Genomic DNA, 72,089 nt, shown 5'->3' with positions numbered 1-72,089 from the left:
TGGTATTGAGATGGGCCATTTAGGGGGTGAAAGGGGGGTGAAGTTGGCACTAAATTGATCTATCAGGATATTGGCGATATCCTTGGGATCAGTATATTTAATGCCATTCTGTTGTAGCTCAGAGGAGATCTGAGCATTGCCATTTATATTCCTGACATAACTATAGAATGCCTTGTGGTTGTCTTTGGAATCTTTGGCAATTTTAGTTTCGTAACTAGCTTTGGAGGATTTTATGAGGGATCTCAGCTTCTTACTGAGGCTGGTAAGGGAGTTTTTACTTCCTGGGATTTTCCTCTTTTCTGCAACAGTTTCTTCCTTCTGTTGTATAGTTTGTTTATGGCAGGGGACCACCAGATTGGCTTCCTTTTTTTGGAGGAGAGCATCTTGGTTCTATCTGGGATGGCACGAACCATGCACGAGTGGATGTGCTCATACAGTGCCTTAGTGTAGGATTCAGCAGTCGAACATTGAGCTCCTGTCTGTATGGGTATCATGAAGTTTGTCACTTCTGACTTGAGTGGCATGAAGTTGGCTTTGGAGAAGTTTTTTACGGAGGTTTCCTTACTGGGGTGGGCGGGGGTCGGAGTGGGATGTGGATGTCAAGGGTGATTAGCTTATGGTCAGACCTGACCAATGGGGGGTGACCACTGGTGTGGAGCATAGATCGCCCATGTTGGTAATGACCAGGTCTAGGATATTGGAACCCCTGGTGGGACAATGGATTTGCTGATCCAGGGCATTGGAATTTATAAATTCCAAGAACCGTTGGGAAAAGGTGTTGGTGCTCGGGTAGTTTTCCCAGTTAATGGCAGGGTAGTTGAAATCACCCAGTATTAGGGTGTTTGGTTGTATCTTAATATTTCCTGCATGTTTAGAAAGGTGTAGTGAGAATCTTGGAGCATGGTGGGGGATCTGTAGCAAGCTACAGTTTGGATTGCTAGTGTTAGTTGCACCTGGAGAATTTCAGATGCATTGTGTTGGGCAACTAGCTTGTAGCTTTTAATATCCTTGGTGGATATGGACACTTCTCCACCTTTAGTGTTTCAGTCTTGGTTTGGTGGCCGAAAAGTGTGGTAAGAGTTGTAGCCTGGTATTGCAGGGGTGCTCTCTGGAGCCTTGAACCAGGTCTCAGTTACTGCACAGATATCGATGTTCTCCATTTTCAGAAGTGCCTCGAGAGAGTGCATTTGAGGTTTAGACTTCTAGCATTGAGTAGCATTACCATCAGATTTTGCCTGCTTGTATCTGTTACATTGTCTTGCCTTAGGGGCTTTTGTTGGATGGCACACTGGTGTTGTGAGCTATGTGTCACTTTGTTTGTGACTGGTGTTTGTTTGCATTTCAGCTTTGGAGGTCCTTGTTGCTTGGGCAGGTTAACGTTAAGGGCCTCCACATATGTGGGTTTAGTGTTGCTATGTGTGGGTGTTGATGTGTGGGTTTTGAAGGGTTATGTGTTGCTTGAGGTGTAGTGCAGGTGTTAACCTTCTCCTCTTCACTGTCTCACAGGTTGTAGTGCTGGGTGGTAGGAGGAGAGGGATGTTTGTGTACATGAGGCAGTTGCTGCATTGCCCCAGTATGCCCAGATTCACTAGGTGTATAGGAGAAATCACCAGAAGCTGACCATTGGACATGCCTGTTTAGGTGCTTCTTTTGTAAAGTACAAAGGCTGTTTTCCCTTACCTTTGCAAGTACTTTGCAATTATAGGCTGTTTAGTGCCAACAATTAATTTCTCCTTATTAACAAGGAGTGTTGAGTGTTTGTATCAGTTTAAGGCTTCCTAGTGCTTTCCAGCAGGTTCTACAGCAAGTGCTAGTTTGACCCTAGCACGGAGGGTGGGTCAGGGGAGATGGTGACTTTGAAAGTGACTGCTTTGTGGTCAGATTTTACCAGGGAGGATGACACTGTTGGGATGCTGCATTGGTTACTCATGTTTGTTAATACCATGTCCAAGATATTATCACCTCTTGTGGGTTGAAGTGCTGGTCCAAGGCATTTACATTGACAAAATCAAGTAATCTCTGGGCATTTGTGTTTTAGCATGTGTAGGTCTTCTAGTCTATGGTTGGATAGTTAAAGTCATCCAGGATTAGGGTAAAGGGCTGAATCTTGATAGATTCAAAGAGGTCCAAATAGGTGGAGTGGGCATCCTGAGTCAAAGTCAGGGGCCTCTAGTTAGCTATGATTTGAATGGTTAACTGCACTTGGAGTGTCTCCTGTGCCTCATATTGTTTGTCCAGCCTGGAGGTGTGTATGTCTTTAATACATATTGAAACTCCACCTCCTTTCGTTTTGCTGCCCACAGTTTGGGGTCTGAATCAATGATAGGATGAGTAACCTGGTATGGTTGGGGTGCTCTCCGCAGCTTTGAACCAGTGCAAGAATGATGCCATGCTGCCAAAAAAAAGATTGACTTTAACAATTGGCTTAGCTTTTGGTGTCAGTCCAAGGGGGGTCAACATTTGACAGCCTGGGAGGACATGGTTGACGGACCACGCTGCTTTGCCAGGAATATTCTGCACTTATTCCCTCTAGGCTTTTGGATAATGGCAAAGACGTTTTCCAGCATTACTGAAATAGTGCTTCGTTTTAGGCAATGCCAAACTGATAAACCTTGTGGAAGTTTATTATCTGTGAATTGAACAAAAGTGCTAACAAATTAAATTTTAAGAGTGGGTAAAGCTTGAGGAAGTTCATTATCTGTGAATTGAACAAATGTGCTAACAAATTAAATTTTAAGAGTGGGTTTCAGCACTGTCTATTCTTTCATTTTGCTTTAAACTGATAAACCTACTGACTTAAGTGACCCTATGAAAGAACATTTAAAGATGGTAATGCTAGAAGTCTTATAAAGAAACTTCACTCCCTGCAAGCCTTCTTCTCTCTGGAGATTGTAGAAATCTGTGTGGTAACAGAGACATGGTGTAATGTCATGCAGAGTACCCCAGTAAAGCAAGGTTATATTCATACCTTTAAACCAGCTACTGCACTGGAGGGAAATAAAGGTGGAGGAGTGTCAGTCTATATTAAAAACAATCTCACATCCAGACTAGTTAATGTATATGAACCAGCAGAACTCATACATGTGCGACACTCCATAAACAGGGTGTTGTACCATGTCCTTGCAACCTATAGGTCCCCCTCCATGTTCCAGGAAGCCCATACTACCTATATCAATTTACTAGACTTCCTCACCATTCAACCCAATATGATATTCAAGGTAGGTCTCAACTACCCTTCTATAGACTGGAAATCCTACACCACTTCTAATGCACAAGCCCAGTGGTTTCTAAACTTTGTTAATACAAACATCCTGGAACAGTTGATCCATTCCCCTACCAGGGTACAAACATCATTGACCTTGTACTCATGAACCTGGAGGGCCAAAGTTCCTCACTCAATGTAATGTCTTCACACATCAGATCTGACCATAAGGCGGCATTACTGAAATAGAAAGTAAAACTGGGTATCCATCAAAATCAAAAACCTTTAGGAACTATTCAAAGGATAACCTCCCTCACTATTAACCAACACCTTGGCTAAATTTCAAGCACCCCCAAGCACAATAAACACCATATTATATCCTGAGCTATTATTGATAGCTGTATAGAGTAAGCCCTGCCCACTTGATTTAAGAATAAGAAAAACACAAAAGTTAAGTCACCCTGGTGGAATAACAATATTAATTAGTTTTACAACAAAAGAGAAAAAATCTTCACCAAGTGTAGGAGGAACAAAGACATACTGTGGTCCACTGACCAATCTAAACAAGCAGCTAAGACAGTTAATTAATACTTCAAAGGCTAAATTTGAAGACAAAATAGCTTCTCAGGGAAAGGACAACCACAAAGTTTTTTGCAGCTATGTCCATAACCTCAGGGTTTGCAGAACTTATTGTAAATGGCATCACCAACACTGAACCATAGGCCATGGCCAACCTTTTACTGACAGGTTCAGCTCAAACCCCACCCCCCCACTCTCCTACCTATAGTCCAAAGGAAATACCACATATCACAATACCCCCAACCATTACCAGGGAACAGGTCATCAATGTACTTTCCAAGGCCAAAAACACTGCATTGATGGGGTCTAATAACACTCCTTGATGTTTAATAAACAGCATGAAACATGACCTCGCTGGTCCTCTTGAATCACTTTCAACTGGAGCCTACAGTCAGGCTTTGTGCCCAAGGAATAGAAGATGGCTGCAGTCATTCCCCTGCACAAAGAAGGTTCAACTGCTGATCAGCATAACTAAAGCCCATAAGTCTTACAAGCTTCATATGTAAGGCCAAGGAAATAATCATCATGTGCACAATAAATAAGGACATAGATAACTTGCAAATGCTGGACCCATCACAGTTTGGCTTTGTTAAAGGAAGGTCATGCCTATTAAATCTAGTGGACTTTTTTGAGAAGGTCACCAAAGCTGGATGAAGGTATGCACACAGTTTAACTCAAGTTGCCCAAGGCTTTTGATACAATTCTCCATTCAAGCATTATAAATATGCTTGCTAGTTTAGGTATAAACCCTTTTATCACACCCCTCCCCAGATAGCAAACTGGCTCACTGATAGGACCCAGGAGGTCAAAATAGGTGAGGCCTTGACTTGTCCAGTGCTTATGATATATTTAAAGCCTGTATTGCACTTTAACTGTATTTATTTGAATTGCTGGTTCATTTTTTTTGCTTATATTTTCTGCACTTTGCAGTTCTGTATCATTGCCTTATAGACTATATTCATAGGTTCATAGGTTCATAGGTTCATACTAGGCTATCTGCCCTAGGGCATTTAAAAGCCTAGCCAGGGATGAGAATACTATACCCATTAGTTTGCTGTGCCTCTGTCCAGCAGTGATACAGAGATGATTATCTCCCATCCACTAAGATTTCTCTTGAATTGAGTCAGTGTGGGGCTGTGCCTCTGATGGAATGGGATTCTGTTCCATAGTGTAGGGAGTCTCTGGGTGATGAATCTGTCCCTCCAGCATGTCCTATTTATATCCGTGTTGAGGTTTAAGTCTCTTGCTCTTGTGGCTCTGGTGGATTTGGATTTTTTGAGGTGGAGCATGTCCATTAATTCCGGGTTGGACAAGGCCTTGTATGTCAGGCACAGATCACCTCTGAGCAGATGGTATGCGACTGAATAGAGCTGGAATTTCTTCAGTCAGGCATCGTATGACATATGTTTGAGCCCCTTTATCCTTTTAGACTTGCTGAATCCAGGCTGTTTGGTATCACTGGCTGTAAACCAGCCATCTTACATTAAGGGGGCCTCCCTGCACCCTTGAGGTCTGAAGTATGTAGCTCATGTTCCACCTGAGTTGGGGATTGCTGGAGAAAGACTTAATCTGGGGCTTTTCCATTGGTAGTGTATCTTAAAACTGTATTTAAGCCTTACGTTTGCAAGAATTTGCTCTCAGTTAAACGCAGCTGGTCAGAGTGTGGTGACTTTAGCCAGAGATCTGGAGTGCATCTGAACTGAAATCCAAGGCACCAGACCCTCCTGAAAAAGCAAGCCACCTTGGCAGATATCTAGTATAAACAGGTTATATAATAAAACAAAGACACTGATGTCCAAGAACAAGAGGCAACTGCCTCAACAGAGGAAGAATTCCCTTCACAGACTGAACAAGCAAATCAGAAGTCTTGTAAAGTCCTCTCAATCTAATTATGAAGCTAAAGTAGCATCCATAGACTAGGACAATCATAAGGCATTATTTACCTACATCCAAAATCTAAAAGGGAGTGCTCAGCTATGTGCCAAATCGGTAGTAGATGGTACAACTCACACTATACTGGAAGATATTGCCAGCCTGATAGCTGACAGGTTTGGCACAAACTTCACTTCCCTATCCCCACCAGCCATACCACAAAGAATACCTGACACCAGTTCTCTACCTGGTGATATCTGCACTCTCCAAGGTCAAAACCCAGGCTCAATGGGACCAGATAACATCCCAGGTTGCTCATTAAGCAATCTAAAACAGGACCTAATGGACTCACTTGCGGCTCTCTTTAGCCATAGCCTGAGAACTGGTTTTATACCAGTAGAATAGAGAACATCAACAGTAATCCTCCTGCATATACAAGGGCCATCAGCCAACCCTGGAAACTATAGATCTCTAACTTTAACCAGCCTCATCTGCAAGGCCATGGAAATGATCATCATGGACCTTGTCAATAAGGACATAGGTGACATTCAAACTCTAGATCCAACTCAGCTTGGCTTCTTTAAGGGTAGGTTGTGCTTATTGAACCTGGTAGACTTCTTCAAGAAAGTCACCAAAGCCCTGGATGAAGGTAAGACATCTCATACTACCTATCTGGACCTAGCCAAAGCCTTTGACACAATTCTCCACTTGGGTATCATTGAAAACTGTCTCAACTAGGGGTCAACCCTTATATCAGTAGATGGGTAGCTAAGTGGCTCATCAATAGAACACAAACTGTCAAACTGGTAACTACCTCTACCAGTAGACTTGTAAACAGTGGTGTAATTCAAGAATCTGTACTGGATCCTTTACTATTTGAAATCTATTTCTTGAAAGTCCAGGCTAAAGTAGACAGGCTTTGGCTTACTAAGTTTGCTCATGATTACAAACTAGGCACAATCACTTGAGTCCCTTAAAGAAGTTAACATATTATAGGAAGAGGATAACACAAACAAATGACTGGTGTTGCAAAAAAGTGCACTATTATCCCATTTGACAAAGCAAAATTCCCCACTAATTACGATATTGACAGCACCCTCTAAGTACAAACCCAGTGGTGCAAGATCTGGGAACACAGGTCGAAATTAATCTGGACTTTGACCACCAGGTTTTCACAGTGGTAAGGAAATCCTTCTACATTGCGCATTTCTTAAGTAAAGGTATCACATCCAGGTCTAAGGATGTTATAAACCCACTTTACTCAATCCTAATCAGACCATTAACAGAGTACAATACTCCCTTCTGCATGTATCTCACCAGACACCTGCAGCAACTGGAAAGACTACAAAGGTTTCTCATTAAGAAGATGTAGGACCTGCAAACAATGACCAACATGGATAGACTGAAAGCCCTGTCACTGTATTCTGTATCATATAGACTATTGAGAGATGAATTGTGCCTAGCCTACAGTACAGTCTGTGATCCCGACCTGATGAAAATACGGCACATCTACAAATCGTGTTTATATCACATTATCGAAAGATAAAAATAGAGAATGCTATTTCATCGAACCTAAAACATCTAAACCACATAATAGCGAACATTCAGAACAGCAAATTTTTTCCTTGGGAAAAAATTCGCTATTCCGAAACACATACACACAACACAAGCACACCTAAAAAACATCAATACATACACATACACTTATAATCCTATAACTAACCCTACACTAAACTATACATGCACTACTAGCTATCCACTTACCTTAACTCAAACCCTAACCCCAAGTTCCTTCACTATCGCACACTCACCTAACCTGCGCCCTAACCCTAACTCACTTAACCCGCCCCTAAACCTAATTCACCTAACCTGTGCCCTAACCCTAACTCACCTAACCTGCGCCCTAACCCTAACTCACCTAACCTGCACCCTAATCCTAACAACCACACAATCGCACACTTACCTGAACCTGACCCGTTAATCTCCACCACAGTGCTGAAAATAGCGAAGCCACAGAACCGGCCAACCAAATTCTTTCCCTAGGAAAGAATTCAGTGTTCTGCAGCTTCGCTATTTTTAGCGTTCAATTAAAACGGGTCGATATTAGAACATTCAAAGTTTTAAAACTTTGATGTTCTGATATAGACCCTGCAAATCAAATGGCACTAGAGTCTCTCACTCTAGGGATCTCAACCTTGACAGTGACATTAACAGAACATGTGATGTTCTCTGAACGATATTTAAAAGTGGTTTATTTGAATGTTTATCAGTCTGAAGAAGTCAGCTGATTTACGCTGTCAAAAGCACCCAATAAAATTCTTTGTTTAAGTTTGGGAAGGCATCTCTGGGTTTGATTTTTTTGGATTGTATCAGTGCCTGGTTCCTGGTTTCATTGTGGTGTTTGTCATTGACCAGACCTAAGGATGAGTTCCCCTGCTCATACTATTACTTTAGGGGAAGACCCTTAGAGGAAGACCCTGTTGAGAACATCGGACGTCTGAATTAGCTTATACAGCAACAATCTCATGGAGTTTCCAGCGTTAACAGAGGTAACAATCCGTTGAATTCTTCCTTGAAAACTAGCACTCCCCCAGGACAGATTTTCCCTAGTACACAGGGGAGGTCTGATACTAGCAATACAGATATTAACTCTTTACTGATACTTTACACTCTGAGATAACTGAACGTGATAAAGCACTGCATGAAGATATGCTATTTGAGCAATCTACTTTAGCCTACAAAAATGTGCTTGATAAAGTTGATAAATTAACTGGAGATGTTAAGTTCTGTAAAGAAAAAAAGTTGGACAGGGATAAAAAGGCTTACCAAACATGGGTAGCTTACCCCAAACCACCGTCCAATCCATTTTCTAATGAACGCAACACAGATTCTATACAACAGTACTGTAAATTCACGAGGAGGAGCTGAATTCCAACTGTCCAATCAGGTCCCTTTAGGGCAGGAACTTCCAAGAAGATCGGAGAGGATACGGAACCAGAGGAGGCAAGTAAGCTACAGGCCTCAGTGGAATTATAGGGACCAGAGTTATCAACAGAGCCCTGCACGTCAGAACACGAGAAAGCAACAAGCCAGGTGGAATTAGACAGGTTTGGGGATGCCTTGAGTCCTTTACATCAAGTGAACAACAACTATGAAAAAAATACAAGTATGCTGTTCTGCAGTACTACTGGTTGTAATGAATTAAATGAGCCTACTGAGTTTCCTTTTATTTTAACGAACACCTTTACAATTTACAATTTTTCTCCCCATGTATTTGGCTTTGAAATTGCTAATTTATTAAGTAGGGGTTTTAATTTTGTCCCTACTAGACGCTCGAGTTTGGTTGAACTCATTCTGGATCTAAAAACCTTTGTCAGAAAATTAAATCTCAAGCTATTATTTGATTTTTGCTTCAAATGTTATAAGCAGTGTTGTTTTACGTAAAAGAAGTGTGGATAACCCCCCCCCCCTTCCCCAGTGAATTCATTAATATTATTTGAAAATATGTGTGAATTTGAGTTTGGGGCTTTATTAGAACACAAGTAAGATAATGTTATTTTTAGTTTGTCTAACACTGAAAGTGTTCTATTGAATAAACTATGCTTAGATAAATCTTTGCGAGTTATGAAGCCTGAGAAAGGGGGTGGGGTAGTGATAATGACTAAGCAAGACTATAATAATAGAATGAATGTTTTACTTTTGGATGGGTTAATTTATGAGGAAGTCTCTTTAAATTTAGTAAACTTTAGCTATTACAAGATTGAACTGCAGTTGAAGGACATGCAGGACCAAGGACAAATTAATGTCGATTTAGCCAATTTTGTAACTACTAAATATTCTAGGGTGCCGAGTATTTTCAGCATCCCAAAGATACATAAGGATAGAAATGACCCGCCCATGAGACCAATAGTTAACGCAGCTGGGTCTATAACTTATTCTTTGGGGAAATACATTGATGTTATGCTCAACAATGTTTTGAAGGGTGAGGAACATATTTGTATAGGTTCTTGCCATTTTTTGAGTAAACTTAAAAACTTGTCCTATGATGAGGATATATCCTTTCTTACTGTAGATGTAACCAATCTTTTTTAACGTCATCCCCGACTCCACAGGAATTAAATGGTTTGAGGAATTTCTTTATGAAAGCCATCTCCTTAGCAATGATCAAGTATCAGTTTTGGTGACCCTTATGGAAACTGTCCTAAAACACAATCTTGTTTTTTTTGAAGGACAATTTTTGTTCAGAAAACAGGGGTTGCTATGGGGGCCTCTTGTGCCCCCATTTTTGCAAACATCATTATACTTATGTGGGAAAGAAAGTTCCTCTTTACGTTCCCTTATAGTAGCAAATGGAATTTGTACTTACGATATATTGATGATTTGATTTTTGTTTGGAACGGGGACGAAAGTGATGTACATGACTTCCTAACATAGATTAATGGTATTACTGAATTTTTAAAGTTCACTTACGTATACAAATTGCATGATATTAGTTTTTTACATGTTCAACTTAGAAAGGACTTTGAGAATTTAAAACTAGTAAGTGACCTTTATAGAAAACCCACCTACTGTAATAATCTTCTGCACTACCAAAGTAACCATCCTGAACATGTCAAAAAGGGTGTAGTAAAGGGCCAATATGTGAGGATTTCACGGATGGTTCGTAGAGATAAAGATTTTTATATACAAAGTAATTTGATGAAAGATATGTTCATATCTAGGGGGTACCCCTCTGTGTTAGTTGACAAAGTGTATAAAGAAGTCTGGAATAAGAGAGGGTGGTAGCTTAAAGTCCCTACTCAGTATAAGAAATGATGACTTGAACTTTTATTTAGATACAGATTCTACCACACAAACTACTAATGGTGAGGGTTTTGTTTGTTCTTTCATCACTAGATTTTCAGCAGACCACCAAGATATTTACAAAATCTTAAAAAAGAACTGGTGGATTTTTTATGGTTAAGAAGGATTGTTGGAAAAGGTGGACTAGAACCTGGACTGATTTTCAGAAGGGGGGTGACTATTAAACATTTTTTGTAAAGAGAGACTCAAATAGCACTCCAAAATGCTGTTTTGGGGACTAAGAAATGTGGGTTTTGTGCTCAATGTAATTTTATTTTTAGTATAGACAAGATCAAAATTAACTATGCTACCATTAGACCACAAGGAAAATTCTCTTGTAATACCAAAGTGTTGTTTATGCTGCTCTGTGCACAAAATGCAAGGATTTCTATATTGGGAAAACTAAGAGGAGACTAAAAGAAAGAATTTATAAACATATAAAGGACCTTAAAAAACATAATTCCAACAGTACTTTATTTAAGCATGTAGAAAGATATTCTGATCATGAGTTTAGGTTTTTAGTGATAGAAAAGATGTCATATGACCCTCGGGGTTGTCCATGGGAGGATCATCTTGAATTCAAAGAGGTATGTTGGCAGGTGAGATTAGATGCCCTTACATTTCTGGGCCTTAATGACAGCCATAGCTTGAACAGCTTACTGAAGCTGCATTCTTACATGGTTTAATTTTATTTTTTATACCGGCATTTTTAAGGCAAAGGTACATGTTTTTATGTATTTTTAAAAACAAAATTATTGATGGTGTTGCTTTGACCTATGAAAAACTTACATGTTTAGTGGTTTATTCTTTCTAGCACAAACGTTTGGTTAATGTCACTTTAGCTGTTTTGCAAATTTTAAGTGTGTTTTATTAACTGATTGTGTCAAGTGATGTTCTCTGAATGATATTTAAAAGTGGTTTATTTGACTTTTTATCATTCTGAAGAAATCAACTGATTTACTCTGATGAAAGCGCTCAATAAAATTCTTTGGTTGAGTTTGGGAAGGTGTTTCTGGTTTTGTTTTGTTTTTTGGGACATTAACAGAACAATCTGGAGAGAAGCTAAGTCTCCTAGATATTAAGAACTGGAGAAGGCAGCAAAAAGAGAGAAACATCTAAACTAATCTTACTATATTCTTACCTCTCTAAAAGAAATCACCTAAATCTTACTTACAGAGCAAGGCAAATATAGATGAGAAGCGCTGAAGATGGATGTGTTCAGATCCAAGACAAGATACAAAATGCACTGACTCACTCTCTGAGATAGATCTTAAATTACTATCAAACATTTTTGCTGGGTTATCTCAGATTACATCATTCTTGTCACTTCTGCCTTTAGTTCTCAGGCTAACAGAAACCTTAAAATTAACACCTCTGTGTCAAAAATACTTATCCCTAAGAAGTTGCCTGGATCTGGAAGTCATAAAACTAGTTACATGCTATTACCCTTGAAGCCTGTAATTATATCTGTTTCCAGACAATAGAAAGAATTTCTAGCTGCAGACATTCTGTCTTCTTGCTGAAACTGAGAGATAATAACACAATCATAAACAATTTCAGCTTATTTTCTTGAGGGTTTGCAAGTTAACTCTGTATGTTCCAGCTACTGCTATTAAAACATACATTTGCACAGGCAAATAGTTTACATCCATTTCTGTTCCTTCCCAGCAGGGAACACTGTGGTTGCATTCTTGAAGCTCAGTACATAGCATGCAGTTTACTTACATTTGTAAGGCAAGTCCATTAATATTTACAAATGACATAAGGTTATTTATAAAATTCTAGCTAGCTGGGCTGGCTGCTTCATAACATGTAATGTTTCATCCTTTTCTGACCTCATCAGTACAGCTTAGCTATATTGTTTGCCTATACTTTAGAAACACAGATCTAAACAACAAGCCTGAAGTCCATAAACATTGGGGTGTGGGTGTTTGTGAGTTGAGCTAGCATCTGTTTACAAAAAAGAGTATTTGAGTGTACACAAGAGTATAATAATTATATTATAGGTATGTAGCAAGGAGATCAGAGCATATAATATCAAGTGTATTTTGAGACTGGAGGAGTAGAGGTTGTCCAAAGTAACTACAACAGGTGACAGTCATGAAACACAATTTCCCTATAGGGTCAATATGTGGCAAGCCCACTGTTTATGTTTTGTGTTTGTATAGGGGGAGCATACCCCAACTATAGCAGAAAGTGTACACTATAGAGCATGCCCAAAGTATAGTTAAGTATTTTAGGATACATTTTCTTGTCATTTGCCACTGTCACTAGTCAGGAGGGCCATTTCTGCTTTTGTGGTTCCTACTTTCAAAAAAAAATTCAGTTACAATTATTTTTATAAAGTTAGGTTTCATAACATTATGGGGTCTTGTAGGGAAGGCAATGGTATGAAGTCTACCATCTCAGAACATGGAACCATCTCAGAACATGGAACTTCCCCTGACCTAGCCCTACCCCTACCTGATCTATTCATCTTCATCCTGCCATCCCCTTGTCTGTAATTGCACTGTTACATTAACTAGACCCCCTACTACTTTTCCTTCTTCATGCTGACAGTCTACCCAAATATCAATTACTATCTAAGGCTATATATGACCTTTTGCTCCCCTCAGATAAAAGTATACATACAATTTTCTCTGTACCTCCTAACTTGTTGACTATATCCCAATTGTTAATTGTACTCTTCCTCTGTGAACATTTTACAAGCTTTATTATTCCTATGTTAATTTTAGCCTCATTGCTGTTATTAAACCATACCAGTTCCTGTTATTATCATTAGTCCTATGCTGTGCATTTCTGTTTTTGTATTTACTTATAACTTGTATCCTTTATACTAATCACATTTCCTGTTATCTTTAATAGTTCAGCTCGGTATTTCTATTTGTATATGTCTAGGTTCTTGATGTTTTTATATGTTTTTGCAGCTTAGATATATTTCTTATATTTTGGAGCATTTCTTCTCAGGTTTCTGCTTATAAAGGGCTTCTTGCCCAGTCAGACTAACCTGGTTAACAAATGTCAAATAAATAAATTGTAGGATAGGCAACCCATCACCTGTTACTTGTGAGCTCTTATTGCTTGCACTGTGAAAGGAATGTCCATGATAACCCATGCAGATTGAAACAGGCTGCTATCTCAAAGCAAGACAACCCATCACCTGTTACTTGTGAGCTCTTATTGCTCGTACTGTGAATGGAAAGCCCAACACAACCCAAACAGCTTGAAACAACCTGCTATCTCAAAGCAATGCAACCCATCACCTGTTACGTGGTAGCTCTTATTGCTTGTACTGTGAGTGGAATGTCCACCACAAACTAGGCAGCTTGAAACAGACTGCTATCTCAAAGCAAGGCAATCTATCACTTGTTACTTGTGAGCTCTTATTGCTCATACTGTGAATGGAACATCCCCCACAACTCAGGCAGCTTGAAACAGACTGCTATCTCAAAGCAAGGCAATCCATCACCTGTTACTTGTGAGCTCTTATTGCTTGTACTGCGAATGGAACATCCACCATGACCCATGCAGCTTGAAACAGGCTGCTATTTCAAAGCAAGGCAACCCATCACCTGTTACTTGGGAGCTCTTATTGCTTGTACTGTGAATGGAATGTCCACCACAAACTAGGCAGATTGAAACAGACTGCTATCTCAAAGCAAGGCAATCTATCACCTGTTACTTGTGAGCTCTCATTGCTCATACTGTGAATGGAACATCCCCCACAACTCAGGCAGCTTGAAACAGACTGCTATCTCAAAGCAAGGCAATCCATCACCTGTTACTTGTGAGCTCTTATTGTTTATACTGCAAATGGAATGTCCACCACAACCCAGGCAGCTTGAAACAGGCTGCTATTCCAAAGCAAGGCAACCCATCACCTGTTACTTGGGAGCTCTTATTGCTCATACTGAAAATGGAACATCCACCATGACCCAGGCAGCTTGAAACAGGCTGCTATCTCAAAGCAAGGCAGCCCATCACCTGTTATGTGTGTATGTCATCCTTGTAAAATTTTATTTTAAAACTATTTTGTGTATGTAGTGAGAGCTGAATGCACACCACCCACCCTCCTGCTGCCATCATCCTAAAAGCCCTATTCTATATTATTCTATATTAACCTCTAGCTACACTTGCATTTCTTCAGATAACTAAACTCTCCCTCCTAGCTCATGTTAAAGTACACTGCCCACTAAGTCTCTCTAACCACACTTGCATTTCCTCACATAACCAAACTCTCCCTCATATTTCACATTAAATTACACTGCCCACTTATTCTCCTAGCCCCCCTGACTAACACAGACTTGAACAAGGTTTTTCCACATTACTCACCTTGCTAGCTTGCCTAATTGTTTTTGCTTTTACCTTTAATTTCTCCAGAATCGGCTCTACGTACTCCATTTGCTCTTGTTCTGCTCAGGCTAACTCCCCTACCCTACCCCCATTCTTACCCACCCCCAGCTCAACAAACTTATAACTAACTAGACAACACTCATACTCCTAAACCATCCAATCATATGCCAAATATCTATTTCACACCCTCAATAATGAGTACAGCCACTCGGCCAATTAAACCAGATGTAGATACACACTCACTACTTGTTAATCAGTTACTACATCCAAACCTGGCCTAACTCCTTCCCCCACCTGATCCCATCTACTCTAATTCATTATTACTAATCATACTCATGTCCGCTTTGTACTCCTTGCATCCCTTAATTATTATAACTCTCTTCATAACAAACCACCACACTTCATACCAACATAACATCAACACCAATCTAAACAGTAAATCACCCACCCTGCACAATTTCTCCATACCAACCTAAATTCCAGTACACATCTCTTCCACAATCTACACTCACTCAAACTTAGAGCTAACCCCATTTAAAATTCCCATTTACTCTACAAAAGGTCGCATCTCCATACTATATTACCTATCTATTATTTAATACCTTATGACTATTGTGAGCATTGCTTCACTGCTGTTACTTAGTGGTGACATCCAACCAAATCCTGGTCCCATAACTAACCCGAATATCAACATAAACCAGGCCAAATTTAACCTAAACTCACTTAGAAGAATCACTGACCTATTAATTCTTAACATCAGTATAAGAAGTATACTTAACAAAATGGACAAACTCCATGCAGCACTATCCCTTTATGGCCCTGGCATTGTGCTCCTTACTGAAACATGGCTTAAGCCACATATTAAACACAATGAATTACTTCCACCAGGATATAACCTACTCAGAAAAGACCACACATCCAAAAGCGGAGGCCGTGTCACCCTTCTTTTCAAAAATAACCTTAAAGTTAACCTTTTAAACATAATCATCGCTACTTTCAACAAAATCAAAACCCTTTTCACAAAGGGAAAAATCAACCCACAAAAACAATTGAACATACTAGGTTCATAGATCCCTCCCGATGACCATATTAACACTATTGGAATCCATAATCCATTGGGCATGCAATTCCTTTCCCCATGAAACACTGATTTTAGGTGACTTTAGCATAGAATGGGCTTCAATAGACACCCCCCCCCACTATTCACATAAACCTACATGATTTCACTCAGATTATCCAAACCCTGACTAGAATAGATAAAGTTACCAAAAAAGAATCCATTTTAGACTGGATCCTCATTAATCACCCATCTTTGACACAATATTCTGGCACCCTACCTGACAGTCTAAGCAATCACCTCCCTACCTTTGTGTTGAGAAAACAAATCAGACCCACAAAAAATAGTTCCGTCAAACATGTACACTACACAAAAAATGCTAGAGCAGATGATCTCATAACAGCACTAAATATCTGCAATTGGTCATGCCTCTCAACCCTTCCCTTGATAAAGCAGTAGACCACTTTTATTCCACCTTTCCCAACATACTAAACCAACTTGCCCCCCTAGAAGAATTTGAACAAAGTCCAGCTCTGTCCCCTGGCTCACCAAAAGTACTCAGCTTCTACAAAAACAAAGGAATAAAATGTGAGACACTTGGCGTAATAACAAAACTAACACTAACAGGAAACTATTCCTTGAATTATAAAATAAAGCAAAAAAACAAAAACAAATAAGAATGGATAAGAAAATGAATTACTCCAATATACAAATTAAACATAACTTTAACCCCCAAAAATTCTTGTCAGCCATAAATATAATGCTTCAACCCGGAACAACAAGTACCCCACCCCCAAACATTGGCACAGCCACTAGCAACATTACGGTACAATTCAATAAAGATTTTACTACCTCAGTTTTAAAGCTGTTAACAAACACTTTTCCGACAGCCCTCCTAGATTTGCTAAATTCCCCAACTAACCAAAACTATTTCTCCCTACAACCAGTCCACAACAGTACAATCTTCAGATACCTGACCAAATCAAGACCCACTACCCTAGCAGCTGGTAAACTCCCAGAAGAATACCTCCAGATCACAACCAAAGTTATCTCATACCCTGTCTCTATAATTATCAACAAATCCATCTCCTAGCAACAGGTCCCTCTTCTCTGGAAAATCTCACATATAACACCTCTACACAAAGGTGGTAACTCTAATGAGTTTTCTAATTACTGCCCAATAGCTATACTATAATCATTATCTAAAATCCTAGAAAAAAGTATACATTCCCAAATACTAAAATACCTTCTATCCAATACCCTCCTAGCTGAAACAAAACACAGTTTTTGCCCTAGCTACAGCACTACCACTGCCCTCATCAGCTTCACCAATCTTATTAATCAACAGCAGAATGCAGACAATCTTGTATGTACTGTCTTTTTGGACCTATCCAAAGCAATTTATACAGTCTTCCATAACAAGATACTGGCAGTGCTCTCAGAACATAAATTAAATAACTCTACACTCCTGTAGTTTAAGGACTATCTTTCTAGTTGCCAGCAAGCCATTATGTGGCAGGGGTCCCTGTTCCCCCTTCTCCCTGTTACTTTAGGTGTGCCACAAAGATCTGTACTTGGACCCCTGCTTTTCACAATATTCACAAATAACCTCCATAAAGCCACCTCTCATGCAAGCTTAGTACAATCTGTTGATGACTCCACCTTAATTTGCTCAGCTTCCTCTATCCAGCTACTACAGAAAAAAAAAAAAAAAAACAAGAATCCTTTACAACCATTGAAAGCTGCTTATCGGCTATCAATTAATACTCAACCCCAAAAAGAACTGTTTCATGGTCTTCCATCCCTCCAAGGTTATAGATTCCATTCCTCCTATCACTTCTGACACTAGCATTATCTCACCAGTTGCACAAACCAAGCTACTAGGGGTCATCATTGACCAAAGTATGGAATTGGACAAACACATAGCCCAAACCATAACAAAAGTGCATAAAAAAACTAGGTTCACTCTATAGATGTAAGAACTATCTGACTACTAATAGTAAAGCTATAATAGCAAGAACCCACCTTCTCTCCACACTTTTATATGCTTCTCCTGTTCTAGTTAACCTAAATAAACACAATCTAAACAAACGATCTGCTTGCTATAGCAAAATAGCTAAATTTGCTACAGACTGTTCCTACAGATCCCACCACTGTTAAGCCCTTCAGAAGCTATCCTGGCTCAAGTTACCAAACTTACTGACTCTAAACCAACTCACCCTTAGCTCACCAAATTTTTAACCACCCCAACAAAACCCCAACCCTACAAGCCGTAATTAACCATTACACCAATAACCGTCAGCTAAGATCTACCAACAAAGGGCCGGTTGAAGTATCCAAAAGCAGACACATCTCAGGAGATTCCCATTCCCTCCCACTTGAATTCTGGATACAGACAAACTTCCCTTCAAAAATCAACTAAAATCCTATCTCTCCAAATCAAAGATATGTACATGCACTGACCCTGGCTAACTCATCCAAGACCGCTAAATTTTTATATCTCCTCTCTACCTGGAATTATAGGTAAACTCACTAAACTAAGTATAATTCCCTATGTCACAAGATGGGTTGCCAACTGGCTCACTGACAGAACCCACACTGTGAAAGTAGCAGACTCTAAATCCAACTTCATACCAGTGATAAGTGGAGTACCACAGGGTTCAGTCCTAGGTCCTCTCCTGTTTGGTATCTACTTCTGTGAAGTACAGGCTAATACAGGTCTTTGGCTAACAAAGTTCGCAGATGACTGCAAACTAGGAGCCATAATTGAAACTCTTAACGATGTGGACATCCTACAAAAGGGCCTCACTGAGACAAATGCCTGGTGTCAAAGCCATGGCCTCAAGAACAATGCCAAAAAGTGCATTGTCATCCCTTTTGGTAAAAACTCTGTACCCATGAACTACCACATAGGCGGTAGTCTACTTAACACCGAAAGTGTGATAAGAGACCTTAGGGCACAGATGGACAGTAGTCTCTCCTTTGATAATCACATCGCCACAGTAGTTAGGAAGTCCTTCTACGTGGCACACCTCATCACAAAAGGTTTCTCATCCAGGAAAAAAGAGGTCATTGTTCCTCTCTACTCATCACCCATTAGACCCATTATAGAGTACAACACCCCTTTTGGTATGTACCTCACAAGACATCTACAACAACTGGAAAGGCCACAAAAATACCTCACAAAGAGGATTACAAGACTCAAACAGATGCCCTATGCAGACTGTCTCAAAAAACTCCAACTTTACTCTGTCACATATCACCTACTCAGAGGCAATCTCTGCCTAACATACAAAGCTATGTCAAAACCAGAGCTGTTGGACATGCTCCACTTAAAGAAATCCCAATCCCTCCGAGCTACATGCTCTAGGGACCTAAACCTTATCACCACAATAAATAGAACATGCTGGAGGGATAGATTCCTGTCCCAGAGACTTCCCATACTCTGGAACAAACTACCTATGTATATCAAACAAAGTTCCTCATTAGCACTCTTCAAGAAAAATCTTGATGACTGGATGGGAGATAGGAAATTCACCCTGGGGATCACTTCTGTAGCTCTGTTTGACAGGGGCACAGGAAAATAATTTTCTTGGGTGGCAGAAGCCAGGGTACCATTTGGCTAGGCTTATATAGGCCCTAGGGTCAATAGCCTAGTACCTACCTATGTACCTATGAACCTATGAACCATAACTATATTTGTTATAGTGTCCTTTTATAACTTCAAACTAAGATAATGCCTTTCAGCTGTGTATGAAGTGTCTTCTACATAATGTTAGTATGTACACCATTGTATATGTATTCTGAATGTATTCTTCTCATCACTTTTATTGTATAGTGTATGTAATAATTTTTTATCATAATGTTGATATGTACAGCAATATCTAGCAACTTATACTTCATACAACTAATACTTGTGTGAGGTTCTATGGCAATTCTGAATGTTTACTTTTCTAAATGTTTATTTTCTAATTTGCTACATGTGTTTTTTATACACTGATATATTGTGTGAAGCTTTTCTCCCCGGGCCTCTGCTGAAAACTGGCAGCCCTGCCCATTCAGACCCAGATTCAGGCCCATTAAACAAATGTAAAATAAATAAAATAAAATAATTCCCTGTTCAGCTTATATCAACGATGTAGAACGTGCAGTGGCTTTAAAGGCTAGCATTATGTAGGTTAATGTCTGATTACACACTTGCTATGTTTGATTACAGATCTGGCATTGTAAACAGATGAAGTATTCTTGCCCCCCCCCCCCCCCATCTATACATAGGAAAGTTTAGTTTATATAAGAAATCATCACCTTTTAGAAGCATACGTTTTAAAGAAGGAACTGGATCACATTGTCAAAAGGTAGTGCTCTGTGAAGCCAAATGGATCTTATTCTAAACTAAAATTCAATATAAAAGTATGGGTTTACATTCAAGCTGATGAGTTTTTCGATGATACCTGAGTGGGGTATTGTGTCGAAGGCCTTTGCCAGGTCGAGGTAGGCTGTATGGACTGCCTTTTCCTCATCAATGTCCTTGGTGACTGTCTCGAAAAAGTCAACCAAGTTTAAGAGGCAGGATCTGCCTTTGACAAAGCCAAACTGGGTTGGATCCAAAGTCTGCAAGTTCCCTATGTCTTTATTTATGAGTTCCATTATGATCCTCTCCATGGCTTTGCAGATAAGGCTTGTCAAGCTAATGGGGCGGTAATTTCCAGGGTCTGTGGAGGCACCGCCCTTATGAAGTGGGACCACCGTCGCCGTGCGCCACTCCTTGGGTACGTATCCTGAGGTGAGGCTAAGATTAAACAGCTGTCCTAACTGTGGGTTTAATTCCTCGTTGAGTTCATGAAGCACACAGCCGGGGACACCATCCGGTCCCATGGATGCTGTGTTTTTTGCCTTAGTGAGGGCAGTTCTCACCTGGGCGTTGGAGATGTTTGGGAGGCTACAATCCTCTGGAATAGATATCTCTTTTTTTTGGGGGGAGGGGGGGGAGAAGTTTGCACTGAACCTGTCAGCCAGTATGTTAGCAATGTGTGTAGGTTCAGTAATTTTCACATCATTTTGAACTAATTCTGAGCATATCTGGGAGTTTCCTCCTAGGTTTCTAACATAGCTAAAGAAGGCCTTATGATTGTCTTTAGAGTCCTTGGCGATTTTTCTCTCGAAATTTGCCTTGGATGATTTTATGAGAGCTCTTAGTTTTTTACTTATAATGATCAAAGGTGTCTTACCTTTCAAGGATTTTGCTCTATCTTGTAGTAGCTTCCTCCTTTTGTTGTAGAGCTTGTTTATGGCTGGGGTCCACCAGACTGGACGCTTGCCTTTGGTACAGAGAGTCTTAGTTGTGCTTGGGATTGCCTGATCCATGCAGTCCTGTAGGTGCTGGTAGAAGGCATTTGTAAGTGATTCAGCGGGTTGAGTAATGTTTACCACTGGCTCAGGGGCCTTAAAGGAGACCACACTAGTTTTTAGAAGTGTGAAATTGGCTTTTGAGAAGTTTTTCACTGTGGTCTTTTTTGTTTCAGGTGGGGGCGGGATGAGGACCTCCAGCGAGATTAGTTTATGATCTGATCTCACCAGTGAGGGGTATACTTCTGGTGTTGAACATTTTGATCCCATGTTCGTGATGATGAGATCAAGTATGTTTTCTCCTCTTGTGGGGATGGTGACTAGTTGTTCCATGGCATTTGAGTTTATGAACTCCAGGAATCTTTGGGTCACCTACTCAGAGGCAATCTCTGCCTAACATACAAAGCTATGTCAACCCCAGAGCTGTTGGACATGCTCCACTTAAAGAAATCCCAATCCCTCCGAGCTACATGCTCTAGGGACCTAAACCTTGTCACCACAATCAATAGAACAAGCTGGAGGGATAGATTCCTGTCCCAGAGACTTCCCATACTCTGGAACAAACTACCTATGTATATCAAACAAAGCTCCTCATTAGCACTCTTCAAGAAAAATCTTGATGACTGGATGGGAGATAGGAAATTCACCCTGGGGATCACTTCTGTCCCTCTGTTTGACAGGGGCACAGGAAAATAATTTTCTTGGGTGGCAGAAGCCAGGGTACCATTTGGCTAGGCTTATATAGGCTCTAGGGCCAATAGCCTAGTACCTACCTATGTACCTATGAACCATAACTATATTTGTTATAGTGTCCTTTTATAACTTCAAACTAAGATAATTCCTTTCAGCTGTGTATGAAGTGTCTTCTACATAATGTTAGTATGTACACCATTGTATATGTATTCTGAATGTATTCTTCTCATCACTTTTATTGTATAGTGTATGTAATCATTGTTTATCATAATGTTGATATGTACAGCAATGTCTAGCAACTTATACTTCATACAACTAATACTTGTGTGAGGTTCTATGGCAATTCTGAATGTTTACGTTTCTAAATGTTTATTTTCTAATTTGCTACATGTGTTTTTTATACACTGATATATTGTGTGAAGCTTTTCTCCCCGGGCCTCTGCTGAAAACCGACAGCCCTGCCCATTCAGACCCGGATTCAGGCCCATTAAACAAATGTAAAATAAATAAAATAAAATAATTCCCTGTTCAGCTTATATCAACGATGCAGAATGTGCAGTGGCTTTAAAGGCTAGCATTATGTAGGTTAATGTCTGATTACACACTTGCTATGTTTGATTACAGATCTGGCATTGTAAACAGATGAAGTATTCTTGCCCCCCCCCCATCTATACATAGGAAAGTTTAGTTTATATAAGAAATCATCACCTTTTAGAAGCATACGTTTTAAAGAAGGAACTGGATCACATTGTCAAAAGGTAGTGCGCTGTGAAGCCAAATGGATCTTATTCTAAACTAAAATTCAATATAAAAGTAATTGTCTATCGCAGTTTATGAAGCATGCTTCTCAAGATTCTACCAAAACATCTTGTGATTCTTCCCAACTGCTTTTATTGTAAGTAGTACAGCAATTGCATAACTGGCCAGCAGGTGGAACTCCTAGATTATTTTTTTATACAACCTGTATTATTTGCACAAGCGTGTTTTCTTGCAAAATTAAGCTCAAACTCTCAGCCTAACTTTATATTATATGGATTGTGTTCATTTAAGGAGACTCCTACAAATGACAGAGTAAGATTTGTTGAGTTTCACACATGTGTATTTTGCTTATTTTTATTAGCTTTACCTTAACGTCAGATGGAGCAACTGACAGTCTAAGAAGCTACAGGGGAAGAGAGACTGCACACTTCTCTTAGCTTTATCCTTGGTTACCGTGCTGTAAAGAATCATGTTTTACTAAATGCCCATTTATTCATGCTGTTATTTAGAACCTAGTAACTGAGACAGCAATAATGATCACATGCTCATCTCCTCACAGAAGTCAGCCAAGACATTGTTAAAATGTTGGAGGTAGCTCCCCCCATGCAAACTGCAATTGTAATACAATAACAGTCACAAGTGTACTTGGTACCTAAGCATACTGGGCCAAAGTTTGCTGACTGAATTTGTAACCATGTCATGATACCTGAGGTCATAGGTTCTTAACACCCAGGTCAAAACAGGTACTGGACTGTCAACTGAATCGTTCTATATTATCTTTGCATTCATGCTTGCCAAATATCAGGTCACTCCCTACTTGCCTTGAACCACTTTGTTGTTCTATGCTATGTATCCCTAGTACACAAGTGAGAGATGATCAGAGGAGCCATCATCCAGGCAACAGTGGAAGTGTTTTGTGCAGCATTTCTATTAGGGTCATAACCTGGTCCCTGATAGCTGACATAATCACTGATTCACTGTAGGGCGGGGGTCCTATGTCTTCCTCTTCCTTGTACATGTTTCCACCACAGGTTCTTGAGGCTACCATAACTAGTTTGGTATTACCAAGCCCATATCCTCAGTCCAGGCCATTTTGCCAGAGGTGTATCTAGGGTGGGGTGATAGGGGCTGTTGTCCCAGGTATAAGATGTTTAAAGGTGCAATTGGTCATTGCCGATTGGGTGGTATTGCAGTATGGTACCAGAATCCAGAAATTAATACTGATACTGTACTGATGCACTTCATGTGTGGTATGTGCGATATTGGACCATAATTGCAGGAAGCTGCTTTTTACATTTGCAGCAAGCAGTTTGTCAGATTTGCTACAGTTGCAGTTTGAAGAAGAATGGAATGATGACCTGTTTATTGGTTTTTAACTTAGAGATGAGGGAGATGTGACATCACAGAACTGAACTGGGTGGTAGGCAAGACACAGCATTGTATTTTGGTGCCACGCAAGCTTCAGCTTGAGTGGCGGTGATCAGCTGACCAAAGCCACTACTCCCTCCTTCAAAGATGAGCAAGCAGCTGATAGCTGTTAACACCAAATCTCCTGTACCTGAAACCTCCAGTGCACAAACTGCTTGTCAAATTTAGGTAATTTGGGTCATAGTCAGGGATCCATCTGTCTACAACATAGAGACAAAACTGACTATCCACTGATCACTGATGTCAAATTGTTCAATTGGCCACAGCACCTGAATTGCACAAAAAAGTCAAAATGTACTGAGAGTACCTTTAAAAGACTAGCCAATACTTCTGTATGGGATAACATTAACCCCCACCAAGAGTAGATCTTTTCCTGCATATGTGGTGACAGAAGGGATATATGGTCTGAAGAGACCCTTTTCAAGACATCGTAAGGTGTGGTACTGACATGAAGATGTTGCTGAAAAGTGGTTAGTGCCTGAGAGTCAATAGTTGATAACATTAGTGAGAGAAAATGTTTTGTAATGGTAGTGGGGTCTCCATTGTTGACTGATATATACAGAGAAATGAGGAAGGTGGCATTTATGCCATTTACCAAAGCAGAGAAAGACTTTTAGATAGACACAGAGCAGTCCTGGCAAACTATTTTGCAAACTATGAAGTGAGGACAGGTGTTACCAAGGCTGTTCACAGAAAGAGTGGAGAAATGCTAACTTCATCCTGAAACACTTCAGAATCCAATGAATATTCCCTGCTCAAAGGAAGCAGTGCCAGAAACAGATGGTTGAATTGGATCCATTTCTGTATATGAGTCACTGCTGTGATTAAAGAATTCTGTCATGGCTAGACTGTGGTAATGGATGAGATCTGTCTGAAGTTCTGAAAGTTTTACACTGTTGCAGTGTCACAGTTAACATACATTTTCAGTCTTTCAGTGGTGCAGTGAAGGCTGGGATAGTACCTCTGGACTCACAAACTGGGATAGTGCTCCCAATTTCTAGAAAGGGGACGGGATGGGTATGTTTCAATTATAGAAAAATAATATCAAGCCGCGGTGGTGCAGCGGTAGTGTTGTTGTCTCACAGCAAGAGGTTTTCCCATTCAATTCTCAGCTCGAGCACCTTCTGTGTGGAGTCTGCATGTCCTCCCCGCGGTCGAGTGGAGTTCAAAAGACATGCATAGAATGGGCATGCCTTCGCTGAAGGTTGGGCATCGAGCTGGCACCTCGGCACCTGTAAAAAAATCTACTGCCAATCATTAGCAGACCGGAGTTCCTCTGTGACGACCCCTAACTGGGAAAAGCCGAAAGAAGAACATAGAAAAATCATATCAACTAGTGTTCCTGGAAATGACTGTGCCAGGGTACCAGAAAAAAGACTTCATTCACTGAGGAGTAATGCAGATGTTATCCTGCCTGAGAAATGGGGATCAACTCTTTGTCCTTTTACCATAGTTACTGGACCGTTATTAGAGGTTGGCAGTATGGTCAGTATGCGCCTTGTGACCACAGCACAAAGTAAAGGTATTTGACTGTGTAAACCTGATATGTCTTGTAGGAGGTACTAAAACAGTATGTGGTCGCGGTGATGTTAGGGTGTGCATTTAAGGAATAATAGGTATCTTCACATTCATAGGTTCATAGGTTGCTATTAGGCTATCAGCCCTAGGACCTATGCAAGCCTAGCCATAACAATTCCCTGGATATTTCTTCCCACAATATTTACTTCTCTGGACCCCTGACTGACATGATCCCCGGGGTGAATTTCCTATCTCCCATCCAATCATCAAGATTCCTTTTGAAGAGGGCCAATGAGGCACTCTGCTTGACATGTATGGGCAGTCTATTCCCGAGTATGGGGAGTCTCTGGGTCAGGAACCTATCTGTCATTAAGTCTGAGATATTTAAGGTGACCACATGACTCCACCAAGAGTATGCCTTGTCTCGTCTCCTTTTTATGAATTTCTTAAAAAGGATATGAAGGTCTAAGTTCAACCCATGTTCCCAAGGGTGTCTGGTTCAAGCAGACACTAAAATCAGTATCTATTGCCCCAGCAAGTTCTGCTGATATCACATACCAGGTTAAGGTCCTTTGAGCTAGTGACCCATGTGCCAATTGACTTGCAAATGTGCAGCATTTCCATTAAATCTGGGTCAGAGATTGCTCTGTATGCAAGGCACAGGTCACCTCTAAGCAGTCTGTATGACACAGAGTATAGTGACAATGATTTCAATTTGTCTATTTAAGACAGATCTTGAAGACCCTGAATTTTCTTTGTGAGGAACCTTCATGGTCTCTCCAGTTGCTGCAGGTATTTGGAAAGGAATATACCAAAGGGAACATTGTACTCTATAACTGGCCTGATGCTTGAAGAGTACAGGAGGGTTATAACTTCTTTTTTCTGGAGGCAATGCCCTTATTTATGAGATGAGCAATATAAAATACCCTTCGTACCATTATGGAGACATGGTGATCAAAGTTAAGGTTTCTGTCAACCTGTGTGCCAGATCTCTCACCACTGACTGTGTGCTTAAGGTATTACTATTGATGTGGTAGCTTGCAAGAACATCACCCTTGCTGAAGGGGATGAAAATGTATTTTTTTTCATTAAGTTTAAGACCATGACTTTGGCACCAGTCGTTAGTCTGCATAAGACCTTCATGCAGGATGTTGACATCGCTAGGGGTTTTAATGATCGCTCCCACTTTGCAGTCATCAGCAAATTTTGTCAACCACTGTACTTTAGTTTTAGCCTGTGCATCGGAGAAGTAGATTCTGAACAGTAGGGGTCTCAGAACCAATCCCTGTGGAACACCACTGATTAGGGTCTGCTGGAGGAGGTTGAACCCCCTATTTTGACTGTATGAATTCTATCAGTGAGCCTGTTTGCAACCCATCTGGCAATATATTTGCTGATACCCAGCTGGGTGAGTTTAAAAATGATGCCTGAGAGGGGGATTGTGTATAAAGGCCTAGGCTGTGTCTAGGTATGACATATGTACAGATCTGCCCTTAAGGCTTTGGTGACTGTCTTGAAGAAGTCCACCAAGTTTAACAGGCATGATCTCCTCTTGACAAAATTAAACTGGGTGGGGTTGAGCATTTAGAGATTCCTATATCATTGTTACACTGGAAATTTTGTTCTTATGAACTTGGCTTAAGTTCTATAGGGATGACAAGACCCTTAGCCAGTAAGCAAAATCCCAGGGGTGACAGATGAAGACCATCTCTGGCAAAGCATTAAGTTCTGTCCACCATGTCATCCCAGGCTTACAGATACTGGATCCCCTTTGACTAACACCAGAAACTAAGCCAGTTGTTGAAGTTAATCATTTTTGTTTGAATTGAGGTATCAACCTAGGCAAAGGTAAAATGCTACTTAAGGCTAGGGACATACCTGCCTGAGACACATAATCAAAGGGCTCAGTCATGTCTATCTTTTCATATAGTCCAGTGAGGTACATCTCAAGTCATTCACACCAACATGGACTATGATGGATCATAACAATGCTTGTTGTTGAGAGACTTGAGTGTTTGTGTGATGTGGTGTATCCTGGCACCTGACAGACAGCTGACAATGACCTCTCACAATAGAGACGCCTATGACTAAAATGTTTGTTTTTGTGTTATGCCTTAGGGGCTTGACTGGTGAGACACTGGTGTGTAATATATTATGTGTACTGTATTCTGCAGAGGATGTGTTATGTGAAGCTTGCTTGGGTTTGTGTTTGGGAGGTTTCTGATGTTTAGGTAAGCTTCTTGTAAGAAACTCCACGTATATAGGTTTATGTGGTGTTGGTTTGGTGGCTGCAGGAGGTGAGGTGTACATGCTGACAACCTGCTTAGTATCAGATGAACTGACAGGTGAGCGAGAGAGCCTGGATTCTAGGTTGTTGATATAGACGCATCTCTCACATAATGAATTTGTGTGGAGTAAAAGAAGTGGGTTGTCAGTGTCAGTGTACGTGAGGCAATTGCTACATTGCATCAGGATGCCCAAGTTGACTAGGCTGGCTGGAGAAACTAAGGAAAATTGTCCAATAATGCCAGGTAAGTTCATGTGGTCAGAAAACAGGGAGAGGACAAGAAGGACCAGGTAAAGTAGAGGACAAGTGAAGTGGACAAAAAATACAAAGGGCTAGTGGGTAGGATCTGTATTGGTACCACAGGAGCTTCGCTGAATGCAATCACCTGTCAATGAGTGACAATTACAAGAACTCACAGATGGAGCACCAGCAGGGTACTAAGGGAAAATTTGCAGGTAAAAGTGTTTGCATCATAACCACCAATGGTGCCCAAAGCTGTGCGGCAGTGCGAGATTTGCAAACACGGTGCTTATGTAGCAAACAAGAGCAAACTAATCTAAACAAATTAACCAATAAGAAATCTCAAAACTGAGACATGTTCCAGCAATTTTCAATCAGATGAGTTCTAGCTGCACACTTCTGCTACTAGGGTGCAGGAGAACCTTTTCCAATAAAAGATGGCCTGGTTTAGTGCTCATGTTATACAAACAGAACTGGGTTCAGCAGGTCTGAATCTAGTCTATGGTACAGCAAACAAAAGGCAACAATTTCAGGAAAAAAAAACAGTTCAAGTAAACAGTGATATGGTAAAAATGCAGTTCAAAAGTGCAATATACAGTGAAAATTTCTACTTAAGTTTCCAGGGATCAGCAGATGGCCTGGATTTGCTTATGTAGCAAATGAAAGCAAACTAATTTAAACAAATTAACCAATAAAAAAGCTCAAAATTGAGCCCTGTTCCAGCAACCTCCAATCAGATGAATTCATGAGTTCAGATGAGATCATTTTGTCTAAAGATATGAGACCTGAATCACAGCTGTTTGCAGATGGTATTTCAATCCTAATCTCAGATGCATGTCATTTTCAGTGGGCATGGGAATAATTTACTGGTGTGTGTAAATTACTGGAAAAAACAATCAACCTCTCCAGTGCAGAGGTCATGGTTCTCTTCAGGAAGAATGGACTGCTATCAGGAGGTGATGGGATGGGGGGAGCAGTTACTTTAAGAAGAGGCATACATCTTCAACTGTACAAATTGTCGGAGAATGTCCAGATTTTTGCCTTATATTTTGGTCCATTTTTCATAAAATTGTCAAATTATTGGCAAATCATTAAAGACTGAAGTTAGAAATTATTGACAAACATTTGAGTTTTAGACTTCTTACCCTTCAGAAAATTCATGCTAATGCAAAACCTGTTATTCTATCAACTTTCTAAGTTTGTAAGAGCAATATTTAAAAATTGTCCCTGTTTGTACCACTTTTTTCATGGCTTTGTCCAAATTTCTTATTCTAAAGGTTGAGAGGTATGGATAGAGAAGTTTAAGTATCTTAGGAGTTTGTTTATTCATGACTGAAGTTACTAGATATATGGATTGACCAAGCAGATGGGTACAGAGGTAGCATTGTACTGGACTATGGTGAGGAAATGAGCCACCAGATAAAGCTTTAAGTTTACCTGACAATCTGTGTCTGGATCCTTACGTTTGAGTATTCCCTAGCAGAATGAGATAACAGATGCATGTTTCAGAAATGAGGCTCCTTCACAAGGTAGCTAGAATCACTCTACATGACACAGTAATGATTTCAGCAGTCCAGAACATTCTAAGTACAACCACTGATCATCAGGATTAAAAAGAATTGACTAAAATATTTATGGCACCATGTCATTATGTCTCCCAAGGTGCCACCACTAGAAATGTACCCACTGGCAGACGATCCTGAGGCTGGCATACTACAGTTCTTAACTTTACCCTACCTTGATGGCAAATAGAAACATGAAGCTAGCTAGTCTGCCTTTTAATTGCCTTAATATTCACCTCTCCTCCATCCCTGTCTTGTCTGTTTTATCTTTTTTCCAACTACCTCAGGACCTCCTGAATGCCTTTATGAATTGTCTTCCCCTTCCCACCTCCCATTCTGACTGTCCGATCCATGCATCTACTTCCCTCTCTATGAAAAAAGTATTTTGTAGATCCAAGGAATAGTTTGGCCTGCAATCTGCTGCCCATGTCCCTTCTTACCCCTCTGCTCACTTTGCTCAGAATGACCCCTTTAAATCATCTGACATGGTCAGAGGTCAGTGGCTCAAGACATGGGACACTCAGTTTTGATACTCGCTGATCATAAGGCTGTGGTAGTTGGATTTTTGTCCTATTACTAACACTATAGTGCAGTATAATGGGAATGACGCTGTCCAAAGTGCGCCATCTTTTAAGCAAGATGTTAAACATAGTTCTCATCTGCCTTAGATGGTGGTAGCCTGGAAGCTCCCAAAATACATTAATGAAAATATTAGAGGAATTTTCCTAGTCAGTATGAATATCATATTTGCTCTCCCTTGAACAGAGGCCATACACTTAGTAGGATTAACTCAATCAACAAAGGCATTAAATATTGTGTACCAAATTCATGGCCTATGTTTCTTCAGGATTCATCTGAGAAGAGCTCTCACTCTCTTACCTTAGTCAGCATAAATACCACATCTGGTCTCACTTGAATATTGGGCACAGGCCCAGTGGGCTAAACCTAGTCAACAAAGATACATATCGTGCACCAGCATCATGCTCCCACTATCTCTTGTGGATTCTAGTATGAAAAGCTGTAATGTCTCTCATTTCTATTCCTATTCATTCCACTCCATCCCAAAGACATTTCTGTAGATTCCCCTGAATGACCTCCAGCAGTCTGACATTTTTTTTCTCATATAGCCTCCAGAATTACAGAGTATTCAAGATGTGGAGTATTCAAGATGTGATATCTCCCAGATCCTGTGTAGTGGAAGCATTAGGTCATTGATACAGCCCAGCAGATACTGTTTGTTATAAATCAAAAACAAAATGGCTGCTGACCAATGGCCTGAAAATTCTTTATTCAAAATGGTGAGCACTTTCATGTCAGCAGGTGCTCCATCAGATGATAAAATTAACCATCAACCACAGTATTTTAAAAAAAACATTCAGTTAAGAAATCATGTGATCTGTGAATCAAGTTATGTGAATGCAATACATGTTTTAAAAAGACAGCATCATTTAGACCAAATTCTATAGAGGCACATAACTAAATAATCCACGTATATTCAGTCTGCACAACGGTGCAGTACGCAATCATGCAGCAGATAGTGTTGTCACCTCACAGCAAGAGGTTCAGCAGTTTGAAGCTTGGCAAGGGTGCCTTCTGTGTGGAGGCTGCATATCCTCCCACTATTCATGTGGGTTTTCTCTATGTGCTTCATTTTCCTCTCACACACCAAAGATATGACCTGGATACTCTAAATTAGCCATTGTGTAAGTAGTATGGAAAAAAAAAGAACTGTAGCAGGGTTACCCACCCAGTGGTGTGAGCCTAGGCTTTAGAGGATTGTCACTATTAAAGTGACACCCAAACCACATATGGGAAAAAGGGATTGTGAATGGATGAATAGATGGATTTAGCCTACTCAGTAGCATTAACTATGTCTCCACTCCTCATATTTGGATATAAAACTAGAAACTTAAACTAATGTTGGCAGCCCTTTGTTTCAAAATACTTGGCAGGGGCATTTGCTAATTTAACTTTCCTGATATCACCTAAATGTTTTAAAATATGTCCCCTTAACATTGTTTGTTTTCCCAATTTAAAAACAGGAACATTCAGCACAACTAGCGTGAATGTCTGTGTGTGTGTGCCTTCTGTGGAAGGTTGGGCGCCGGGCTGGCAACTTGACACTGTAAAACTCCACTGCCAATCATGAGCGGGCAAGTGATCTGCTGTGGCAAACCCCTAACCGGGAAAAGCCCAAAGAAGAAGAAGATATATTTGCCATCCACAAAAAAGAAATTACCTTCTAACATTTCCATCAATTTGGATGCACAAAACTCAGACATGTATCAATGTGCTTACACGCACTATAATTTAAAGGAAACAGTTCCAATTTTATTGTGAGATTTACCTTTATAGCCAGTACCAGTCATATGTCTATAACACAGCTATCTCTTTTCAGAGACCTGTTATATTTAAATACAAAGGATGGGGAATCCCCCATTTTTTATTAAAATCGTCATTCTCTATTAGAATAAACTACTTTCTTTTAATATCACAGAAATAGTTAATATTGCTAGAATACATAGGAGTCAACCTCAGTGGAGGGGTCTGTCTAGTAACAGGTGCCGTAGATTTAGAAAAATAAGGTATCGCCTGTGTTGGTCTGCTGTTCACAGCAGTGTTGACAGCTTGAAGAAATTCACTAGCTGAATAGCCTCTGGCTATGAAATCTGTCTTCATTTCATTCAGTGCATACAGTAATCCAAATCTCTGCTTGTCAGTCTCAAAGCCCTTAAAGATTATCCTTTAAGTACATTTTTATAAATGTGATTGGGATGCATAGATCTGTGTAAGTACACATTTTTTTAATGCATACCTTCCTATATACAGTATGGATGTATTTATATTCCATCGTTCATCTCTAAAAACGAACACATCCAGAAATTCTTTAGAATATTGGCAGCAATTCATAGAAAAATCTTTATAAAATCTGTTATCTACTTGTTAAATTTTAATGATTTAGTTTTCTATGTTTGATTTTGTTGTGGATATCTGTAAATAGTTATGTTTTTGTTCTATTTATCTCTAAATAATTTTGTACAGTCTTTGTTTTAAAATTAATAAAAATTTGTTTAAAAATCTATTGTCATATAAGAAGTAAAGTCCTGTGGTTGATCTACAGTCCCTGTACAAATAAAACATGAATCTCCCACAAATCGAATGTAATATGGTACATAGCATCCAAACACCATCCAAATTTGTTAAAACTGCTGTGTTTACACAGATCTAGAGTTTTATCCAAATGTGAGGGGTGGAGATATAGTTTATGCTATTAAGCAGATGGAATATAAGTAGATTACTGAGTTATATACCACTGTAGGATGCGGTCTAAACAAAAATGTCTCTTTAATGCCTGTATTGAAGTCATGTACCTTGATGCACTAACTGCATGATGTCTTAATTGAATAGTTTTTAAAATACTGTGGTTGAGTGTTAATTTTATGATTTGATGAGGTGCCTGTTGGCATGAAGGTGCTCACCGTTTTGAATAAAGAGTTTTTAGGCTATTCATCAGCAGGCGTTTTGGTTTGAATTCATGTTTTATATTGTATTTAAGTGCTGCTTACCCTTTTTGTTGGAGTTTATTAGTAACATTCTAGTTGTGTTGCTACTGCCCTTTCACACTGCTTCTTGTGGGGCAGTTCAGGTATAATTAACCTCCGTTAGGTCACTTCCAGTCCTCCCAGCTGATACTTCATACCAGGATTGTTGAGGCGTAAGTGCATTGCTCTGTCCTTTTTGTGCTGAACCTCAACTGCCACCTATCGCCCAGTAGTCCAGGCTTTCCAAATCCTTTACTAGATTCTTCCCCCCATTTTCTATTGTTGCACCTCTCTTTGGGTGATTAGGAAAAACATTCATCCTATACTACATTGCCTCAGATATGTCTGATATAAACACATTAAAGAGTACTGAATGCAGAACAGAAGCTTCCAGTACTCTGCTATTTACCTTCAAAATTCCCATTATTGTCCCTGACACCAAAAAACTTTGACATCCCACCAAACCTTCATAATTCCTGACTTTGCAAATTGTCACCTGACTTTGTCCTTTGGCTTTTAACCTTTCAACCATGCAACTCCTACATTTCGGTCCTACCCCCATTCTAACCAGTTTTCCTATTAGGAGCCTGTGCAGGACAAAACCCTAGACATTGCCAAAGTCAAAGAAGACGTTACTAATAGTCCCCTGTCAAATTCATCTGTAGTGCAGTCATGAAAACGGATTAGGTTAGAGTGACAGCTGGCTTGGAATACATGTTACTTTACGTCCTGGAGTCCTGGAGATTGTTGTCCTCTAGAAATGCTGCCAGCTTTACCCTAAGGATTCCATCCATGACTTTCTCTGCCACTGTTGTTAGTGGGCTTGCAGGTCACTGGATTAGGTTTGTTCCCTAACCCTTGCAGAAGGATACCAAAGTTGCTGCCCTACACTTCCTGTGGCACTTCTGCAGTACAGAGTGGTCTGTAGAGCAGCAATGCCATGTGGCCTGCCAACACAGTGGCCTTATAGCCTTATGCTTTACCATTAGAATGTTGTGTCCATGGAAGGATTTCTCACTCTCTCTGAAAATTAAAATATAGCCTAACCTGTAGTGCAGTACCATTATAATCTTCAACAGAACACTTGGTTTTGAAAATGGATGGATGGATGGATGGATGGATGGATGGATGGATGGATGGATGGATGGATGGATGGATGGACTGGCTAACCTCCCCATGTGAAGAGCCCACTTATAACATTATTGCTTTTGTTACTGCAATTTATTATAAAGAAGACTTAACTTAAACTGTGATAATCCCTCCCCCTTCATCTGATTTATTTTTCTGTTATTAAACAAGTAAGCAAATCTGTCCTTCTCAGACCTCTTTGTGGTACAACTTGGGCCACAAGAGTAAGGTTAATTGCAATCTGTATGGGCAATTTTGCGTAGGTAACCAACTAACATAGGTTCATAGGTGTGTACTAGGCCAATGGTCCTGGAGCCTTTAAAAGCCTAGCCCATAGAAGTGCCCTGGCATCATGCTTTCTGGTGCCTCTATCAAGTAGAGCCACTGGACTGATCCCTGGGGTGAAGTTTCTATTTTCCAGACACTCATCAAGATTTCTCTTGAAGAGGGCCAGTGAAGTGCTCTGCTTGACATGTATGGGAAGTCTTTTCCAGAGCATGGGCAGTCTCTGGGTTATGAACCTGTTCCAACAGCATGTTCTGTTGATTGTGGTAATGAGGTTGAGGTCCCTGGAGCATGTGGTGTGGAGGGATTGGGATTTCTTTAGGTGTAATATTTCTAACAGGGCTGGGTCAGACATGGCTTTGTAAGTCAAGCAGAGATTACCTCTTAATAGATGATATGAGACATAGAAAAGCTGGAGTTTTTTGAGTTTCTCCATATAGGGCATGTATTTAAGGCCTAGGATCCTCTTTGTGAGGTACTTTTGTGGCCTTTCCAGCTGTTGCAGGTGTTTAGTGAGGTACATGCCAAATGGGGCATTATAGTCGATGATTGGTCTAATGAGGGAAGAGTAGAGACAGATGATGACCTCTTTCTTCCTGGATGCAAAACCCTTGATAATGAGATGTGCCACATAGAAGGACTTTCTGACCACAGCGGCAATGTGGTGGTCAAAGGAGAGGTTGCTGTCAACCTATGTCCCCAGATCTCTTATAATGCCTTCAGTGATCATTGGGCTACCATCAATGTGGTAATTAGTGGGAACTGAGTTTTTCCCAAAGGGAATAACGACACATTTTTTGGCATTAAGCGTAAGGCCATGGTTTCAACACCAGTCGTTGGTCTCAGTGAGGCCTTTCTGTATGATGTCTACATCACTTGGGGAGTTAATAATGGCTCCCAGCTTGCAATCATTGGCGAACTTGGTCAGCCAGAGTCCCTCCATGTTGGCCTGGACATCTGAAAAGTAGAGCCAAACAGGAGAGAACCCAGGACCAATCCCTGTGGGATTCCATTCGTGACTGGTCAGCAGTCTGACTTGGAGTCTACTACTTTCACACTTTGGGTTCTATCTGTAAGTCAGTTTGCAACCCACCTAATGATATAGGTTCATAGGTTCATAGGTTCATAGGTTCATACTAGGCTATCTGCCCAAGGGCATTTTATAAGCTAGCCCAGCCTTATCTGTAGGCTTTCACCTTTAGTTAGAATAAAAAAAAACTATGCCTGTCTTTTTGTCTGTCTCTGTCAAGCAGTGACACTGAAGTAATTATGGGGTATATCCATCCATCCCCCCCATTTTTCCTGAAGAACAAGGCAAGCAAGGCTCTGCCTCACATGTGGGATTTTTGTGCCACAGCATAGGGAGTCTCTGAGTGATGGGTCTCTCCCTCCAGCCTCCAGCACGCTCTCTATTTATAAATTCAAGTCTCCGCCCTTGTGGTTCCTTTGTCGTCTGGAGGTTTGGATCTGAGGAAGTGAATTCATATCAATGTTTCATAGACCCTTATATGTCCAGCACAGTCGTCAGGTGTGAGCAAAGCGTAGTTGGACGAGATAAGCTGGAGTTCTTCAGTCGTTCAGCTCGGCAGCATATTTTTTTATTTTTTTATTTTTTTTTTTGCTTTTTGGTGTGGGGCCAGGGCATTTCTGGTCTGGTCAGATACCAGTCAAGCTGCATCAGGTGACTCATTAGGGTAAATGAGAGTGATAGTCGAGGAGACGATGACCTCCCTTGATCTAGATGTGAATCCCTTCATGATCCAGGTTATCGAGATAGGTTTAGAGCCCTTTTCCTGTTTACTTTAGCACATGAGTGTCAAACTTTCAACTTGTGTCAACTGGGTCTCCCTGTCCCTCTGATGCTTTTCTGTGATCAGTGACCTATATGGTGTCTAGTATGGTTTTGTTTTTGTTGCAAGGCTTTATCATTTCATGCATTTTTGGCGCCTGGCACCAGTTATCCTGGCCTGTAAGGCCCTTCTGGATTCTATCATCTACAGTGGTTGATATCTGTTCGGCTATTTGCGTGTATCTGCAGTCATTAGCAATGATTGCACTCTCATGCCTCCTGTGTTTGCTTGTGGGTCAGAAAACTTGAGAAGTAACAGCCTAACACCAGTGGACCCACTTCCCAGACACCCTGTTCTGACAACTGACTGTCACAGACTGAGACTGGTGACATGGCTCCAACAACTCGCTTTACCAGTTTTCTTGGCATCCAGTGATGTGGGTTGTGTGTTCTTGTGATGTATTTTGATGATACCTGATGGGGATGTGTGAGGCCTTTGGAGATCAATAGATTCGTAGATCGAGGCAACCTGTTCAAAATGCTAGCAGACCTGTCGACAAAGACAACAAGGCCTTTGGTGACTGTCTCAGAAAGCAAAACTGCTTTGGATCCCAAGATCTCAAGGATGAAGTGTCTTTATTTATTTTGATCCAAGCCATCCTCTCATCTATGATCCTTTTTGAATAAGGTTTGCTAATGGTCTGTTGGCATGGGCACATAAGGCACCGCATATGCCAGCAATAACAAAGGATGAAGTGGGGAGAGGCACCCTTTATCCCACAGGGAGGCTAGGTGAAACCTGAATTTAACTGTGGATTAAATTCCTGTCCTAATTCATAGTTGATCCGCGGAGACACCATGGGTCCCAAAACATCTGTCCTATACATAGTGAGCCGGGCTGTCACCCGGGGGTTGGAGATGCTGTGGCGTTGGAGTTAGTGGGAATGATCTCTCACCTGATGGGGGAGAAGTTGGGCAGTTGGGGATCAATGGAGAGAGTTTTTAATGTGTGAGTGTAGCAAAGTGTGTATCATCTGTGTAGGCTTCCAGCATATCTAAGTTTGAGGCTGAGTAATTTTTTATGTATGTAAGGTAATTTGATAGGCAATGAGTCCTTGGCCTTTTTCTCTAAAAATTTCTTACCTTTCAAGGATTTTACTCTATCTGTAGTAGCTCCTCCTTTTTGTAGAGCTTGTTTGGCTGCTGTCCACCAGACTGGGCGCCTTGACTTTGGTACAGAGAGTCTTAGTTTGTTGTTTTGATCCATGCAGTCCTGTCCCTGTGCAGTAGGGGAGCAGGTAAGGTGTTTGTAAAGAAATTTGTAATTTTTTAAATGTTACCACTGGCTCAGGGGGGGGGGCCACTAGTTTTTTGAACTAGTTTTTCTTTTGTGAAATTTTCACTTTGTTCTTTTGTTTCACTGTGGGCTTTTTGAGACAGGGATGGCGGGATGAGGACCTCCAGGTTATCTCACCAGTGATGATCTGAAGGGGTAGGTATATGGTGGTTGATATCATGTTGAAGATCCCATTGAGATCAAGTATGTTTCCTCATGTTTGGATGACTGTGGGGTTGGTTGGATGCATTGTGGTTTATTTTATTTGAGCTTACTTGGTTCAGGAGTGGTTTGGGGCTAGGTTAGTCCCAGTCTAGTGTTGAATGGTTGATGGAGTAGTATGTGTCTAGATGGAGATACATTGTGAATTTAATGTCCTTCCCTGTGCCCAGTGAGGGTTCCCAGGTTTCTGTCCACAGCACGACATCGATGTTTCTCCATTGAGAAGGGCCTCGAAAAGGCATCTTGAGATTGAGACTTCTGGCATTGAGCAGCATTACCCTCCTTTTTTTCCTTTTGGTGTTCTAGGGTGGTAGGTTTGGTTGAATTTGGCTGCTGTAAAAGGCACCACATGGGGGGGTGGCAAGAGCCTTGCCAATATCCGGGAAGCCGTGTGACAGGTGCAAAGCAGCCCTAAGCAGCTGGCTTGTCCAGCATGTCATCCCATCCAGAGCAGACTTGACCTTTTTTGAATGACAAATTGATTTAAGCCACCATATTTTATTAAAGCTGATCATCTTATCACTGTATTGTGGCTAGGTGAAGGTAGGATACTGCTCAAGGTCAGGGTCATACCTGTCAGGGCTATATAATCTAGCTCCCTCGAGCTCCTCGTCCAAGTCCTTTCGAGGCACGCCTCAGTCGTCGCCTATCCAGCGCGGACACCAGCGTGACAACCTTTGTACTGCTTGTACCTGCTGTTGAGAGATTGTGTTTGTGTTGTGTTTAGTTCTCCGGCTCTAGCGCCTGCTTACTGTGACCCTGTCCTTACTCCAGTCTGGTGGTGCTGACGCGCGTCAGTGTGCCTGACTGTGGAAATGACCAATGACAAGTGTGTGGGCTTGTGTTTGTTTTGGCCTGTTGACTGTGTGACACTCTGACTGTATGTGTGTTGTTTGTGTTGTGTTGGGTCGTGTGGTGGAGGTTGGGTGGGTGTTGGGTGTCTGCCTTTTTTGTGTTTTGGTATTTTGAATTTTGAGCGAGTACCTATTTTGTGTGGTTTTATGTATGATGTGTTGTGATGGTACTGATGTGTGACTGGGTATGTATTGTGTGTGTTTGCTGTTCCTCCTGTCTGGTCTTGCTGGTCCTATGTTGAGAGTTGAGCCCAGCTCAGCAAAGGGAAGCATCAGTTGCATCTCTTGTGTTGTAGTTGTGTTGTGTGGGAGGATGAGGCAATTGTCACATGTACAAATTGATTGTGTGTAACTAGGTTCCAATATTTAAGGTGAGCCCTGAGAGCTGGACTAGACACTGGCAACTGATCCTGGGCAGATAAGAGGCAGTAGATAAAGAACTTTCAAGGGTGGGAAGTGGGTTTTGGGCTGGTGGGGTACTATCTATAATAGGAGTGCTTTATCAAGGGCTAGGTACATAGAGGCTAAGTGCTTAGAGGCTAGTAGAGAAGAGAATACTTTACTTGGAAATAAGTGAGATGAACTTTCAGTTATGGGATTTGATCAGCAGTACAGTTACAGCTTAAGCGTGTTTATAGCAGGGGCTGAAATTGAGCTGAATTGGCTAAGGACTACTCTTACTACTAGTGGGCTGAAGAAGAAAAAAATAAAAATAAAGAAAAAAGAAAAAAGAAATATAGGGGTTGATGCCTAGTTTGGCGAGTCGATCAATAATTCCTGAGTGAGGACTGGTATCAAAGGCCTTCGCCAGATTGAGGTAGGCTGTATGAGCTGCCTTGCCCTCATCCAGAGCTCTGGTGACTGACTCAAAGAAGTCAACCAGGTTGAGCAGGCATGATCTACCTTTCACAAAACCAAATTGCATGGGATCGAGAGTTTGGAGATTCCCTATATCCTTGTTTATTTGGTCCATGATGATGCGCTCCATAGCCTTACATATCAGACTCATCAGGCTAATGGGGTGATAATGCCCAGGGTCTGTAGTTGCTCCCCCTGTATGGAGAGGGATGAGTGTAGCAGTGTGCCATTCTGTAGTGACAAAGCCCGAGGTGAGGCTGTGATTGAACAGGGCGCACAGGGGAGGTACACAGAACCATAAAACTCAGGGAAAACACACACAGACTTTGTGGAACATTCTGACATTACACAAGTAGTAATTTGAAACTAGTACTGAACCTTGGCACTGTGAGACAGAAACATTAATAAATGATCCACTGTGTATCATGTATAATCTTGAATACTTAGTGAAAATAGAAAGGTTTTAGAAGAAAATGTGTAGCTAGACAAGCACCAAAAATGCTTCTAAGGGTAATAAAAGTAATAAAAGTTAGTACAGAATTATAAAGATATAAATTAATACATTTTAATGATGACAGAAAAGTAAAAAAAAAATGGTAGTGGTTTAATGAAATGCAGACTTTTGTGCAAAAGTTGCAAGAAAAAGAAAGAAAACATATTTTCTCTTCTTCCTTGTTAATTGAAGACACGTCACATATTTGAGAAACAGCTGTTTAGCTTTGTTTCTGTTAAACATTTTGTTTCCTATCTGTGATGTTTATTTAAAAAAATAACAGTATAATGCAGATACTTTATTTTTATATGCCATTCATGCTCATTAAGTTTGGGAATGCTGGTACACTTTGAACGTATGTGCAGTTACCACTGTGTCATATTTCAGAGCAATCGTCACACTGTGTGTTTGGATAATAATGTCAACAAATTAGTTTGCACTACCCAAGAGAAATGAGTCCCTCCCAGCGAAACATAAAGGGTAAGGCTAAAAGTGCATTTGAAATCAGTAGCATGGATGCTGTACTTTCAGTGCAGTAATTCACCAGAAAAATCATTTGCTTTAGAACAAGAAAAACAATATTTTATTTAATGGAGAAAAAAATTGTTCCCAACTGTTTAAGGCTGTACTTTTAAATCTTGAAGTAATTGTAATTGTATTGGCCTTTTAATGCAATTACATTGTTATGTAGATGAAAACAGCTCTCTGTGTCGGCTCAAGCATTTGTGCAGACTTTGGCTCTGCCTTATTTGTTGTGTATCCTGTTTATAGGACCAGCAAAGCTGTATGTACATGTTGACACATGTCTGACTGCATATAGCTCACTTTAGAAGATCCCATAGCTGGCATTCTATGCAGATATTTGGATACAGTTCAGCATTGCAAAAGCAAACGGTAGGGCTGAATAGTGAGCACATTTTATAAAGCAAGTAAGAAGAGTTACTGTTATGCTATTTAGGTAGACCTGAATGTTTTGCATTGCTCCCCAGGATTCCAGCAGAGAATCACAGAAACTATCAACCTATATAACCTCATCTTTGCAAGATAAAATAGATGACAGATGATACTTGGATATGCACCTTTGATCATCTCATCAGGTGCCCAGTCTGCTAACTGAAACTAAGACACCAATGTCATAATAAGGGCTTTCACTTCTATGCATACCTCTCAGCTGTCAAGATTTTCTTAGAATGTCCTGATTTTCACCTCATTATTTTGGTCTATTTCTCATAAAATTACATTTTTCTGACAATTAACTGGCAAATCATTGAGAACTGAAGTCAGAAATTAATAGCAGACAACTGTGTTTCGGACTTCATATCCTTCAGAAAATTCATGCTAATGCAAAACCTATTATTCTACCAATTTTCTAAGTTTGCAAGAGCAATATTTAAAAAAATTATCCCTATTTTTAGTTCTTTGCCCCCAGTGGCTTTTTCCAGATTTCTTGTTCTAACAGGTTGAGAGGTATGTTTATATGCCAACTGACCTAGCATATTGTGTTCACTTATGCTAGCATAGTCAGTGCCTTGCTTTTGTGCATGGATATGGCAGTATAAAAGGAAGAACTGGTTATTTCCAAATAGGGCTTCAGGGAAGCAAGTGGAAAATTTGTTGAAGTTAGGTGAAGACATAGGGAGGAATTATTACAGATACTTCAATGTGTACATCTTCATGTGCACGTTGCATTAACTTTTTGAAGTCAGAGACAGGTCTTACATGGTGCTCCAGCAAAAAAATGTGGAGCACCATGCCGGGTGTCTCCAAGGCCATGCTGTAGGCCAATGAAGCAGCCCAGGAGAGGCATTAACCTTGAGTTCTGTCTCCTGCAGCTGTCTCCAGTAAGTCATCTATGCCCCAAGTGAATCATGAAATGGCTCAGATGTGTAGATCAGCACAGACAAACCTATCACATCACAGTCATTAACATAACTAAAAAGTCACATTCATCCATCACAGAAGAGGTATGTACTGGGAAGTTTAGTGGTATGATAGGGTTGGGAGATGTTGAGTGACTGTATGTGGGGGACATGTGAGTATGTGCTGCCTGGCAGTTAATGAGGGAGTTAGGTAGGTGCGTGCATGTTTGTTTGTGAATGGATGAATGATTAAATGGGGTACAGAGTGTGCAATCGAGTGGAATGGGGACCATGTTTCTGTGTGTATGTGTGTGTGTGTGTGTGTGTGTGTGTGTGTGTGTGTGTGTGTGTGTGTGTGTGTGTGTGTGTGTTTGTTTGATGTGCATGTGTGTATGAATGTGGGTTGAGCTGGCCGTCATAACTTCACACAACCCTTGATTGGCATACTGTATGGGGATTAGGGTGTTGATGTGGGGGGAACCACTATGCACCAGGATATACTCTAAAGTCTTCTGCCTTAATTACATGCAAACTAGTATGGAGATAGGGGGTGGGAGGTGGAGGGACACCACTAGGCACCAGGGATGTGACATGACAATGACACAAATCCAAAAGCTTTCTTAGTATCATCTCACACAAATGTTTAGATAATTTTGTATCAAATATGTCAGAAATTTTAGAGAACATTTATTGTAAATCTGTATATACTATGTATTTCATGACTGTATTAAAAAATAAAAAAAACCTTATTTGTATGTATTGGATATAATCATTATACTTTTGGGATTTTTTCCTAGGCCTTACCTGAAAAGGGGTTATTAATGCTCAGTTAATCTATTTCAATTAACAAATGGAAATAAAAAAGTAAACAAATTGTGCAGAATGGGTGGATCAACCGCTACTCAGAGCAAAAGGATGTGGTGGCATTATGATCTCTATGAATGATGATATGACAGTAAGAAAGTGCACACAAGTCTGTTTCAATGATTAATCCATAAAATACAAAGGATGGGCTACAAAGACTGCATGATATCGAACGTACTGTCCTTGTTGGTCTGCTGCAGATTCTGTCCATGCTGCACTGTCTACAAAGACTGCATGATATCGAACGTACTGTCCTTGTTGGTCTGCTGCAGATTCTGTCCATGCTGCACTGTCTACAAAGACTGCATGATATCGAACGTACTGTCCTTGTTGGTCTGCTGCAGATTCTGTCCATGCTGCACTGTCTGCAAAGACTGCATGATATCGAACGTACTGTCCTTGTTGGTCTGCTGCAGATTCTGTCCATGCTGCACTGTCTACAAAGACTGCATGATATCGAACGTACTGTCCTTGTTGGTCTGCTGCAGATTCTGTCCATGCTGCACTGTCTACAAAGACTGCATGATATCGAACGTACTGTCCTTGTTTGGTCTGCTGCAGATTCTGTCCATGCTGCACTGTCTACAAAGACTGCATGATATCGAACGTACTGTCCTTGTTGGTCTGCTGCAGATTCTGTCCATGCTGCACTGTCTACAAAGACTGCATGATATCGAACGCACTGTCCTTGTTGGTCTGCTGCAGATTCTGTCCATGCTGCACTGTCTACAAAGACTGCATGATATCGACCGTACTGTCCTTGTTGGTCTGCTGCAGATTCTGTCCATGCTGCACTGTCTACAAAGACTGCATGATATCGACGTACTGTCCTTGTTGGTCTGCTGCAGATTCTGTCCATGCTGCACTGTCTACAAAGACTGCATGATATCGACCGTACTGTCCTTGTTGGTCTGCTGCAGATTCTGTCCATGCTGCACTGTCTGCAAAGACTGCATGATATCGAACGTACTGTCCTTGTTGGTCTGCTGCAGATTCTGTCCATGCTGCACTGTCTGCAAAGACTGCATGATATCGAACGTACTGTCCTTGTCTGGTCTGCTGCAGATTCTGTCCATGCTGCACTGTCTACAAAGACTGCATGATATCGAACGTACTGTCCTTGTTGGTCTGCTGCAGATTCTGTCCATGCTGCACTGTCTGCAAAGACTGCATGATATCGAACGTACTGTCCTTGTTGGTCTGCTGCAGATTCTGTCCATGCTGCACTGTCTACAAAGACTGCATGATATCGAACGTACTGTCCTTGTTGGTCTGCTGCAGATTCTGTCCATGCTGCACTGTCTACAAAGACTGCATGATATCGAACGTACTGTCCTTGTTTGGTCTGCTGCAGATTCTGTCCATGCTGCACTGTCTACAAAGACTGCATGATATCGAACGTACTGTCCTTGTTGGTCTGCTGCAGATTCTGTCCATGCTGCACTGTCTACAAAGACTGCATGATATCGAACGTACTGTCCTTGTTGGTCTGCTGCAGATTCTGTCCATGCTGCACTGTCTACAAAGACTGCATGATATCGACCGTACTGTCCTTGTTGGTCTGCTGCAGATTCTGTCCATGCTGCACTGTCTGCAAAGACTGCATGATATCGAACGTACTGTCCTTGTTGGTCTGCTGCAGATTCTGTCCATGCTGCACTGTCTACAAAGACTGCATGATATCGAACGTACTGTCCTTGTTGGTCTGCTGCAGATTCTGTCCATGCTGCACTGTCTGCAAAGCTGCCAGCATTTCCTCTCTGGATGTATTGCCCTGCTATACTCCTCTGGCTTTAATTTCTTTTTCAAACTGAGCTATCAACATTGTTTTTAGCAAATTTGTTAGCAGAGCTCATCTTCTCCCTCTTTCTAACTAAGTTAACTCTAAACCAGAATACCAGACCTCTTTGTATTTTTCTCTTGTGGTTGTGAGGCTTCACTTTAAGTTCACTTCAGCTTTGGTAACAATACTGTTTCAGGCAAAATAATGGCACTTCTAGTATCCTCACCACTGGATACAAAATGTGGAGAGCCACTGTAACCACTGCCACTAACTGTGAAGATCGGGTGTGCCACTGACACAATACAAAGGAAAATGGGGTACTACTGTCTCCACAAAGGAGAAAGTAAAAGCAAGAAAGTGCATAGAAGTCTGCTTCAATTATTAATCAACAAAAACAGCCTGGCTCCAAGAGTATAAAGGGAACATTCACTGCTCTCCTGGGTATGGACTTCCAACCTCCACACACTAACTGAACTGCACAGTGTTCACTTATAGAACCTTCCTGCTTTATCTGTGAACCAATGTCTCTCACTGCCCCTTTATCCATGGTAACCTCCTTTTATATAATGCATTATAAATAACACACACACACACACACACACACACACACACACACACACACACACACACACACACTCGCACACACGCACACACGCACACACACGCACACACACACACACATCTCAGGGATGGCTGGGAGAATTCTATAATTCTCCAAGCCCTCATCCTCTCTTGGTAGCACTGTCACCACTCTATGAAAGCCAAGGACTTGTGATTACCTGTCTTCTCTTATACAAAGCTGTATTATATCACTTACACTGGTGGCCAGTCAAAACAGTCTCATAGGCATGTGACACACAGCTGCTATTTAAATAATGGTTGCCTTCTCCTCATATAAACAGCAATATATGAATACAAGTATAATAAATAAATACCAGCCATAAGAGGTCAAAGGTAAATAAAATAATTTTACTTAAGTCATTTAAAAATTAGTGCATACAAACGGTAGTGGCACACAAGGGAAAATTAAAAGCAACGACAATAAACATGGATAGGATGCATACAGGAAAAAAATAAACTCCAAATATCTTCATTTCCTGGTTAGCTTGCTAAAAGAATATTATCCCAAAACTAGCTAGCACTCACCAGCACGTTCCACAAGACAAACACCACCTCCATTTTCAACTGTAATATCATACACTTATATAGCATAACCCTTTCCAGTCCCAGTGTCCATGGCATCATCATTGCTAGAGAAACATGTCATAAACCAGTTTCCTTATACAGCATTAACAGTCAGGAAAGTTTGACAAAACACGTTTTCCTTGAATCAAATCAAGCTGATGTCTTTAAATAAAATGTCCTAGCAATCACAATTCCACTGGTCTTTATATTAGAAAAAGGTCCCATAATATATATAGGATCAGCACATTTCTTTGACCTTTCACATCTGTACAGACAAAATGTCTGCTTTTTACTATAACACATACTGCAAATAATTTTGCTAACTGGCCAAGATATCTAATACTTACCATGCGAACACACACACTGCAGAAAAAATAGTATCCCACATTCATGGATAAAAGAGTGCTTAAAAATGTATAAGGTGCATCCCACACTGATTGATTATATTACAGTAACCATGACACAGTGGCAGACTACTTTGCAATTAAGCCATAATAAAGGACAGATTACCTTCATTAGCACTCTTCAAGAAAAATCTTGATGAGTGGATGGGAAATAGGAAATACACCCCTGGGATCACTTCTATGTCTCTGCTCGACAGTGGTACAGGAAAATAACTTTCTTGGGTGGTGTAAACCAGGGAGCCTTGTTGGCTAGGCTTACGTAGGCCCTTGGGCCGATAGCCTAGTACCTACCTATGAACCTATTATCCCAGGGATAAAATTCCAAAGTGGGATATTCCCGGTTGACTCCCTATCACCGTTGGCTATTTTGCCTTGCCATTAATCCATTAAGCTGTTTACTTAACAGCTTAGGCCATGGCTATAATTTGGCTTCTAGAAAACAGCAAAGTCTAATGACTTCTCATCTTCTCTTTGTTGATGATTTAAAATTGTATAGCTCATCAGATGAGGAAATGAAAGCACAGCTGCAAGTTGTCAAAACTTTTTCAGATGATATTGGAATGTCATTTGGTCTTGATAAATGTGCAAAAGCAACCTTTAAAAAAGGAAAATTGCAACACCAGGAAAACATCAGTTTGGGACAAGAATGTGATATAAAAGAACTTGAGCAAGAGGGGGTGTATAAGTACTTTGGAATTGATGAAGGATCAGCAATAAAACATGAACAAATGCAAATAAAGCTTAGTAAGGAGTACTTTAGAAGACTTAAATTAATCATGAAAACAGCATTGACACCTAGGAATAAGATCCAAGCTCTAAATCAGTTTGTTTTTCCTGTCCTAACTTATAGTTTTGGAGTGATTGACTGGCCCCAAAAAGTGTTGGATAGATTGGATATTAAAACAGGAAGGATGCTTCATGCTCACCAAATGATTTATAAAAATCAGAGTGCAAGCCAGCACATAAAACCCTACTGCCAATCATTAGCGGACTGGCGTTTCACTGTGGCGACCCCTAACCGGGAAAAGCCGAAAGACACAAAGTGTATACCAAGATTATATGTTCCCTGTTCTGAAGGAGGGATGGGCCTCCTTGGAAGTGATTACATGTATAGATCTGCAATCGTGGGACTCCACACCTATCTACTGACCTCACGAGATCCAAATGTGGTGAAAGTTTTGAAACATGAGAAGAATAAATCTAAGATGACATCTCTGTTTAATTTAGCAGAAGCATATTGACGTCAGGCAGGAATGGAAATCAAACCAGAAGTGGATAAAAACCAGGCAGCAACTGAATGTGCTAAAAAACAAAAGAAAGAATATAAGGTGAAGGACCAGATGAGAAGGCAAGAAATGTGGAAAAAACATAAATATAGTTGCAAGTATAGAAAACTTCTGGAAGAGCCTCATGTTGATCAAGAATGAACGCAGGAATGGTTAAGGAGAGGTGAATTTATATAAAAAAATTAAAGGTTAATATTGGCAGCCCAAGATAGTGGGCTACGTACATGCTGGTTTACTAAGTCCATTGAACATGTGGGAGAAACAGACATATGTAGGTTTTGTGGAACCGAATTGGAAACAGTCACACACCTTATTGCTGGTTGCAACTCTCTAATGGCAGAGGGACTGTATACTGAAAGGCATAATAATGTGGCGAGATTGTTACACTGGAGAGTGTGCAAATATTATCGAAGTGGCTGAAAAACACTGGAAACACGAGCCACAGAGAATCATAGAAAATTAAGTTTACATCACATGGGATCACCTAATACCAACAGTCCAAAAGATAGATGCTAGAAAACCGGATATAGTGGTCCAAGAAAAGAAGACAAAAGTAGCATTGATCATTGAAATCACCACACCTAGTGACTACAGTGTCTTGCGTACAGAGAGACACAAAGTCATAAAATAACTCAAGCTGCAGGCAGAAACGAGAGCCGTGTGGAAGAAAGATACCCAGACAGTTCCAATAGTAGTAGGAGTAACTGGTCTTATAAAAAAGAATTTACAATTGTATTTAGATATGTTACCAATTCATGTAACATAGTACGAACTGCAGAAGGAGTCATTACTGGGAACATTGCGGGTGCTGTGAAGAGCACTTTTGGCTAACAGCAAAGAGTGAAACAATACTAATTTCATGAACGTTAATCGTACTTTGACTTAGGAATGGGGTCCATTCTCATCATGGTATTAGAAACCCAAAAGACTTGGAGAAATTAGAAAAAGGCAGAAAAAAAACATGTAAGGAAGAGGGAAAATAAAAACAAAGGAAAAAGAAAACAAATTGTTATTGCATTCCATCTGGAGTTATCATAATGGTTTCCTTTCTCCTGGTGATGTCTTCATATTTCTTCCCCCCTTATGAACCACAAGTGAGTCTTCTGGAGGCATCTCTCAATGAGGCTGGAAACAAAGCTGCAGAGCTTTGCTACATTATCTCATACCCTTTACAGACAAACCAGAGCCACAGCTCAATCTTGTCGCACCCGATACTATTCCTCGATCTGACACCCCTCAACTCTGTTTTGAGGAGCAAAAAAAAAAAAGAAGACCATTCCAAGTCTCCATGCTAGCTCATTAGATAAGGCCTATCAGTTCTCCCTTATCTATGCTTCTGAAGTCTTCTCCCTGACCTGTACCCTGAGTCAAAAACAAGTCTAATCCCAAATTAGGAGATCTATGGAGATGTACTATCAGTTCCCCATGATCTTTGCTCATTGACTCTAAGATGAGAAACAAAACAAAAAGGTTTCTTTTTTAAATCATAGCAAACTGTGGTATTTGTAGCAAGTGGTTCGCTCTAGTTACAATACCACCCGCTAATAACTTCTGTACAAAGAACAGAGTCTTGGCATTTCATTAAAGCCCCAGCAGTAACTGTCGTTCATACCCCCTTAACACGTTGCTCCTGAGGCTGGCCCCCTTACACCACCTTAGCTATGCTTCTGTAGATAACCCACTGACATTACTATTGGCATTGCAACAGCACTGTTGGAGTTTAACGTTACAGTCCTATAACATGACTACCCTTCTAAGAAGCTTCCCATTCAGTCCACTTGATCTTTGTAGCTACTTTCAAGAGTTATGGTCTGTAACACAGTAAACTTTCTGTGTTGCAGGTATAGTTGTAGCTGACGCAGTGCACAAATTATATCCAGATATTTTTTTCTCTATGGCAGGCTAGGATCCCTCCTTGGGTTGAAATCTGCTGCTCAAATACATAATAGGGTGCTCCTCTGCCTCTGGGGATAACTGGCATCTACCTGCGCAATGAATTACTGAATATAATCAGGACTGGCTAATACAGGCGGGACCTAATCAGAGCCTCCTTGAGCTTTTGAAATACGTCTTCACAGGCTGATGTCCATGCAACCTTATCTGGTCTGTTTTTTTCTGGGAGGATCTGTAAAGGGAGTTTCTATTGTTCTACGCTGGAAAGATTTCTTATAGTACCATGCTAACCCTGGGAATGACTGTTTCTTTGGAGTAGGGATGAACCATAACTGAATAGACTCATTCATGGCAGGTTCTGGCCTAATCTCTCCATCACCCACTCTATGACCCAGATAAGATACCTCTGCCAAAACCACTTGACATTTGCTAACCTTGATAGTCACCCCTGCCCTTTGCAGTCTGCCTAAAACTTCCCTGACATGTTGCACATATTATGCCCAGGACTGACTGTTGGTGACAGTGTCTTCCAGGCAAGCAAGGGCATAATCACTTGCTCCTGCTAGGATGTAATCAACCAGCCTCTGGGTGTTTACAGGGACATTCTTCATTCCAAAAGGCATTTTTGTAAACTCATACAACTCAAATGGATCACAAACATTTATCTCTTCCCTGACTGCAGGTGCCAAAGTAACAACTAGTAACTCTTGGTTAAGTCAATGGCAGTTATATACTTAGCCCCAACTAACTGCTCCAACAGTTGCCAGTTGGCACAATGGTTAAGGTCTTTGCCTCCCATGAACAAAGTGCAAAGTTTGATCTTGACCTCGGAGCAATGCCTGTCATTCTTCCTGTGTCTCTGTGGGTTCAACATACTGAGTGTTTCTGTATCAAACTCAACAAAATGAATGGAGTTGTGGGCAGCAGCACAGACTCTACAAGATGCCATATAGGGGGTGGATTTGTATAAACCAGCCACCTTGGACATCTATTGTGGTGCACAATATCCTCATGATAAGAGAACACAGATCACAGACCATGTACCATGGCAGGGCTAGCCACTCAACAGTGTAAATTATGGATCTAGGTGAGTCAGTTGTTTTGATCTAATTGCTCCAGGGCCACATCTATCCTGGGCATTGGGTAAGCATCTGACTCTATGTGGCTGTTCAATTTCTTGAAGAAAGGGACACCTTATCCATTGAGGGGTCAGATCAAGCATCACGGAGGAGGTATACCTCCAGGTCCCCCTATGTCTCCTGCACCTCACTGCAGATACTAAGTACCTGGTCCTCTATGTCAGAATAGGGCTTAATAAAGTTAACATGGTAGAGTTAGAGCTTTGGTCTCCTACCTGGCAACTCTATATTGTAAATCACATCCCTCACCTTTTTTTACAATGGTGAAAAGTCTTGTCCAGGCTGCTTGCAGCTTTTTGTGATTCACAGGAATAAGTATCTTCACATTTTGCTCTACAAAATACTTCCTGGCTCTGCCTGTCCTGTTATACCACACCATTTGCTTCCACTGTGCCTTTACCAAGTGCTCCTGGGACATCCTCATGAGCTCCCTAAGCCCAGTCCTGAGATATAAGACATATTCCATAAAAAGCTCCCTGGGGAAATTACACTTACTCACTCACTCACTCACTCACTCACTCACTCACTCACTCACTCACTCACTCACTCACTCGCTCACTCACTCACACACACATTCTAATCATCACAAAGTACACCTAGGTACCCCCTTATCCTGTGGCGATACAGTATCTCAGAGGGTGAAAAAATGTGGATTCCTGGGGCTCCTCCATGTATGGAAAGAGAAGATGGGTCAGATATATTTGTCCCACTGCCTCTTGAACTGATCTGCAAATGTCTTCAACATGGTCTTCAATGTAGAGTTAAGCCTTTCCATCAGACCAATTTTTTGTACATGCTAGGGATCCATTCAGGGATCATTTCCCCTGTACAACAATCCTTTCTCCAACTATATGGACTTAATCTACGCTTGAGTATCTAGAGCCTTCTTGGCTACCTCTCTGAAGTCCTGTAAGTAGGTCTGAGAGATGAGCCTGCCTCAGCTCCACCTTACTGACTCTCTGCAACTCCCCTTGAAAAGGAAGTGTGGTATCATCTGCCAGTGGTGTCTCAAATTCTGGGTGATCATTGTCATTTACTTCTCCCCCAGAAGTATCCCCTTCCAAGAAAATTCCAGTACCTTTAGCCTGCTATTGCTCAGATCCTGGGACAATGCTACTGACCAACTCCCACTTTGAAATAGCAATATTTCAAACCTCAGATGGATATATGAATTCATACTGGGTCTCCCCCTTACAGGCTTCCCCATGGGTTTGTATCCATGCTGAGATGCATATAACATGCACACACAGTACGTTTTGTGCATATTACACATAACAGCATGCACACAAGGTACTGTACTGTTAAAATTATTCCCGATTAAGACATCATTATGAATGTCCACAAACACAGCCACCTGCTTGCTACCTTGCCCTCTTTCCTAGTCCACATTGACTTTAGCCAAATGTACCTGAAAAGGTTTCCTACCAAGGATCTAACTGGAGAGGTCTGCCCAGGTAAGCAGTGCTCTCGTCTGAGCACTGCAGGTTGGACTATGGTTATTTCTGTTGCAGTCCTTTTTGGCAATGGCCACTTTTCCTCCCATCAGAATAGGATACAGATTTTTGTGCTAGCTTAGTACAGCTGTTGTTTTTAAACAAAGCACCACTGTTGTAGTGTTAGTCTTGCATGATGTTTCCTGAGATATTTGTTCTCCTGCTGACTTTGTAGTCAACAAGATTGTACATGACACACATATAGTTACACTTAAAACATCTAACCTCATCCTGTAGCTTCCCTATTGTCCTGTGGAACCTGCTGAGATGGCCAAGTTTGCCCTCTATGTGTTCATCTATACCCATTTGAAGTGCTGGGTCCTCCCCTTTTATGCACTGGTAACCTGCTTGCTAGGTTCATAGGTTCATAAGTAGGTATGAGGCTATCTGCCTGAGGTCATTTATAAGCCTAGCCAGAGTGTGTCGGCTTTCAATGCCCCATTGATTAATTAACTGATCCTCTGTCAAGCAGAGCCAATGAAGTGATCCCAGGGGTGTATTTTCTGTTACCCATCCACTCGTCAAGGTTTCGTTTGAAGAGTGTTAGTGAGGGGCTCTGCCTGATGCAATCTGGAATTTTGTTCCAAAGCATGGGAAGTCTCTGTGACAGGAATCTATCCCTCCAGCATGTTCTTTTTATTGTTGTGGTTTAGCTCACTAGAGCGCATGGCTTGCAGTGACTTGGATTTCTTTAGGTGGAGCATGTCCATCAATTCTGAGTTGGACATGGCTTTGTAAGTCAGGCAGAGATCACCTCTGAGTAAGCGATATGCCACTGAGTATAGCCAGAGTTTTTTTTAGTCAGGCTGCATAGGACATATGTTTGAGACCAGTAATCCTCTTGGTTAGGTACTTTTGTGGTCTTTCCAGCTGTTGGAAGTGTCTTGTGATGTACATCCCAAATGGGGCATTGTACTATATGATGGGTCTAATGAGTGATGAGTAGAGGGGCACTATAACCTCTATTTCTAGATGCAAACCCTTTAGTAATTAAATGGGCCACATAGAAGGATTTCCTAACTACTTTGTCAATATGATTGTTAAAGGAGAGATTACTATCTACCTGGGTCCCCAGATCTCTTATTACCTCTTCTGTATTAAGGGGGCTACCACCTATGTGGTAATTTGTGGGTGTTTTGTTTTTCCCAAATGGGATGACTATGCATTTTTTGGCATTTAGCTTGAGGCCATGACTTTGACACCAGGTGTCCATCTCAGTAAGGCCCTTTTGGAGGATGTCTGAGTCAGTTATGGCTCCCAGTTTGCAGTCATCGGTGAACTTGGTTAGCCATAGTCCTCCTGTGTTTGCCTGTACTTCTGAGAAGTATATGCTGAACAGTAGGGGTCCCAGAACCGAGCCTTGCAGGACACCACTTGTGACTGGTTTAGAGTCGGACCTGGACCCCGCTATTCTTACCGTGTGAGTTCTGTCTGTAAGCCAGTTGGCAACCAATTTCGTGACGTAGGGGTTTATGTTCAGGCTGGTGAGTTTTTCTGTAATACCCGAGTGAGGAATGGTGTTGAATGCCTTGGCGAGATCAAGGTAGGCTGTGTGAACCACCTTTCCCTCGTCTATGGCTTGGTAACTGTCTCGAAGAAGTCAACCAGGTTTAGTAGGCATGATCTGCCCTTAACAAAGCCAAACTGGGTAAAAATGTATCCTTGCCTCCCTATCTCCTATGCAGTGTTACATCCATGGTCTGACACCCAAATCCTCAGGTCCTCAGCCATTGTGCTAAAAGCTTGTTTCCTGACCAAAACATCTGGAAGCATCTCAGATGTGCTGATCTTTCATCCACTCATGCATCTGTGAAAACAAGTGGTGATATATGCCAAACATTCAGTCATTCTTCTCTTAATCTTCTACTCCATAAGCTGTTTTTTATATAAGTTTATGGAGTTAGTTGATAAGAAGCAAGCAAGTAAATGTTTTTTAACTGTGGCATAAATTACACTGTCACAACAGAAATGCAAGGTGATAGCTGTCCCCAGCTTTAAGGTAGAGGACTGACTTTACTGCCTTGCTATTTGTGAAAAATGAAAAATAAAAACATTACAGTATTAACAACAGTAATAAACAGTCCAAAACTTCAGATGCTCATTCCTCTTCTATGAAGGTACTGAAGAAAGAAACTCAAACAGGCTTAGTCACCAGAATAACTCAGCAAGATCATTGAGCTGAGAAACTGCAGGCATTGCTTTACCCATGAACAAGGGAGTTATAAACCTCACCCACTGCCCTTGGTCAACTTAGTGCTGAATAAGCATATACCCTTTTACAGAGCCTTAAAACAATCCAGATTATTACCCTACTTATAGTAAGATTTTTTTTTTTTACTGACCTGGGCTTCTTGGGTCGGATTTTCCCCCTCAGTATTACTTGCATAATTCTCAAGGATTAGTACGTTTCACTGACCTTTGACATCTCCAGGTCACTATACTTTCAAGATATCACCTCACAGTGGGTACCTTTGAAGCATGTGCCTTTTACATCAACAGTAAAAGTCTACATTTTACAAGTCAGGACTTGTGAACTATCCAACACCATTCATTGTGTAAACCTTTGTGTGCTATATAATACCTGGAATTTGTGGAATGTCAGTCATATTTTGTTAACCTTCATGGTAAGCCTAGGTTACCATCCCAGTGGGTTTATAATTATCTGTCTGTGTGTTGAAAGAAAATTTCTTGCACTTAATATTGAATATTAACACAAATGATTGTACCTAATGAACTGCGATTGAAGCCATATTATTCTCTCAGAATGAAGGAAATTTTACACAGTGAAACAATTTAATAGACCTGGAAAGGACTGAAATGTTTCACCACAATAGTTTCTGAAGTATAGATCCATAAAAGATACATTGAAAATATAATACCACAGAACAAATAGGGACTTTGAAGTTAAGCACCTTTAAATATGCATTGCAGGCAATAAAACTTGCACTGAATTGCATTGCAATGTGACACCTTGTGTCTCCACATTAGGTACAGACACTGAAAATTATTTGCCAGCTGAAAGTAGTGATCCGGTGATCCTGAACAACCTATAAGAATAAGATCCACAGTTGTAAATTCATGTAGACGTTGAAGAAAATGATCTGGTACTATTGTGTAGCTTTTCAGGAGAAAGGAATATGACACATTTTATAGTTTTTTTCATTCTAGTTAAAAGGCATAGGTCCATACCTTTCATAGTCACAGATATATCACACTGGACTATTGAGAACTATCTCTACATCACATGAATCTAATACCCTGAGAGGATATCATGAGGTTCCCATTAGGGAGCAAGGATTCTTTTATTCACAGAGCGGTTAATCACAATACTAGGTAATTAAAAAGGAGGCTGTGGATAAAAAGCATGTTCCTGATAAATAAAACTAAAAATGTTGTATACAGTTAAGAGAAAAATAAACTGCAATCAAGAAGCATTAAACTGTAAATTTAACACGGAGCACAGCTTATCCACTTCATATCAAAGCAGCTAGAATAGATGGGTCATAGAGTCTTTGCTTGCATCCATTTTGTGATTGTGTCTACGAACTCCACATCAGGACAATTAGCAAAGCAATATTTTTCCATGTCAGAAAAATTAGCAATAACAATATTTCTACCATGTTTAAAGGATTATCTGCATTATCTTGAATATGCATAACATATTATTATTATACCATTATTATAAAACAGATTGTAATTTGAGATATCTTACTTTGATGTGGCTCATTGAAATATGTAGTACTCAAATTTGTAGTGGGAACAGTGTAGTTCTAAGATTTTCTCTGGAAATTTATTTCTGCTAATAAGCTATTATCCTCTGTATCAAGAGTTTTGCTAAAGAAAATAAAATGATAAATAACTTTGAGTTCTCTATGTAAATTGAATGTAAATTAATTGGTTAAGCATATAATTTTCTATCAACATGGGGGCTATAAGAAATACAATATGGTTGAATTTTAATAAATTAACCTATGTATATTATGAAATTTGGTCCAACTGCATATAAATTACTTCTGAAAAAAATAAAAACAAAACCACCTTTTCCAGCACTACAAATGCAATAAATCATGTGCCAGAATACATTGTGAAGAGCTGCATTGCCTATGAGGGGCATTCCTTAGTTTTCCGAGCTTGTCCTCAATCTTGGACTGTGTTGACCTGGATATATTTAAATAGAGGTCACACCAGGATACAGGCATTAATGCAAATCTGCAAAAACTCTCATCTATACATGAAAACAACAAGTATAAAATATCACAATGAACAGATGTTGAGGAATAGATACAATTCCCTGCAGGATAAAAAGCAAATTAGAGGAGTATTCAAGAAAAGAGAAAGATTACAGGTCTTTCACATGAAACAGAAAGGATTTACAATATGTAAATATTATACATGCATGTGTGATGTTAGAAAGTGGAAACATACTGCAGGTGGCCTGGCAACAGATCTGAGATGAAGCTTGGGGTTAAGATAAGTAAATACCCATTGCTGATTTAAATTAATTGCTTGGCTTTTTTCACTGTAAAACATATTAAAGTAATATTTATTGCATTGATAATTAAATGAGTCTCAAATATGTGTAGTGCTCTGAATAAAGACACCATTACAAGCTAACATTTGCAACTAAAAAAAGCTTTGACGTTTGCAACTAGGACCAATAAATCCATGTGTGACTTTGATCATAGGGATAAGATAAGGGAGGCAGGGCTTCAAATTCAACCCTTTTTGTTAGTTTCATGGATGTATACAGGTCTCTTGCATGCTCAGAAATTTCATTTCTACAAAAGAGGGCTAAAATACATCTTTAACATAACACTTTCTCCTGATCCAGGGTAGCGATCTGCCTTTTTTCTTTATTTAGTTGTCTGTTACATAAGCAGACTGGAATGCATGAGTTGCGTTTCAGCCATGGCATGCTTACAAAAGTCAAAAATCCGGAAAGCAGAACTGACAGTAATCATTATGACAAATTGTTTAGTAACAATGATGGCACATAAATGAGGCAGCGTATGTTTATATAATTAAGCACTTGGATGTTGCAGCACATTAACAGCATTTAACAAAGAAACTGGACATAGGATATGTATAAACAAAAACAAAAGCATACGGACCCTTTGTAAAGCATTTTCTTTATTGATGAGTATTACAGCAAACCAGTACAGTGCTGATTTGCAGAGATTACTAAGTAATACTACTACTATACAGAAGGAGAGGGGCTGGCATAATGGTTAAGGTCTTTATCTCTCCAATGCAAGGTTCAGGGTTTGATTTGTACCTCCGGTTATTGGCTAGGCTTATAATAGTTTGTAGACTGATAGCTTAATGAGTACCTGTCAACCTGTCAACTGTTGCCTATGTCAACAAAGTATACTGCTGTGTTTTCTTATCAGCAGCACTTGTTGTTGGTAATAATCATAAGCTGGAATGCTGACCTCTGGGTATGCATAGGGTATGACCTTTGTGTCATAGTAAATGAGAGTATATTTTAATGTTGTAACTTTTTGATCTACTGAAAGTCTCTGCATTTGGAGTGTGAGTAAGGTGCTAGTGTTTGAAGGTCAGGCTTAGAGTAAGGGTTAGGTAAGGTGATACTTCAGTACTGTGCATGTGAGTAATGTTTGGGAAGCGTGTCCAAGTGTCTTGTATAGTGGTACTGTTAGGGAAAGTGTTTTTCATAAGTTAGTGCATAGAGCTTCCATTAGGGGCAAGGACTGGGCTAGGATTAGCACATGTAAGTAAGGTGATACAAGGTGACAAAAACATCAGATTTTCCTTGTAAAGGCAAATAAATAAGTAATCAATATCACCATCATCATCATCATCCCTATTATTCTACTAGTTTTTTTGTCTTAGAGGGATGAGTACAAAGCTTGTAAGATCAACAGCATAGACTAGAATTAACTATCCTTAGCAACAGGCTCCAACTCATTCTCTGAATCCCTTGATGCTTTCAGCAAGCTGGGGAAATATAATCCATCCACTGTGTCCTGAGTTTGCTTCAGATCTACTTCTCAGTGGGTTATCCTTGATTCACATCCCATGGGATCCACCCACTGGCAACCTCATAAAGTACCCAAACCAACATAGCCGAGTCTTCTCAACATGAAAGAGCAGCGGGTGTCCTCTAAGGCTCCCCCTGATTCATAAGTTCATAGACAGTTACTAAATATAGTTCAGGAGACCACTGAGGATCCTTGCCGACGTTCCCAAATGCATCTAGTTAAGTGACACAGAAACTCAAGTTAAACAAATGGAGTGTGAAGAAACTGATCCCTGGACTGAGAAGGAGACTCTTTTTGTCTCCTTTATTACCAGTCTAATCTTCTTGGTCATTACTCTAAATCCTTGACTCTAATATAATGCAGCATTCCTGCCCCTGTAACAGTAATCCAATGGTATATCTCCAGGTATCCTATAACCTCAGTTGTGAACAAGATACTAAGATACTTAAACTCTTCCACCTGACATAGCTGCTCTTTCATTCACCTGCAAAAAGCAACTACCTCTGAGAGAAAACCACAACCTTTAGTTTGAAGGTCTAGTGTTTCTTCGCATCTATTTCACACACATTGTTGCTGAGAATTGAGTTGCTCCAAGGCACGCTGGAGATCTCATTGAATTTACACTAAAATGGCAGCATCATTTGGAAAGACTAAAGATGTAGCCATCACGTCTCCAGAGTGGACACTTTCAACACTCTTTCTATGGCTTTTATTTTATTTAGATTTTGTTGACTAGGTAAGCCCACTAAACACAATTGTCCCTTTTCAGAGATTGTGGGTAGCCCAGGAGTACTGTTTGGTTAAGTGACTTGTTCAATAAACAAATGAAGGTAAAAGGAATCAAACCCTGCAACCTGGCAGAGGTAGCATCTCATTCACAGCTTGATGCTTTTAGTCCTATCTACCAATTGACAGGCACTATACCCTCACCATGAAAGATGTGAGCAGGAGGGCAGATAAGGCACATTTTTGAAACCGCTCTGCACCTACTAAGAATTTGGACACAACACTCTCTTCTCGAACTACAGAGCCTGTATCACATTTATCAATGAGTCTATATCTCCCCTACAGCTATAACACTTAACTGAAAAAGTTCCAGGGTACTGAGTCATGCATATGTCATCTCCAGGTGCACAAAAACATGTAGACAGGATTGGCAAATGCTTATTATCACTCCAGTATTTATATAAAATCAAAGATTTGCTCCACTATTCCGTAGTCAGATTGGAATCTGCACTACTCCATTATTGGACAATGTCTTGTTTCCAATACCCTCACAAATGCATTCCTAGCTGAGGAGTTTGAGCCACCTGTAATTGAAACACACTCTTCTGACCTCCTTTTTTTAAGAATGGAGCCACTACCCCAGTCTGACAATCCAGAGAAGCCTAACTCTCCATATATCATTGAAAAGACATATTAGTCATGGCACCCTAACCACATATACAACCGTAATTATTTCATTTATAAGTTTATATTAGTGTTTATTTCTGAAGCACTTTACAACTATACAATGCACATATGAAAATCAAATACAACCTCAGATAGATGAATATGATATAGATAAATGATGGAATCTGTAAAATAAAGTAATATTATTATAAAATATTATAAAAAGCTGGACAAGGCAAAAAAGAAAAATGAAAAGAAAAGAATAACGGCCTTGCAGTTTCTGTGCAGCAGTAACAATCCTGTGTCTCAGATTAGGGCAGGCCGCAGAATGATCCTGCTGGCTTCCAGGAAAATAATTGTGATCTAAGTCCAAGCACAAGATACTCAAATAACTCCAGAAGTGCAGCAGTCTTACATATCAGCCAAGCATCCACAGCAGCAAGCACAGCGACAATGCATGTGGTAAAACAAGTCCTGCTGTCTGTAACGCTGTGCTCAACCACAAACCAAGTAGTAAGAACAAAAATGTAGAATAACACCACAGCAAACCAATAAAAAAAACAAAAATGTAGAACAACACCACAGCAAACCAATAAAAAAAAACAAAAATGTAGAATAGCACCACAGCAAACAATAAAAAGCAGATGGCAAAGAGCAGTGTAAAATCTAAATAGACTTTTATTCGAATAAAAGTCTATTTGGATTTTACACTGTTCTTTGCCATCTGCTTTTTATTCGTTTGCTGTGGTGCTGTGTTCTGCATTTTTGTTCATACTACAGTGACAATACAGCTGAAGAAACTCTACTTGTGTGGTCAGTTCTTCTGTTCATCTTAAAGTAGCACTGCACTCAGAAGGAGCCATAGTCACCTTACTCCAGTACTGCAATATGTTAATAGGGACAAAACAATTAATCACAACTAGTCTGAGGTTCCGTTCATGTTTTTGAAAAGTATAGTTGCGCAAATTGCACTTAACATAGCAGCAGATGTTTGAATTCCTCACTGCTTTAGTAACCTCTGGTTATTTGGATTGTATCCTGCTCAGCATACAACAATCGGTCAGTCTTTAAAACATCCGGCTGCCTCCCACACCTGCACTCTGACTGCTGGAGGAAAATCAGCTGTCAGAGTATAGACAATTTTAGGACTTTCTTACCTCCCCCCAAAAGAAAGCTTACTCATCCTGAAACCCCCAAAATATAAAAAAAAACATGTAACTTTTTTTATCCCAACAACTAACTACATACTGTGGGGGTGGGGGCATTGGAGTAGGTGCAGCTACTGGAGCAGTGTGAAATTCAGACATCTACTGTTGTAAGTGCATGCAACTTACATACCTGTACTACATTTGTCTTTTTCACTGCTGCAGGAGGCTTTGGCTTCATAGGTTCATAGATGTGTACTAGGCTAATGGCCCTGGAGCCTTTACAAGCCTAGCCCATAGAAGTGTCCTGGCATTGTGCCACCCGATGTAAGTTCCCAGTGCCTCTAGCTTAATTTCAGTTGCTTACCAAACCTCATCTAACCCAATAGGAGGAAGGCGATGGGTAGAGGAATCCCTGGAAAACAGTCACAGCAATGCCAGTCTTGGACCTACAAAAGGAATCCAGTATGAATGGTTTGTAAAAGTATGCACAGAGGATCATATAGTTGCCTCTAGAATGCTTCTAAAGTTCATTTCTTTCAATTATGCCATCAAAGCAAAAGGCTCTGTTAGAATGTGCCTTAATTATGCCTCAAAATGGTGGGAATAATAAGAAAAAATATAGTAAAGAACTACCAGCTGGAATTGACTGAATTACAAAGGTTGCCCTTTTTCAGTCCCATACTAAGAATTCCACAGCTGCATGGCATTTCTAAATGACTAGTATTGACAAGTAATACTGGCGTTGCAGAAGCAAGACCAGGGTATGTAGAATTTCTTCTCAGTGTCATTCAAATCCTGAAAAAAATGAGAGTGATAGATGGCAAGTTTCAAGGCACACTGAAAGTAGTAAGGACATACGTGAGGATCTGTTTTCTGTAGAAAGCCAGATATGCATAGAAAAGCAAAATGACTAACCCACTATGAATAGCGGCTACCTGGATACTTTCTTGCAGATTTCAGAGCAAAAAAAACAGTCTACCAAAAAAAAAAGAAACAAAAACAGTTGGAATAAGTTGTTCAAGCACTGACAAAAATAACTTTCCCAACAAAGAGTAAAGGTCCCAGTTGTCATCTGAATAAAAGATGAACTTACATATATCAACAGAAAAACCTCCTTGCAGAGTTTGAACAAAGACTGAAATGGAGATGAGGACCCAGAGGCAAACATGCTGCAGTGGCTGATAAATAACCCTTGCCAAAGGAGTAAACAGGCCATAGGATAGAAACTCACAAAAGGTTTGAGAACCAGAAGTAATAATCTGAGGCAAGGCCCTAGTTATTGGTGAGGCACCAACTAGAAAAATTTCTCCAGTGGTTAACATAACATTTCCTAGTCGCAGGATTTCTTGCCTGCATTAGTACCTGGTGCATATTCTCATGAAGAAGGTTTAAAAGATATTAGATTTTAATCATCTAGGCAGTCAGTTGAAGCTTTTTGAGATCCGCATATAGCAAACATCCCATCTTGTGACAGTACATCAGATGTATGAGGAAGCTTGTGGTAATTGCCCCTGGACAAGTCCATAAGAAGGGAGAACCAAAGTCGCCTGAATCAGAATGGAGTCAACACAATAATGTTCAGAGTGTCCTAAATCTTCAAAATGACCATGGACATCAGATGAAAGGGTAGAAATGCATATGGGAACATTTCCAACCACGGGAATGAAAATGCATCTGTTTGAAAAGAGGCGAGCAAATCTATTTTAGGTATTCTACACAACTGGATCCAGTCCTGGGAGACCCCCTCATTCAATTTATTGTGGTGACACCCTTCTGATCCGAGTAACATTGGTTCTCCCTTCTTATGGAATTGTCCAGGAGAAATTACTACAGTCTTCCTCATCCAAGATAAAACAGATGGCCTTTGGCTTGCTATTGCTAAGCTCTTTGATGATTGTAAACTAGGTGCAATGAGTCCCCCAACAATGTTAACATATTACAGGAGGGACTAACACAAACAAGTGACTGGTGCCAAAGTCATGGTCTAAAACTAAACACAAAAAGTGCACTATTATTCCATTTAGTAAAGCAGAATTACCCAATAATTACAATATTGACAGCACCCCTCTAATTCAAACCCAGTGGTGTGAGATCTGGGAACATAGATTGACAGCAATCTGAACTTTGGCCACCAGGTTTCCATGGTGGTAAGGAAAGTCTTCTACATTGTGCATCTCATAAGTAAAGGCATCACATCCAGGTCTAATGATGTTATAACCCCAGTTTACTCAAACCGGATCAAACCAATAATAGAGTACAATGCTCCCTTTTGTATGTATCTCACCAGACACCTTCCACAACTGGACAGACCGCACTACTTCACTAAAATGATACAGCGCCTGCCAACCATGATCTACATGGATAGACTGAAAGCCTTGTCACTGTACTCTGTATCATATAGGATACTGAGAGGTGACTTGTGCCTGGCCTACAGGGCAGTCTCTGACCCGACCTGATGGAAATGCTGCACATCCGCAAATCAAATGGCACTAGAGTCACTCACTCTAGGGATTTCAACCTTGCCAGTGTGACATTAACAGAATGTGCTAGATAGACAGATATGTCTCCCAGAGATTGCTGCTGCTCTGGAATAAACTTCTAATTCATGTGAAGCAGAGCTCCTCAATGACCCTATTCAAGTGCAACCTGGACAAATGGATGGATGCCTGAAAATTAAACCTAGGGGTGGTGTCCATGTCCCTCATGGGGTAGACAATGCTGATCTGTAAGGTACGTCTATCTAACCAAGGACAATTGGGTCAACTGAGGATTAACACGCCTAGGCTTATAAAGGTTCTATAGCCGCTAGCCTAGTAACTTGCTATAATTCTATGAACCTCTGAAGACCTGTCCTGGTCATGCTGAGCTTTTTTGCTGCTACATTTTGCTCTGACAGTATGTAAGATGCTAGAAGAGTTGTACAATGCTGTAGAGCTAACTCCCAAGCCATCATAGCCAGCCTGCAGAAGGGCTAAGACTTGCTCCCTCTCTGTACCACATCACTATAGTACTGTCTACAATCCCCTGTATTTGTCTCAATAACCACAGGTAATGAAGAAATTGTATAGCATGGATCAGAGCTAACATCTCTGACATTTATATAATTTGGTCTGTCTGAACTACCTCACAGACTTCGCACCTTTACTCCCATAGAAACTGCTCCCCAAGCAAAAACTGAGGTACCTTATTGCCTTCACCAATGCAGTTCTTTCTTGATAAAACTCAAAGCTGGAATGTAAAAATCCCAGAAGATGAGAATGTTGGGTCCATGTGTTTATTCTTAAAACATTGATTTTTTTTATCATGTATAACCAGGCAAGAGGAATCATGAAAATCACAGAAGCCAGGAACCCAAGATTCCTTAGATATTTTCTGGCTGAAGTGTCAGACTGATTGAAAAAGATCAGGAAAGTTTCCAGATACAAATTCACCTTTGCCTGTGTTAGGAATGCTTTGGAAGAGTTGTATCTAGAAAGGCAATCTAAAAGCACAATCATGTGAGATGGAGTAAAAGAGAATTTTTTAATATTTATTTGGAAGCCTAGACTAGTAATTAGTGAAGAATCCCATGTTAAGGACTCCTGATATCTGGCAAAAGATTGCAAAGATCAAAATGTCATCTAAGTCCAGAAATGTGTAAACAGCTTGCAGTCTGCAATGGGCTATCCTTGGAGCTAGATGTTTTCCAAACACCCTAGGGGCTGTTGCCAATGTAACCTACACACAGAATCTGAGACATTTTCTGAAGTTTGTGGCTATGGGAATGTGATGATAAGCATTTTTTAGGCTTACCATTACCATAAAACTCAGTAGAGGAATGACTGGTAATAGACTCTTAAGGGCCAACATTTTGAAATTTGATCACAAACTGGTTGAGAAAGGAAAGATCTATGAGTGGTCTGTAGCAAAGCTTGTTCTCTGAAACCAGAAACATTCGGGAGTAGAAGCCTTCTTTCCTTCCTTTGATCAAAAAAGCACTTGTAGTACGACTCCTAGGGTAAGCATGTGTTGAAGGACCTTAGGAAATAACTCTGTTTGGTTGTGAGGGTAGGCAGGAAATCCCTTGAAAGGAGGAATGTGTTTCCAGTGTCAAATGTAACCTTCCTGAACCACTATTGGTACCCAATTAGTACCTAAGAGTCCGAAATAATATATTGCTAAATGGAAAGACTGACAGCCACTCTGTGGGATATACTTTGACAACGGGTGCTGGCATAGCCATTCTGATATACTTTGAGGGTGGGTGCTGGCATAGCCATTCTGATATACTTTGAGGGTGGGTGCTGGCATAGTCATTCTGAAGAAATAATCAATCCTTTTTACTGAAAGGATAACTTATTTTTATTGTTTGTCTCCTGCCTTCTCTTTTTTGTTCTGTGTTTGCCAGATAATGGCTGGGATGAATTATTTTGTCTTAATGGGGGGGGGGGGGGCTAGAAAAATCTTAGTTACTCCTTGAATTAAATTCCCTCTGAGAAACAGCAAGGCCAAACAAAACCTCTTTGTCTAAAACAGAGTTATAAAATTTGAGACTTTACTTCATCCAAAAATTTTGAGTGAGTACCCAGGCATAGCTTCCCAAAACAGTAACAGTAGCAGTGGCCTTAGACACAGTATCTGCCCAATCATGCACACTCTTCAAGGCATGTTTAGCCACCTGAGACAGGTCACAAATCGTAAGATTCAGACAGGACCTACCTTCAGAAGGAAGTATGGAAGAACAGTCCCGCAAGCAGTCAAGACAGAATAAACTGGAAGAAAGAAACTCTCTTATGAAATCTGTTTAATATCTTACCTTCTTGTCCACAGGGAAAGGGCTGGTATCAATGTGTTCTGCCTTTTTTGGAGACTGAAAACTGAGGGTCAGGGTTACTGTAGGCAGCATTTAATCCATTTTCAGCATATCATAATATTTCCCCAGCTTAGGAAAAACATCCACTTGTTCCTGCAAAAATACATCATTCATCCTGGAACAAATCTTAGAAAAAGGAACTCTCCTCCAATGGAGTTGGAGAGGAGAAACTTTTTTTCGAATGTGTATTAGGCTTGAGAATGAAATAAGGAAAAACTCCCGTCTTAAAGTTAGAATCCTCTGATGTATTTTCCACAGGAATATATTGACCTAAACAGTCTACTGGCATGTATATCTCCTCTCCAGGAGACAGATCTTGCAATAAACTATTGGTTATGGTATGACAATCATCATTATGAACAGACAAAATGTCTTAGGATGAGCAAAGTCAAATCTTTGGTTTCTTTTTTCTAGGGACATACTTAGAAGCAGACAGACTGAGAGACAGCACTTTATCATGGGCAAAATAGTTATTTTCCTGACCCATGCAAGAACCTCCAAGACAAACTCCCACATCCAAAGAAGATGGTTCTCCTGTGCCTAAATTGGACACTGGAACAGCCAGAGAGGATGTGGCTAAACCCATGTTCCATGATGGTGGCAGGGATGTGGAACCTGGATAAACCAGTGGGTGGTCTAAAGAACAACAGTTGCCACTGCAGAGTCACCTACCAATGGCTGGGGGATTGTCTGAGGCTGATGTGTAGCCAAGGAGTCCTATCATATTGCTTGTTTTTCTTGCTAGGTATAGTAGGAGAAGAAACAACAGGACCAGTGTAAGAATCCATGCTTTAGCCAAGGATGAAACCTGATTGCTAGAAAGACCTGCTGAGAGCAATTGGTGTGAAGGTAAGTTGTCAGACAAGTGTTCACAAGTAGCACAGACATTTACACTTCCATCCCTGTCAGAAGTCTCAGTCTCTTTCACAGAAAGTCACACAATGTACACAAGCACCAAATATAAAATACATTTCTAGCCCAGAAATACACTTCCTGATGTTTAAATAATAACACCTTCAAGCAAAATGTCTCTAGCATGAAAATAATGAAGGCAAGTTGTCACGAAGCGTACACAAGCATAACCCAAACACCATTTTAAGTACAAAAAACACTTTCCAACCTTTAAATCTTTACATTTACGTCAAAACGTTTAAAACATAATACATTTTTTTTCATCAAAATAGACTCTACAGAAATTTCTCACATTAGTGAGCCTTTCAGTATTATTCAGAAAATAAAAAAAACTGCATCAGAAATATTTAAAAAGGCAACGTTTTCTCTGTGGAAGGGTTGGTGTTCTATTTTTCATTTTGTGTATATTAAAGGCATTTTTTTCTTATTCTTGTTCATTGCTGTCCATGTGGTTGACTGTCTCTGCTTTTTATGGTTCTTTGGAAGGGTTTCTAGATGGGTACTTATCTGCAAGAAATTAAGCCTGTAACCAGTTACTGCTCCCATGAAGCCTCAGAGCTGCTTCCCCTTGAGATGGCAAGAAAGTACTGAAAATACTGAAGCTGTCAACACTCTTGACTGCTGATTTCCCTCCCAGGAGCTAGCCACTCACTAGTCATAATGTAGATGTGGGGCGGGGGAAAGCTGTTTGAAGACTGACTGCTTGTTGTATTCGGGCAGAATACAATCCAATTGTCAAAGAATACTGTCACAGTGAGAATGATTAGCATCAAAGGTCTTCTTCACATAGTAATAGCCTGTAATAGAAGCATGTTGGCCTTTACATGTAAAGCTGAACTTGCACTATATAAATTTGCTACTGCATCATTGCATTCTAGCTGTCCCTCAATTCAAGATGTATTGCTAGAATGTTATACATCTTCTAGAAGTCTTAGAGCTTTCTGGAAGTCAGTTAATACAAGAAGCTAGAAGTTCTAATATTTAAAGAAACAACTGGTGTAATCAATATGTAAATGATTGCAACTTTGTACCAATAAAACTATACCTTATGAAATTCTCTCCCTAGCTCCTTGGCATGCAAATAGCCTGAATTCAGGAAGATTGCAGAACACAACAAAATTAACATTTAAATAATATGATTAAATTAGCCAATAAATAGAAAATAATTTCTACACCAACAATTACCACATTGAGCTGGTCCAATGGTGTACAAGGATAAAGGCATGAATGGAGCCTAGAGACCTGGTTTGATTAGCTCAAACTCCAAAGTACAGAAGTCTTTTCAGTCAGCCAGTACTCCACTTTATTGTAAGACAGTAAAAATAAAAAGAGGACTCACATAAAATGAAGTGGTTTTCGTTTAGCACCTTGCCTAAACTTCATCAGATACAATACATTATTAAAAGTACACTCTTTTAAATCACTCCAAATTACAGCCAATTAGGCATGTGATCAAAACCAATTAACTTTTAAAACTCTGCAGCCATAAAATAACAAATCCAAACAACTGTGCGGTACTCAGCTATTCATTTTTGTTTTTTTGTTCCTGGTTTTGAGGTCTGATTAGCTACTTGGGCAACTGGCATTGCAACAGAAAGGGATGGATGTTATCATTCTGGGAGGGGAAGACAGTTTCATGGACAGTCCCTGTCACAATCCCTGCTGGATACATAGGATGTTGAGAGGGTGTGGTCCAACTAGGGACAGGATACTGGACTCAAATGAGCTGCTGTGGAGGTGCGGTAATGTGCCACATGACACAACCCAATGGATTGCCTTTCGCTCAGATGCAAACGTGCATACTGCAAAAGAGGTAGTAGACATCTAGGCCAAAATACCCCAAGATGGGTGGAAGGATGGTAAGACCAGTGAGGACACCTATAGGATCTGGATTGGCCATTGCCTGTAATGGAGAAATTCCAGAGGAGTTAGCAGAGTCTGACTGACTTGGAGACATGGGACACTGGGGCAATAGTGCTGTGGGATGATACAAGAGGGGCAAACAGTGGTCTAAAATAAAAAAAAAGTATCACAGCCTTCAAATTAATCTCAATATTAGGTCTTTTGGGTGGAGTGAAGAAAGTAACAAAATTCATTGTATCTTAAAGTACTCTGAAGATCACATCTAAGTTCATAATATTATACAGAATTCTTGCATGCATTCTATCATAACAAGAATTCTATAACTCAGAAAAATGTTCATCTAAATAACTAAGAAAATCTCTTTTTAATATTTCCAAACTGTTCTTTATGCTCATAGAAAATGTGTCTGTCTCAACTATCTAAGTGAGAGCAGACTCAAAATAATTATATAAACTGCAGACAGTACACAGCATGTCACATTACATGCCAGTGCTACACTGCCTCAATCAGTATAAATGAAGACAGCATGCAGCATATCACATTACATGCCATTGCTACACTGCTCGCATTAGTATAAACTACAGAGAGCATACAGCATGTCACATTACATGCCAATGGTACACTGCCCCAGTTAATATAAATTGCAGACAGTGTACAGCATGCTACATTACATGCCAATGATAATGCTACACTGTTCCCATTACTATAAACTGCAGACAGCATACAGCATGTTGCATTACATGCCAATGCTACTCTGCCCCAGTTAGTATAAATTGCAGACAATGTAGAGCATGTTATATTACATGCCAATGTGTACAACATTTCACATTACATGCTGTACTACTCCCATTAGTATAAACTGCAGATAGCATACAACATGTCATATTATATGCCATTGCAACACTGCTCCCATAATATAAACTGCAGACAGCATACAGCATGGCACATTACATGCCAATGCTACGCTGCTCCTGTTAGTATAAAATGTATACAGAGTACAGCATGTCCCACTACATGCCAGTGCTACACTGCTCCCATTAGTATAAACTGTAGAAAGCGTACAGCATGTCACATTACATGTCAATGCTACATTACTTCTGTTAGTATAAACTGCACACATCGTAAAGCATGTCACAATACATGCCAATGTTATACTGCTCCCATTAGTATAAACTGCAGACAGCGTACAGAATGTCACATTACATGCAAATGTTATACTGCTCACATTAGTATAAACTGTAGACAGTGTCCAGCATTTCACATTACATGCCAATGCTACACTACACCTATTAGTATAAACTGCAGACAGCGTATAGCATGTCATATTATATGCCATTGCAACACTGCTTCCATTATATAAACTGCAAAGAGCATAGAGCAAGTTACATTACATGCCAATGCTACACTGCTCCCATTATCATAAACTGAAAATAGTCTACAGCATGTTACATTACATGACAATGTTACACTGCTCCATTAGTATAAACTACATACAGAGTATGGCAGGTTAGATTACATGCTAATGCTTCACTGATCCCATTAGTATAAACTGCAAACAGCATATAGCATGTCGTATTACATGCCAAGCTACACTACTCCTGTTAGTATAAACTGCAGACAGCATACAGCATGTCACATTACATGCCAATGTTACACTGCCTCAATCAGCAGAAACTGAAGACAGCATACAGCATGCCACATTACATGCCAATGCTAAACTGCTCCCATTACTATAAACTGAAGATAATGTACAGCATGTCACATCACATGTCAATGCTACACTGCTAGTGTTAGTATAAACTGCAGACAGTGTACGGCATGTCACATTACATGCCAATGCTACACTGCTCCCATTACTATAAACTGAAGATAATGTACAGCATGTCACATCACATGTCAATGCTACACTGCTAGTGTTAGTATAAACTGCAGTGTACGGCATGTCATATCACATGCCAATGCTACACTGCTCCCATAAGTACAAAGTGCAGACAGCGTACAGCATGTAACATTACATGCCAGTGCTACACTACCCTTATTAGTATAAACTGCAGACATCGTAAAGCATGTCACAATACATAAGGAAGACACCAATCCAAACTACTAACAAGTTGACAGAAAACACCAGGAAGGACACTGTTGACCAGAGATGGTAGAGCTTTGTCTGATAGGGTAATTGAAGAGGAGGGATGTATTTGTTGTAGTGTATGAGTGTATATAACATTAATGGAGTGGATAAATGTGTTCATATTCTTAAGAAGTCTGTATAATAAAGATGAAACCTAGGTCAAATTCGTGTATCTGGTCTGTATATTTGACTCTATTGTCTCTGGTCAACAAGGTCCTACACTGCTCCCATTAGTATAAACTGCAGACAGCATACAGCATGTCATATTATATGCCATTGCAACACTGCTCCCATAACATAAACTGCAGACACAGTACTACATATCACATTACATGCCAATGCTACACTGTTGCAATTAGTATAAACTGCAGAGAGCATAGAGCAAGTTACATTATATGCCAATGCTAAACTGCTGCAACTACTATAAACTGAAGATAGTCTACAGCATGTCACATTACATAACAATGTTAAAATGCACCATTAGTATAAACTGAATACAGAGTACTGCAGGTTACATTACATTACATGCTAATGCTTCACTGCTCCCATTAGTATAAACTGCAAGCAGCGTACAGCATGTCACATTACATGCCAGGCTACACTACTCCTGTTAGTATAAACTACAGACAGCATACAGCATGTCACATTACATGCCAATGTTACACTGCCTCAATCAGTTTAAACTGAAGACAGCATATCACATTGCATGCTTTTGGTACACTGCTCCCATTAGTATAAAATACTGAGCGCATACAGCATGTCACATTACATGTCAATGTTACACTGCCACAGTTAGTATAAACTGCAGACAGCTTAGAGCATGATAGATTACATGCCAATGCTACACTGTTCTATTACTATAAATTGCAGACAGCAAATGGCATGTCACATTACATGCCAGTGCTACACTGCTTCCATTAGTATAAACTGCAGACAGTAAACAGCATGTCACATTAAATGTCAATACTACACTGCTCCCATTAGTATAAAGTGCAGACGGCATAGAGCATGTCACATTCCATGCCAATGCTACACTGCTTCCATTAGTATGAACTGCAGACAGCATACAGCATGTGACATTACATGCCAATGCTACACTGCTCCCATTACTCTCAACTGAAGATAGTGCACAGCATGCCACATTACATGACAATGTTAGACTGCTCCCATTAGTATAAACTGCAGACAGCGTATGGCATGTCACTTTACATGCCAATGCTATACTGTTCCCATTCCTCTCAACTGAAGAAAGTGCACATCATGTGACATTAAAGGCCAATGCTACACTACTCCCATTAGTTTAAATTGCAGACAGCATATGGCATGTCACTTTACATGCCAATGCTATACTGCTCCCATTACACTCAACTGAAGAAAGTGCACAACTTGTCACATTACATGACAATGCTACACTGCTCTCTTTAGTATAGTATAAACTGCAAACAGAGTACAGCATGTCACATTACATGCCAGTGCTGCACTGTTCCTGTTAGTATAAACTGCAGACAGAATACAGAAGGTCACAATACATGCCAATGCTATACTGCTCCTGTTAGTATCAACTGCAGTCAGTGTACAGCATGTCACATTACATGCCAGTGTTACACTGCTGCTATTAGCATAAACTGGACACAGTGTACA

Source organism: Protopterus annectens, chromosome 1.part1 (assembly GCF_019279795.1).
Source record: "Protopterus annectens isolate FY-2018-M chromosome 1.part1, PAN1.0, whole genome shotgun sequence".
In the NCBI taxonomy this organism is placed as follows: domain Eukaryota; kingdom Metazoa; phylum Chordata; order Ceratodontiformes; family Protopteridae; genus Protopterus; species Protopterus annectens.
This window is presented reverse-complemented; position numbering follows the sequence as displayed.